At 32.9% G+C, this 72,089-nt stretch overlaps 4 protein-coding genes and 1 long non-coding RNA gene across 10 annotated transcripts; 2 read left to right on the top strand and 3 right to left on the bottom strand.

Moving 5' to 3' along the window:
• Window positions 1-12,523: 12,523 nt before the first annotated feature.
• On the bottom strand, window positions 12,524-22,854 carry EMB2775 (ATPase family associated with various cellular activities (AAA)). Its single transcript, XM_086439060.1, has 11 exons — window positions 22,696-22,854; window positions 22,500-22,607; window positions 22,376-22,408; window positions 21,539-21,707; window positions 20,958-21,139; window positions 18,337-18,473; window positions 18,104-18,202; window positions 15,706-15,775; window positions 15,553-15,627; window positions 15,127-15,172; window positions 12,524-12,805 (listed from the first exon to the last, which is right to left on the bottom strand). The coding sequence occupies exons 1-11, from the start codon at window positions 22,777-22,779 to the stop codon at window positions 12,747-12,749; spliced, it is 1,062 nt and encodes a 353-aa protein (XP_086295186.1). The 5' UTR covers window positions 22,780-22,854; the 3' UTR covers window positions 12,524-12,746.
• Window positions 22,855-23,281: 427 nt separating this feature from the next.
• On the bottom strand, window positions 23,282-27,059 carry LOC147403470 (putative calcium-transporting ATPase 13, plasma membrane-type). Its single transcript, XM_086439059.1, has 2 exons — window positions 23,871-27,059; window positions 23,282-23,429 (listed from the first exon to the last, which is right to left on the bottom strand). Exons 1-2 carry the CDS (start codon window positions 26,923-26,925, stop codon window positions 23,422-23,424), a joined length of 3,063 nt encoding a protein of 1,020 aa, XP_086295185.1. The 5' UTR covers window positions 26,926-27,059; the 3' UTR covers window positions 23,282-23,421.
• Window positions 27,060-44,588: 17,529 nt separating this feature from the next.
• Window positions 44,589-48,605, bottom strand: LOC147403469 (calmodulin-like). The gene is made up of 4 exons (XM_086439058.1): window positions 48,418-48,605; window positions 47,121-47,278; window positions 45,883-45,963; window positions 44,589-44,941 (listed from the first exon to the last, which is right to left on the bottom strand). The coding sequence occupies exons 1-4, from the start codon at window positions 48,491-48,493 to the stop codon at window positions 44,804-44,806; spliced, it is 453 nt and encodes a 150-aa protein (XP_086295184.1). The 5' UTR covers window positions 48,494-48,605; the 3' UTR covers window positions 44,589-44,803.
• Window positions 48,606-56,323: 7,718 nt separating this feature from the next.
• On the top strand, window positions 56,324-59,770 carry LOC147403468 (ammonium transporter 2 member 5-like). The gene is made up of 3 exons (XM_086437564.1): window positions 56,324-56,911; window positions 57,653-57,938; window positions 59,220-59,770. Exons 1-3 carry the CDS (start codon window positions 56,324-56,326, stop codon window positions 59,768-59,770), a joined length of 1,425 nt encoding a protein of 474 aa, XP_086293690.1.
• A 1,792-nt stretch (window positions 59,771-61,562) lies between these two features.
• LOC147403467 (uncharacterized) lies at window positions 61,563-70,528 on the top strand. Of its 6 annotated transcripts, none has more exons than XR_015177507.1 (5): window positions 61,563-61,845; window positions 64,258-66,492; window positions 66,731-66,804; window positions 67,994-68,079; window positions 68,432-68,845. It is a non-coding gene; the product is annotated as an uncharacterized LOC147403467 (long non-coding RNA). The 6 variants fall into 6 exon arrangements; XR_015177504.1 differs by having other exon boundaries at window positions 68,255-68,845; XR_015177505.1 differs by lacking the exon at window positions 68,432-68,845 and adding an exon at window positions 68,858-70,528 and having other exon boundaries at window positions 61,564-61,845.
• The last annotated feature ends 1,561 nt before the right edge of the window (window positions 70,529-72,089 follow it).

Genomic DNA, 72,089 nt, shown 5'->3' with positions numbered 1-72,089 from the left:
CGATCATTGTATAATTTGTCTTTTTTTCTTTTTAGAATTTTCAATTTGTGTCCCCTTTTAAATTGATTTTCATTTTATATGATTAAACCATCTCAATTGATTTTTCCATTCACTTATCATGTCTTACATCTCTTTTATGACTTTGTGAATACTTTCATTTCTGATATATAACCATCAAAGTTTATATTATAAAGTTCTAAATTTGAATAAAAGATATTGTTTTTCTGTTAAGTTTTATTATGTGGATGGTTTAGATAGGAATGCATTATGGGCATGGTTTGTTTAGCTGACATTTGAGATCAAATTTTGATAATGATGGCCACAATGATCACTTTGTAGACAACATTTATAATAATGTATTGGTGATGGAAGATAATTATTTTAACTTTTAAGTCATTGTTACCCTTCTTGGTAAAATCATGATAAAATGGAGGAATAATTCAAAAACGACATTACTTCCACTAATTAAGCACAACAAGACGTAAGTGGAATTTAAACAAGGGAAATTACTCAAAGGACCCTGGCGGATGGACTTCTTTCTAAATGGTCCCCAAGTTTTGGGCGGTTTTTTAATAGTTCATTTAGTGAACTTTTTTCTTTCTTAATGGTCCCTAGACCTCATCTCCCATATTTCTCATAATTGATTGTCCTAATTGTTTGAAGTCATCGTTTTCATCTAAAAAAATTTGGATTTTTGGCATCTCAATCGAGTTTTAGAGATTCCATTTCATCAGAATGGATTTAAGAAGGGAGGTTAAGCTATTTTTAAGAATTTTTTCAAATATTTTGAAAATGTATGTAAAAAAATTAGGATTTTTTTTCACTTTTTCTCAATTTTTTGGATGAAAATCAATCAAGAATGCTCTTGAGTTGAAATCATATAAATAAGTCGTTATCTTAAGTTTTTAGTTGATATTTCCATGTAGTTTAGTCGAAAAAAACTCGATAATTGAAAATGGGTGGATTTTACCAATGTTGAGTTCGACGGTAAAAATTGTGAACTAAACACTAAATAAAAAAACATTAAATCTGACAGTAAATAAAAAATAATAAAAAAAAAAGCAATGAGTTCGCCAATAATAAAAGACCATTAAGAAATAAAAAAATTTACTAAATGTCCGATCAAACTATAGCAGAAAATTTAGGGACTATTTAGAAATAAATCCATCCACCAGGGTCCTCTAAATAATTTTCCCATTAAACAATAAAAATGATATAATTTGCAAATGTTGTCACCTTGGAAACTGCATTAGACATCTAAAGACACTCGAAAAATGTGAAATAATATTGGTGTAAGGGAATGTTGGGAAGCAGATGGGTCTGGAAAAAGGTGATGATAGGGTCATCGTTAAAGGCATGAAAAAAAATGTTAAAAAATAAAATTCTCTCCTTCTAGGAACACGTGGCAAATGTTCATTTGTTTCGATTTTATTAAATTACTCCATTTTAATTTTTTTTAAATGGGTTGATCTCGATGCAAGCGTGTCACTCTTGTGTGTTTTATTTGTTTTAAACTTGTAGTCTTATAAAGTAACTTAGAGACCCACGAGGACGATGAGGACCGCACCCTCTTTGGTGAAATTTTCGTTCTAGACTAAGAAGTGAAGGTCCTGTGCTTCCCAGAGTTATGTTGCAATCCAACTTCATACATCACTTATGATTGTCATACCTACACGTATTTCGCCCACACAAAGTAACTTTTATAGTGACATTGGAATTTAAGTACAACCCTTCTATAATATCGAAAAAAACAAAACAAAAACTTGTAAAGTATTAACATTTATCCCAATATGTATTCAAAGTTTATAACGTTTGTCAAATATGATGAACATGTGTCGGTCATTCATCAAATAATCTACTGAGTTTGAAGATGGGCTAACAACGATTGTTAAAATTGATTTGGCGACAAGGGGGGGGGGGGGGGATACATTCCTTCGACCCATCATTTCGAGTCTTAAATTTTTCAAATTGATAAATAACATCGGATGACATTGACATGGAAAGAAGCAAGAAATTCATTCTACTTTATGTTCATAAAGACGGTTGCTTAAAAAATATTGTATATGTTAAGATTAGCATAACTTCGTTTTACTTATTTGAACGTACCAACTAGCTAAGAAATTACATTGGAAGTCTCTACTAATTTCCTAATTTGTCAAGGTTATAAATTATCAGGATATTCCTATTAAGGTGATAGTTCTTAAAGAGAATTAAAAATGACATGAAATTAGTAGGTTTGGATTGAGCTGATTTACGCTCGGATCGTAATACAAACAATTATTTAAGGGATTTTTAGAATTTACCAATTTAATAAATTAATTGTTTAAAGATCTAATATTTTGACATGATTATTAAATTGGTTGATTTCAAATTGGATAATTTAAGAACATCCTCACCTCAACATGAAACGACCCATTGCCAATAGTCTATTGTAGAACTTGTCGGGGCTAACTTAATGGACTATAATAATCAATGGGTTATGATTTCTCATAATTAAACATGGTTTTTGTGCCCATAGGAGTTAACTGAGATGCTGTCACGTGACAGGATGAGATGGTGCGTGATGTCTAGAGATTAGTCCTCTCCGATATGCTTGCTTGTTGTATGGGTCGGGCAAAGCCCAATGGACCATGCACAACCCGCTAGGCACAGGGATACCCTGTTTAAAATAAAATAAAAACATCGTTTTTGGGCTGAGGTCCATTCTTCTATGGTCCCACAACCATTATGAAAAAAAGTAAATAAATCCAAATCCAACCGTTACAAAATAATCAATCAAGCTAGCCGTAGATCAGACATTTATAATGTCAGGACCTTTCAAGGATGAACCGTGAAGGGGTCCATTTATAAACAGCAGGAGAAGTAAGTGATATGACCAGCCACTATTTTTATACGGTCAGGTCTTTTAAGTTTGAAGAAGTCCGTAAGGGCATTTTAGGTATTTTATCGATACATCACTTTCTTTGAAGACTGTCAAAGCTAAAGCCCACCTATATTCGACTCTGTTTTCCCTTAAAACAGTATGAAACTTGCAGAGTTTGCCAATTACTTGTCTGTCCTTGAGTGGAAAAGTGACAATGTTATGTCCCGTGATACTATTTGTACTTGAAATTCAGATCCACGTGTCACCAATCTAATTAAGACACTTGGTTATCTGTAAATGTGCCCAATATCAAAATAGATGGAAAAGTCTCTATTACAAGTCATTGGATACGCTTCATCTTCTCGATCTAAGAAAGAAAATATGCAGTAGCGACCATTTCAACTTCAAGTACATATGTACTAGTATTTTGTTTGCGACTGTATGTATGGTTCAAAACTTTGTTTGTAAATCATGTTCATCATCTGATTGATGTTCATGCCCATCAAACCGTTCATTGACTTTCTACCTCTTGATGCTAGCAAGATATTTTTTCTATTTGTCAACAATAATGTGGGTCCTCTCAAACTAGGGTTTTGATGGTTTAACTTTAGGGTAGGGATGTACATTCAATTAAACCCAAATTGAATATAATTGATTGATTTGAGTATGGTTAGATTCGAGACCAACCAAAAAATCTCATGTTAGGTTTGTTCCACGTTCAAGTTCTAAATGTCTAAACTGAATTTAGACCAAATCAAATTTTTTGGGTATTTTTATGGTTCGGGTTCGATCCAAAATTTTAAATATTTTATTGAAATATTTTTATACAAAACAACTTCTAAAAGAATTGAATCTTAGATTTGGCAAATCCCCTAAGTCTTATTAACACACCAAATGGTAATTTGTACTAAAATTACTAAAAATAAAGATATTATGACAAATTGGGTTTTGATTCAATTTTCGATCCTTATTTCGGATTTGGTCCAATTTTAGAGGGTTAAACCCAGACTTAGACCGAAATTTTTGATTTCAGATCAATCTTAATCTGAATGGGTTTGGTCTGGGTCCGAGTTCGGGATCAGGGTAAAATGTACAACCCTAATTTAGGGACACATCTAATTAGTGGGATTATATTATATATTTTGGTATAAAACAATGGTTCCTCTTAACATTTAGCATTTGATGAACTACATACACACCATCAACTTGACAGACAATTGGTACGAGAATAAGTGATTGTTGAGATTCACACGACTTGATTAGAAATCATCCAAAATCAAACTGATTTTTCTATTTGAAGATCCATCAATAGGTAGGTTAAAGATTCCAATTATTCCCATTTTGAAAAGATTTTCTCGATTCTCATATAATGGTGAAGAAGCCTCTAATCCTAAATACTCCGCATTAATGAACGATGACACCACGATATTTTCTTCGATCAATGTGACACTTTCGATATTCTTAAAATTATAATGTATGCATTGACCACACTTTGATGGACATCTGACTTGTCATTGAAAATTAAAGTTATTTCTTGATGAAGCCTCTTCTTGTCGTCTTCAACTAAAGCTCCAAACTTTAGACTTTCCAAGTAGTTCTTTGACGATGTCACACATGTCTTCAAAAGTTAAAGACAACCAGTGATTCTTTCGATGCCATTCTTGAAATATGAATAAGTTTTTCTCTAGATTCTCTATTACTAAATTCAGTTATGTTCATCTTTTTTGGATTTACATATTTTCTATTTACTATAACTGAGATATTTATTATTCTCCAACGATTATAATATTATTTTATCACTATATTTAAAAAAATAAGGGGGCTCAATTTAAAAAAGCATCATCATAATATATTATTGTGTACATGTATTGTATTATGTTGGCAGTACGCTGAGTTGTAGGGGTGCATTAGGAAATTAGTAATATTTTCTTAAGCGTTTTATAAATTTTGGGATATAGGTATGTTTTCTTTACTCTTGGATTTATAAATAGAGATCTCTAAGACTATAAAACTTAAAAGAAAATAATGATTATTTTTTATCCTATCTATAGACGTAGACACACTATCAAATCACATAAATCCTTGTATTTTTTTGTGATCTTCGTTGCTTCATTTTTTCACAGACACTTTATCTCATAATTGAGGTTGGTAAATAAATTGTATTTCTCCATTTAAATTCTATCGTGAACTATATCTTCCGTTAAGTTAATTATCTTCCATCATATTTATTTTCGATCATCATGTTGCAGTTCTAGAGTCTTAAACTTACACCTAAAGTGCCCCTTCTTATTAATGTGGCCATTGGTATTCTCTCCAACTATATACAAATTATCTTAGGTGGCTTTTTATTTTTTCAATTATAATCATTTATGTTATTGTTTTCCTAGTCTTATCACTTATACATATACTCAACATTCTATCTCTATTGTCTAAATTGTATGACCAAATTATTTCTTGATAACCCAAAATATACCTCTATAAAGCATTGTTGGTCTTTTTAAAATCTTATAAATCTAGCTTAATCGAGTCACATAAATGACATAGCATTCTGTTTTTGTATTATGAGATTAGTAAATTATAACTCGAAAATGGCTAGAATCGAACCCAAGTCTATGGTATCACCACCACTCATGCATATATTTTACTAATTAAGCTATCAAAGACATGGCATTCTATGAGAACTCTTCCAATATATTCACCCAATACTAATTTATGAGTTATATTGTCATGAAATTCTCTATCTTTATGTGTAATTACATATAAATAATGGAAAGGCATATCTTTGGGGTACTATTTTTCATCAATGGAGACCAATTTTTTGATAATATGTACTAAAAAGTTCCTTCTAAAATAATATGGATTCTTTAATACCTATTTTTATCAAGTATTAATTTAAAAAGGATTTTTGAAGTTAAAATATCGTAATTACCTTTTTAACAATTTTTTAGGTTTAAAAAAACATGTGTTATTTGAGAATGGTTGAGGTACTCCTATGTTTTAAGAATAATGACATGCCCCTAGACTACAATCATCTCTTATTGAGCAATGAAAAAATGAAAAGAAAAAAAATATTTTTTTTTTGGATAACCAGTTATCCTTGTAGACAACGAACATGGCCTGTCTATGGGCTTTGCCTAGTCCATAGACCATTTTCTTGTCCAAGGACTAGTCTCGAGGCACATGCAATGCCCGCACATCATATGTATTAGGTAAGTGAGGGTGCGCCCTCGCTGATGGCCCCTGAGGAATTAATGCTCATAAATGAGTATTGAAGTCATGACCTATGGGCATTAATCACTTATCAATCCAAAATTGCTATCGAACCAAAACTAGTAATCTTTAACTCATATAGATGATGATGTTGATGGAGATGAGTATGGTCATCATCATCATGGATGGTGAAAAAATGTTCATATTGACAAACCCTATTATCATAATGGACAACACTAAATATTGAACATAGATGATAACATTAGAGATGATACAACATAGAGATGTTATGGAAAATTATTGGAACAATTATGTATTTCCAAAATTATTGAATCAATAATCAATTTTTTTTATTTTTTTTTTAAATATTTACAAAGAATGGTTATATATTTGGTTTCAAAATTATCATTTTTACAAAAATGTATATATGGTGTACTATCATCGTACAAACGATTTGATGGATTTACTCTCTTGCCCTTGAGTTTAAAGTTGGCTCACGTGAATGGTAAATTAGTAAATGTAACAATAAATCATATATCCATTTTGAAGGATAGATGCCAAGTTAGTCAAGTTGGTAAAGTAGAGGAGGGGTCGATCTCATAACCTAAGTTCAAATGCCATTGATTCCATCTTTACCTCTGGTGGCCATTGGCTCCTTATTCGCATAGCAATCAAGAGAGACATAAATGTAACCAATTTGAAGGTTGGTACGTTGTTATAGTCTTGAGAAGTGTTGATCCCACCGTCTCCTCTCCCAACCACTAACATCTTACTTACCACTATGTATAAAAGAATAGGGTTTTGTTAGCATGTGTCCTAAGGGCACACATTAAAGTGCATTAAATGCACTTGAGAATTTAAAATTTGTATTGAAAATATCTTAGAAGAAATTTTTTTTTACCAAAATACCCTGAGATACAGTATTTATTGCATTTTAACAGGTGCCCTACCTCAAAAAAAAAAAAATAATAATAATCTAACCAAAAAATAAAAATTATGAAATTAAATAGATAATTGTCTTTGTCAATGTTAAAAATATAATTAATTAGCATTTTTTGCCAAATACGAAGACCATTTTAGTAGAACATCCTTAAACATAGATTTATAATTTATTTTCTCCTTTTGTTATATAGTTCCAAACATAACCATCTTCATAATTCTTAGTTAATCGAAACAGTGTATCCGTACGTGATTGTAAAACAAAAGACCAAATACGTAAGAAATCAGTTTCTTGTGAAAAGTAAAAAAAATGGGGTAGGAAACGAAATCTCTTGCGTGTACACTAGACGGTCACCAAAAATTGCAAAGATTTCCGATACTTTCAAGGGTATTTTCGTCCAAGAATGAAATTGGTTTTTACGCAAGCAAGTTTTTTGTCTGATTCGTAAGTGCTTCTGCACAAATGATATTTGGGTTTTTTAAAGGGTAACACAAGGAATTTTTATGTCCTTTCTACTTGGTTTTTGAGGGTATATATGTCTTTTCATAAAATCCACTTTGAAGCCGCCAGTCCAACTTTAGCCACTATTTGCATCAAAAGCCTCCAAAACTTTCGTTATTTCCCCAAAAGCAAACGCCCGGATTCACAAAAGTACTTTTGAATCCCTTTAATCATCACTCGCGTCGCGTGCCCTCCTTTTATTTTGGTGTTTAAAGCATGAGATGAAGGGTATTTTCGTCAATCAAAATTACGAATGAATGTATTTTCTTTTTTTTTTTTAGCTACTATGATGGTGGTCCCGACAATATTAAGTGGTGGGCCAAGTGGGGCCCAGAAAATCCATAAAACTCGCATGTTCAGTCGCTCAAGCATTCCATCCGTGCAATGAGGGTATTATTGTTTCGTACGTACACGCGCGATATGGTTTGGGATTCTGCAATAATTAGCCGAAACTTTGTGATATTTTAAGGGTATTTCAGTAAAATCTCCCTCCTTTAAACAATTAAACTAGTATTACCCCTATAAAAAAAAAATGTAGGATTAAATTTACCCTTTGACCAAAAGTCAATGTTGTTGACTGAAAATGAAATAGTAGTTGCTTTGATTTTTTATTTTTTTTTAGAAATTAATTCTATTGCCACACCAACTTTAGTTGCTTACATATGAATTGGTGTGTCATAAATAAAAATCGTTCTGCAAATAGCAACTCTCTTTTCTTAAATACCTTAGTAGGTGACTCGAAGTAGCACTTGAGCGTGCAAAGGAACCATCATTTGTACTCAAGTATAAAATGTTTGTATCTGAAGAAAAATCTTCCATGGTCTTACGCACACACTCAAGTGCTTTTGTGTGTATTTCAAGTCACGTTAGTATTTTTCCACTTTTACATGCCTCCTACGGGATGAAATTACTGAAACATCCTTATATGGTCAACATCAATTGCCAAAATTGGGAGCCAAAGTTCTACTCAAATTGTCTTATATAGACAAAAAAATTCAACCCACTCCATAGTTCTAATCCATCAAAAGTGATTTACAAGTTAAAGGTAAGAGTTGTTGGTCCACGATTCTTCAACTTATAAATTGGGATTAGAAGTTTCATAATGGGTTAATTTTTTGTGAGAATGATCTTCTCTTATTCCAAAATTTTTAACCTATATAAGACAATTTTTAATTCTTTACAACAAAAATAAATAAGTTAAGATTTTTCAAGTGATGAAATACAATTAATACAAGTTAATTTTCATTTTTATTTATTTTATATGTAGACTTAAGTACAAAGACATTTTTTTTTTAATCGTGATAATCTAACACTCCTTATACGTACTCTTCACATAATTGTAGATCCATTGCATCGAGATACACAACGACAAATATTTATGATTTTATACGATTCTGTGAAGGGGACATACAAAACACGTAAGATTATTTTGAATTTTTTCTTTTTTTAATCAAAATTTGAGTTGAATCTTTTTAACTTTAGTCAAAAAATCACATTTTATAGTAATCTTTTTTTACTATACTATTTATATATTCTTCCTTAACTCAAGGAAACTCTCTTCCAACTAATTATACAACTTTATTACATATTCACTCTTTGTACGATCCACCAATACCTTTTATTTTTAAATTTATGTAAATACTGTTATTGGCGAATGCTGATTTTTACGATCGAGAGAGAAATATCCTCCTTGTCTTCTACTTCATTTCCAATATAGATGGGAATATATGAATAAAGTCTCTAATTAATTTAAGTTTTTGTTTCCAACAAATAAAGCATAAATGCCAAGAACAATGATCATGATCTTGATTAACAGGTACATTGTTGAAAACCTGAGATGATAAAGGAAAAAAAAGAAAGATGAAAGAGATCAATAAAACCCTTCTATTACACAATGCTACATGATTTGGGCGGAAAAAGATTTATATGGAAAACCTTTTCATAAATTTGTGGGTAACAACCATATAGTACATTAATTCAAAAGTATCTTTGATATATTTTACAGTCTGTTAATAATCACTTTTTGTTTAGTTTGGAACACATGTTTAAACTAGCTATAACTTTATTTTCTTTTACTTGACATAGACGATTATTTGAAATGTATATACATACATCATCAATTATAACCAAACAAAATGACAATGCATCGAGAGTCCACAAACATAAGAATTACTATTAATTCCTTCATAATTTAAAAATATTTTGTGAGGGAGCAAATTCCTTGATGATTTTAATTTATGCATAACTCCTTCAAAGTTTAATAAAATTTTGTGGAGGCAAAGTCCTTTAAAGATCTTAAGAAATTTTAATTTATGAATAATTCCTTCAAAGTTTCAAATTTCCCCACGCCGGGGGGGGGGGGGGGGGGGGACAAAATCTTTAAAGATTCTAAAAAAATTAATTTGTAAGTAGCTCCTTCAATGTTTCAGAAATTCCTGTGACAGGAATTACCCCCACTGTAAATCCACCACTAAATGCGAATATCTAGAGAAAATTACACCCACCCTTTTACTAATTGCCAAAACCAAATGTGTGCCTAAGTAGCCAAATAATTTAAGTACATCAATGGAGATCCGAGACTCATGGAAAAAAACTTATAAAGAAACACAAAGTCCTGATAATGTAAACATTAAATCCAACGACCAACGGTATCAAAGGGAGGTTATATCATGTACATTGAAGAAGAAGAAGAGAAATCCCAACATTTGGATTTCATGTTTACTAAGTTACTTGGAAAATAATAAATTCTAACACCCTACTTTATTTGCATTGAATTCACTTATTTTATGAAAATTGATTTTATCCCATCTAGACAAAATGATTCAAGAATTAGACATAAATTGTATAGATCGTGGGATAGATAGCCACATATCCCAATTCCAAAGATCGGTCTTAATGAATCTTCAGGTCCACTGTACGTATCCTGATGTCCATTGACACATATCCCAAGGTGGTTTGACACTCCCGAGATCAGAGACACACACCTTCCACATGAGCCTGAATTAGGTTAAAAATTAAATTGGAGCTTACTTAAAAGGATATATATATATATATATAATTGGAGAAATCTAACCCAAATCTATATTTAAAGGAGAACAAAAAGAGAATCACCTTAAAGGCTTGTGATAATGTTTTTACTCCTACCTACCTATAGCTAACTCTCTCAAGCCTAAATAGTAAGTAAGTACATAGTTGCCAACTTGAATAGAACTAAGAATCTTCTGTCTCTACTCGTGTTATTCTATTCTTCTACGTTGCTTTCGCGCATGATTGTGTTCTCTACATCAATCAAAATCACAAGAGGGTCTCAAGAACAAACCCAATAAACGATTCTATAAAATGATTTTTCAAGTGATTTACTCAAATTAAAAAAAATAAATAAATAAATTCTTATCCCACGATTTTAAATGTCGGATCACTTTTAGTAGTGTTTGACGACAACAGTGGATCCCCCACCATTTATAACATATAATTATACCCATTCTGTCCTCAGGCATCCCCCGCCCCTTTTAGACCTTTGCCAGATATTCCCAGGAAAATCATAGATTTAGATCTTGAAAATTCATTGATGGTTTTGAGTATCTCAAGGCCGGCTATTCCTAACAGTTCATTGATACATTCCTATAGTTAAAGGGCTTTGGATCCTTGCACTAGTTCCGAATCACAAAGTGGGTCAAATATCGTTTAATGTCCATTTGATCCTTACTCAAATCCAGGTCTGAAATGGATCCATCCCTAGATCTGCCTGAACACGATTGATATATTGTTTTGAAAATTATATTTTTTAGATTTCTCAAAAATGTCCCTTTTTTTTCTTCTATTTTTAAATAATAGATTAATTCTTACCAAGTGAAATTGGGGAGTGGAGGGAATGCCAAATAAAAACAGAAAAGCCAACTGATTCACTAAAACCCACCCCAAATCAAACAATTCGGCTCAATTTGTGTTGATCGGATTTTATTGAATATAGAATGGTTCAAATATGGTTTGCAGTAAGATTGAAGTCAAATTGGATTTGGATCTAGAAAGAAAAAAAGAAATCTCAATATGGATAACTTTAGATCCAACCCAAGTCCGAACCATTTTATGCCCTACCTGTGGTTGGTTAGAATACGTAATGCGGCCTCTTCTGACTCATAAAGCCCACATGACATAATTGATAATGTAGAAGTTAAATTAAAAACATACCCAAGAAGAAAATACAGTTTGGAGTAATTTAACCTAATTTAAAAATTAAAAAGAAAGACTTGGAAGTAGGGATGTTAATGAGTCACTTTCAAATCCAAAATCAGTCATCATGAAAAAAAATGCATGATCTAAAAATCTCTTTAAGTTTTCTTCTCAAAATCAGTCATCTTTAGCCACTTCAGATATATGTTGATGATGGAAAAAGTGATGAGATGATGACAGCGATGGAGGTGGTAGTGGTGGTCATAATAATGATCATGGCTAGGGCATTAATGTCATTTTTTCATTAGCTCATAAGAGAAGACCAGGGTCCAAGATCAAGGGTGGCATATCAACAGTTACGGGAAAAATATGAGGTATCTCAAATATCCACAAAAATGTAATGGGGCATGTATTCATTTTGTAAACATTAGGGTGCGAAAGGGTTCCTCCAAAATTTTGAAAAGGACTCAGACAAATGTAACTCTAGAAAAGAAGAAAAAAAAAAAAAAACTTTTACTAATACACAGGACAGTACTGATCTCTAGGAAATTTGTGTTTTTTCCTCTCATCTCTACAGTCTGTTTGATGGCTAGTGTTCTCCTTTTGAAAAACCCTTCTTATATTTGAGTAACAAGTAAGAAAAAACAGTGGTGCTGTCAAATATTCCTAGTAAAAGAAACTAACTCATGCCTGCCAGTTCAGATCAATTCAACTGATAAGTCACCTAATTTGGTCAAGCTTGTAATCCCATCGGCATGAGTTGGTTCAAACAAGTTTTTGGGCCAAGTCACTTCAAATCAAATCGAATCGACCAAGAAAAATTTTAAAACTATGGATACTGCATACTCAACAAAGAAATTTTACTTGATGATTCCTCAGAGAATAAGTAGACTGGAGGCAAAGACTTCCTAAAAGCAAGAAAATACAACAGAGCAGACATGTTACCTTATGAGAAGCATCAAAACATTACAATAACCAAGGTCACAGTTGTAGATAATGGATTTCAATACTGACATTTTAGCTTTGCATATTGAAGTGGGCAGATTAATAAAACAGAGATCTTCATCCGAATGTTGCAATGAGAAATGCCTTGTAGATGCTCATGAACTTGGCTACAAATGCTGCACCGTTCAACAAAAAAAGACACTAGAGTGTGTTAGCCATGGCAGCAGGCAGAGCTATTTGAACTATTAAACCAGTTAACATACCGATGGGTCCATCCACGTTCAAATTGAGGGAGATGTATATGATGTTACAATGCTTTTATGTATGAAAAGAGCACAGAAGAGTGTTTTTAGAGGCATTTGGGGGTTAAGCCTTGAGGCACACCTCAGGCGAAGCTCATTAAAAACACAAGGCAAAAGAAGCTTAAAAACAATTGAGGCCTAAATCTCATACCAGGAAACTCTCAAAAGGCGCCAGTCTCAGTGTGAGGTATGACCGAGTTCTACACCTTTTGGACGGGGTGTGTGCCTTTAACTTTCTGTTTTTTTTTCATGTTTTTTAAACTATGTATCAACTTTATCTTCAATGTTTTTCCTCATCTTAAATCATTTTTTCTTCTATTTCTTCGTCTCTATTGACATGCATAAATAAATTTTTGTAGTTGGTTTTATGCAGAAAGTTTATTGAAAAGATAGTACATTATATATTATTATTATTATTACTACTACTACTACTATTATTAATGTAAGAGGTTGAAACTTGGAGTTCGATCACGTGGATTCAAAATTTGAAATTATGTGGTGCCCACTTTAACTTTTTCTATTTTTTCAACACTTATCATTTATGTGATAGATTATTTATTTAAAAAGTACAGCATGTGAAGCTTCGCTTCAGTGTCATCCATCCCTACTGTCCAAGTGCCTCCACCTCGTGAATAGGAATTATGGTGTAAAAAAAACATGTATTGAACACAATGTCTGTCCCAAGTATTCGACTAAGAGACACAACTAAAAAAATAAAAAATAAAAAATAAAAAGCCGACAATGCATTTCCTATGTCCCAGCAATAGCTAGTGAGTGCCATATTGGAGACCCACACTTTAGAGACCCCACTATGCCATTGATCCACGTGGCACATTGTTTCTCTCTCTTACACGTTCATTACTTCTCTTTCAAAAATAACCCCCACATAATTAATGTTATTTTGTCCTTTGTGAATTACGCAAAATACAAACCCAATCTCAGCAGGTCCTCTTTCCACACATTAGAAATTACCTTTTGACTCCCTATGATTTGGTATAATTCAATGTCAACCCCTTAATCTTTTGATAATTTAACTTACCTCCATTGTTAGAGAAAATGTTAATATTCCAATGTTATTTTACCATTTTAATCTTATCATTTTATCAGTGTTATGTTTTCTAGTGTAAATTATTTTAGAGATTTTTTAGCATAGAGTTAATTTATCTTTTTTAAGAGTTGAAATGGAGGTATCACAAAAATATCATTAAGAGTTGAGAACGAGGAATCACCAAAATAAATTTTTATTCAATCTCTCTCCATTTGCATAGAGCTATTTTATCTTTTTCATAGCATTTCCCATTGAAATGTATCAAAATGGCATCCTTTTTTTGTGATTGTCAATTGTTCCCTGCCAGGGGAACTTCTAACCCCTTTTCTTATTTATTGTGGTGGTTGAAATGCTATGAAAAAATGGTCTAAGAAGATTGCCTTAAAGTGGGGAATGAGCACTAGCATAACCCACCCCCCCAACTCCATTTTTGCTCCAAAGAGAGGAGGATATTTGGGGCATAAAGACCTTGAGAATATGAACATTGCCCTCCCAGGGAAGTGGCTTTCGAGATTTGGGGGCAAACCCCCTCGTTTTTGGAGGGAAGACATCCTCACTAAATATGGAAGCCAGAATTTGGGATGAGAGATTGCAGTTCCCTAAAGCCTTGTGGTTGTAGTTTTGCAGAAATGTGTTTTGAAGAATCATACAAAATCCACCAAAGGTATCCATTTTAAAGTTGAGAAAAGGGACATAATTAGGTTTCGGGAGGATAGGTGGTGCACCAAATCTAATTTGAAAGGATTTCCAGATTCTTTTTTCTCTCTGTTCCAGGAAAGACAAAATTGTTAAGAGTCCAGAATCTGGAATAAGGATTATATAACTTGGAGTTGTGATCTCAAGATTAAGCCCAATGACTGGAAGATTGATGTAATCTTACAATTACCCCCACCTAATTAAGACTTCTATTTCAAAGGCTGTAACATACTTCACCAAACTAGATAATAGCTCACCCGCCCTCAAGGACAAAAATGGATAAAAGATTTAAGGTGCATAAAATTTTGGCCAACAGTAGAAGCAAAGTAAAATTCCTAAAACATAAAATTACATATTGCACGCTAAAACAAGTTTGATTCATGCAGCAAGATATGCAAGATTACACATAATTGTAAGTTGTAACAACTGCCACAACGAATGTTTGGGGTACCTTCAATGTGAAATATGGCCTTCTGCCCAAGACGCATCCTATGCTCCTGTGAGTGAAAAAAATGCAAGCAAGCACTAGAGTTAGAAATATACAAGGAGTCACAGATGAGATTTATACGACTAGCATCGGTCAAGATATCGGAACATTCAACCTCCATCCTGAATTCCCACTTGTACAAGCGGTACACATACAGGGTCAAGACCCATCATTGGAGATGTCCCACCTAGTAGATGTGTACTACACCCAAAATGAGTCCGATTTTATCATTCTAGTTCCCTACATGTCACATTCACTTGAGAGAAAAAAAAATTTCCTTCCCAAATGTGAAATCCTTTTTTTATTCAGTTAAATTGTGTTCTCGATAGAAAAAAAGTATGCATCAGATGATTAAAAAAATCCAGGGAATTGGAAATAACAGGAGCTTACATAATACGCAGCCCAATGGCAGACCTCATGTTTTAGTTCAGCATCCAGCTTCTTTAATAATTCGAAAAGCAACCTCTGAAAACCAAGAAGATAAGAGTTATTTTATATGAAAGTAATAAATTACAAGAAATATTGCAACATATCTATCTTTACCTTCAGAATGATTTCAGGAGGAATACAATTAATTAGTAGCTCATATAACTTCCCTCGCACTAAAAAAAGCCTGGAAGCATCACGAAAAAATTGCAGTTAGCTAAGCCAAGGGAAGTATTATCAAAATATATATATGTATGTATGTATGTATGTATGTATGTATGTAAATGCTATACAGATCTTTATTAGGATTAATTTTCAGAATAGTTCAGGGAGAAACCACCTTTCCAAACACAGATGCGAGGAACCACTGAATAGTAGTTCCCGCCCAAGAGATCTTTCATCAAAAATCAACTTGATCAGACAACTTTCTTATGTTGGTCCATCATGAAAAAAATGTAAAATATCGAAACAAACATAGTTAATATATCAAGTAGAACCACCTCTAGAAGTTTATTAGTGTTAAATTCCTTGGGCTGAAGATCATGAAATCAAAACACTGCTGACACATCAAGCAATCCATACCCCCCACCCACCCACCATGCGCATGTGCATGCACACACAAACATAAGCCTTTTTTTATTTCTATTTGAAGAGTCCTATCAAGGAAAGAACAAAGTCCAAAATAGTGAATTTGTTAAAAAAAAGATTAAATATTTTATACAGGGACCAATCTTTATCACCCCTCTTTGTCTTCCACGAAAATTAGATGATAAAAAAATCTTAGTTTAGACGGTCTGACTGGGTCAGCTACCTACTCAGCCTTCACAATTAAATTCCATTAGTGTATCGATGGATCTCAGTGTAAAAACCCCTATCACTGGATAACTCATTGGAAGAATCAAAGAATGTAAACTGTACGAGCCCATTCTGAAAGGGCTCCAGTGTATAGAGAGAGGACCTCACCGTTTTAGAAAATTTTGACAATTTTTCCCCGGAAATATGGGTTAGAAGTTTCAGAATATGCTGATTCTTTGCGAGGATGATCTCTACAGTGAGATCATCCTCATAAAAAATCAGCCCATTCTGAAACTTTTAACCCCAGTTTTACAAGGTGAAGAATCATGGACCGTCAATTACACGTGTGTGTGTGTGTGCTTGACTCATCACCACATTGGATCCACATAGATGTGCCAAAATCCATGTCATAATATCTGAATGGTACATGCATGTAAGGACTAACTAAGAATATTAGTGGGTTCTAAAAGGATGAAATATCTAGTCAGTATAAAATCGCCTTGAAATTCCGAAGAATTCATACTGAATTTAAGAGGCCAAAACAAAGTATGGCTAGCATCTAAATAATACAGTCCTTCCTATTAACTCCACTGAATTGGCTAATTACCATTCTTACCATTAAAAATGCAAAAATCCAGTTAAACTGTATCTACAGTTTGACCAAGCTATATTAAGACTCAAATAGAATAGATTAAAAAACAGTTCAACAGTTCTTTCTGCAACTTGAGCCTAGGTTGCAGAGGGAACTTGGTCTTAGAGAAAAAAAAAAAATACCCCTGAATCAAGATCAGAAGCTTCTCGATCCCCGCTCTTCAACCTGTACTTAGGTGATTTTGTTTTCCCTCCAAATGTGCTGTTTTCCAGTGGAGATAACTTTAATGTCTGTAAAGTGCATCAGATCTGCAGATCTATGATGCATTTACAAAAGAATTTTATAAATTTAAACTCAGTTTTGAGGTTGAAAACCAAATAATAGGAAAAACTCAAGGTTTCACCCTAAACAAGAAAATTAAGGTCTAATTTAATTATATGTTGTGCAACTTCTAATAATACATTTTTATCGGCGTGCATCATAAGCATTCAAATTTCTAGTTAACCTTATTGTCATTTTTTTTTCTTATCCTTTTTTTTTTCTTTCTTTTTCTTCGGAGCAGTCCTTAATGGATTTGTTCTTGGTATTCTTATTCTCAATACATGACAGCTTTTTGGATGAATGATGGAAATTTGCACCATCTTTCAGAAAGGGAAGAACAAACAAGCACTCAGCACAGCAACGCATCATTATCATCAACACCGTATCACGAATATTAGGGTCAGCAACATGAATCCTATTTAACCGTTCAACTTCTTAGAAGGCATGTGTGTTGCTGAGTTGGCTACATCTAGTCGGATTTATTTTGGTTTGGATTGCTTCCTATATTGAACAACAGAATGAAGGGGGTCCCACCAGCCAGCAAGTGTACCATCTCTACCCCAACACTGCTTCTTGATATACCAGTACTGGATGGGTAACTTGGAATTCATAAAACAAACATATGTGAAAAGATGGGATCATAATTATGAAAAAATCAATTAATAGTCAAGGAATAAAAAAATCCAAATTTAAAATGTGGTCATGATGTTAGGAAATGAGACTACATAAAAAGGTTCTCACTAGGAAATGTTTATCAAACTGATAGAAACAAGTTGATAAGTAAAATAAGATGCAAAAGTGACAAACCTTTTAGGGCTCTGCTCCTGCATTATGTCGGATGATATTTCTGAAATATACTGCTCCCAATCCATGGGTGGTATTGCTTGATTATTTGTGAAAGGATACCTATCGCCAAAATTATAGTACACCAAAAAGAGCATAGCTATAAGGAAAAAAAGTGACATAAATAAGATTACTTCAGTGTCGTACATGGAAGCAAAAGAACTATATGAAATCAATGACATGTTATGAAGCTTAACTGTTGAACCCGGCAAGTCTCAAATGACAATATCGCCCTTCTTAAACTGCGGTTTGATTGAGCTGCTATACGAGCAGCAAATCCAGGTGGCAGTTGCAACCCTTCCTTCTTGCCAATGAACTCCAATACCCTAATAATCTGGCAAAGAAGCGCAAAATTATGGATTTCATGCAAAGGTTATTGAACCTGCTTGTGGTGTAGGTTCAGGAAAATATTTGAAAAGTGCTCAGCATGTTTACATAAATTGGTGGTTTTGCTTTCAATATAAGGTGAAACTTCCCTGTGCTTCAAAATCATCAGATTACAGACTTTTTTGTAATGCTTTCTACCTTAAAACCAGACCCTTATAGCCTGTTTTTAGCCTAGTTGCAGCCACTTTCAGATTATAATAGATCTACTCCACCATGGTTATTAGCTTACCTACAGCTACATTTATTTTCTGTTTTCCAAGTCACTATAGCCTGAAATACAGCACCTTTAACCCTTAAGAAAATCCAGTAAAAAGCCCTAAACCCTTAGATTAATCATTCCACATAAAAAAAAAAACTGATGTCCACATCAATAAGGTTTAAAACTTTTGACATACTTCTCAAATAGTAACCTCCTGACGTCAACTGCTGGCTTCAAGAAAAATATGCATAACAAACCAGACTAAAGCTTTGTGAAATCACCCAAACATAGAAAGGAAACAACAAAGCATGGGATCCGACACTAGGCATACAATTCCCACAGACACATAACAACAGCCAGGTTATGTAGCTTCTCCATGGCCATGGATTAGACACATCATCCTTTTCTTTTTCCAATAAGTCCTTGTTGGAAGTGAAAGGGTGAAATTGGAACAGAATTCCATGAAACATATTGTCTTGAGGGCACCACTCAAAAAATAGACTGTCTTGTTGGCACCCCTTGGGCTATGAGAGAACACCATAATGATTCTCGGTTTGATATTGAGTTAAACTAAGCATCAAGAACCATCCCACCTATTAGAGAAGTAATCAGTAATGTTTCTAAAGTCTCCATCAGCCACAAGGTGTGCATGTAAAGATAATTAAATTAGAAAGTCTTGCAAAAAAGAGCAAGAAATTTCCCTTCGTTAGGTACCACCTTTCCAATTGGAATTGGATTGGAGAGCACCTTTATTATAAAACTGTTGTCAGTAAACAATGCTCAATTCCCACGTGGCCTAGATTCACCACAAACAACCATCAAAACTTAATTTCGTACCTCTTGAGATATCTCCCAGATTAGACACACTCTAAAATTATATTAGTTGCTATCAACAATATCCATGCCCTCTCAATCTAAGTTCATTGCATTAGTATATTAGAATTCTTTCGAAACTAAAACCCATCACCAATTTCTTGACATTTCAACAATAACTTTGCCAAATGAGCCTACCCTCAAATATGCACATATTTTGTGGTTCTTCTCAAGGAAGCTCTGGAATTAGAGTTCTCTTTTCTCCAGTATTCTCTTTAGTTCATATTTTATCTCTCCAACATGACAATAAAGGAACAAAGTTACAAGAATACTTCTTTTCCATTAAAAAGATAAAAGATTCAATCCTCTATAAACTCCTCCATCCTACAAGGAAATATGTAGACGGTATCAATGGATGGATGGAATGCTTGTCAACACTTACTCTTCCTCCTTTTATGCTTATCATATGTCTATTACAGATCATCGATAATGGTTCATTGTTAAGGCCATGATTTAGAAATTAAACACATCTAAAACAAGCTGGAGGCCAACACTTGTGAAGATGAAATAAGTTGCCAATGAAGAGCACAAGTATGGTCTTCTATCATATAATATTAAGAAATCGTATTCAATCTGCATAGGGAAGAGATAGGTCCAAGTCACATAAACCATTCTTGGATTTTCTATATTTTCAAGGCAGTGACTACCAGTCCTGCTCAGCAACACATAACTATGTCACTGCCAGCACAAATGACAACTCAAATCTCAACTATCAAAGTTTCCCATCAACTTCCCATGAATCCAGGCTTCTAAACATATTAAGGTAGATAATCACAAAGAAAGGGCGACCTATGGACACTTCAAACCAACAAAAATGCTCAATCTACCAAATAATTTTTTGATTATATGACACCAACTACACAAAATCTAATCAAATATCACTTCTCAAATAAAAAAGAAAAGGAAGAATGAAAACTAATCAAGTTTAGAAACTGTGATATAACGTTCTATAAGAACATATGTAACGGAATTCTTAGTTGTCAAACAATGTTTATTAAGTTTCTTCGTTGAAAGAACCAACTGTGCACACTGACACAAACAATGGTCACAAAAATCAATAACGATGTAAAAACTACTTCTATGAGAGAAAAAGATAAGTTCTCTGAAGATAAAAAACACTAACCAAATAACCTATTCAGGCCAGTGACAGACAACACAAAGGATCATAATTAAAGGATATTAGATGATGAAAAGCCAAAAATATAGATCTCATAAAATAGGATATTAAATACAGAATTTTATTTCTAACGAAATCATAATTCGTCACCAAAGAGCAACTACCTAATCTACAACAAGAAATAATTAAAAAAAGGAGGGGGTTAGAAAGCCATAACAGTAGTCAACGAAGTCTGTACCAACCTGTTCTTCTGTAGGTGCATTTATCCGGACATTCAAACAGCGAGACCGAACTGCTTCAGTAACCTTAGATGAACTTTTGCAGCATAAAATTAGCCGACATGATGCACTATATTTCTCCATTGTTCTTCGGAGTGAATGTTGAGCTTCTCTTGAGAGTTTGTCAACCTCAATCAACACTAGTACTGCAATTGGAAGCAAACAAATACCATTTATACATACAAATTGGTATATACATATATATTCTCCAAAAACAAATTCTTTACATGCTAAATAATGAAGACTGTTTGCCATTGATAAGTACAAATGTAAAATAAACATAATGTGAAATTGTCAAGCAAACTTCAATGAATATAAAATATAACCATTTAATGGATTCAAATGCACATGGCATCCCATAAGTAGGCGTACATATATTTATCTATGTAAGAAATCGAAATAGTAACACCCAAAACTAGGTCTAAAAATAATAATAATGATAATAATAATAATAATAATAATAATAAGGAGACAATAATTTGGCTAATATGTTACCAGCCCATAAGCTGCATATACAACACAGACAGATTATCATATTTCGTTACCTTTGTAACCCTTCTTCCCTTTCGCATCGATTGGTCTGTTCTTTGCCATTTCTTTAATAATCTCTTGAACAACATATCTATCCTGAAAACCGGCATCACTAGGATTCATTTCTACATGGTGGGTGCTTGACAATGTGGTCAGCTCTAAATCAATCGTTCTAGTCCCAGCCTGCAAAGAGAACCGCTACTGAGAGTTGATATATAGACACAAAAACTATTTTTTTTCAAGAATAACAATTATTCCATCAAATTAGTTTAACAGAAACTCTAGTGAGTAGAACATTGAACTCAACTGAAGGCCAACTTGCTACATAGGTTAATATTTGTGAGTGTTGATACCACAATGATGGTTCAACTGGCCTTCACCATCTAATTACTAATGGCTAACCTCATTGCTTAGCAAAAAATTAAAAATAAAAAGGAGCATCAAACTCTATCAAGTTTTCTTTTTGGGAGCATGAGGCATAGACTTCTATCAAAGGACACGGATTAATACATTTACAACAATTTCTGGTGCAAGCCACTTAAGCAGATAATAATTGTATCAAAGATTTAAGGATATTAGACTAGAAGTCTAGAATTACAAGGACTTTTTGCAAACAATAGAACACTTTCTCCGATCTTTCAGCTGTTCAACAATTTTAGAGGGGACACCAAATATTTCCAGAAAAAAGGAACCATAACATGAGACCATTGTTGAATCTAATCTACAAACAGTATTATTCCATCAAAATTTCAACATTTTGAAAAAGAATAATAGAAAACCAGACAATTTCTCACTTTGTTAGTAATATTGTAGCCATAGGTATCAAAATCAACTAAAATTCAAAAACTTACATTGATTTTCCATATTTTGTTCTCTGTCTTCACCTGCGCACAACCCATTACCAAGATCAATAAAAAGAAAATATTACAGAACAGTAAAGTTAAATCTTAGAGGAAAAGAGGAGAAAAAAGATACCTTTTCGGCACTAGCACCGAACATTTGTCTGAGTACAGCCATGATTAGGGTTTTCTTGCCAGATCCAGAGGGCCCGTAGAAGAGAAGATGAGGACAGTCCTCTGTAACCTACGGACGAAAATTGAGGGAACAAAAAACCCTAAAATGAGAAATTTTATAACAGAAGAAGCAAAAGAAGAGAGATGAAAAAGATTACCAGTTTCTTGAGATTTAGGGCTACATCTTCATGGACTATCATCTTGTCTAGGGTTTTAGGTCTGTATTTGTCGACCCACAACATTTTGGCAAGCTCGAAGAAAGAGAGAGAGCAGAAGTGGCGGGAAGAGACGAGAAAATTTGACGGGGCGTTACAAATGGTTAAGGAGAATGAGATGATCCAATAGTGCTATCACTATGGAATCAAAAGGTACTCCAGCCACGTGTTTCGTTTTTATTGGGTTAAAGTAGCTTTGATTTTCACTGGCTTGCAAGAAGGACGTAGCGGGGAAAATGAGAACAAAAAATAATAAATATATGTTCTGTATGGTCCCTTGGTGATCGAGCTTTTATTTAGAATTCAATTACCACACCAACTTTTTCTTATAACACACCAATTAATTTTCAAAAGAATTGGTGTGTTGTAAGTAAAATTGAAGTGTTAAATGCAGATCTCTTTCTTAATCACACGTTAATGATTAGGGTATTTGATATTTTTATCACTAGTTTATTTATAAAGACCATGGTCAAAATGTAAGAGGAGTATGTTTAAATAACCCACCCATTTTCATACTTGGCTTGGCTTCATTGTTATTGTGTTTGATCTGATCCCTCCAACCACCTTGTCTTAGTGATAATCAGAAGTAACTCCATTGACGATCTTGATGCAAAGATCAGAGCCTTTTGCGTTTAGCCCAGTTGTATAACCTCGGTGATGATCGGACCATCAATCAACTAGGATGCAATTTAACTTCATCACTACCTGGTGTACAAAAGAGCAAACAACCCACAGTGCACACCACCTATTTGTCGAAAAGCCTCAACTAAGGCACTATGGTGTAAGTGGAAATAGAAATAAGAAAAATAGAAACCTTTGAAAGGTGAATTTAAAATTTTTATTTGAAGTAATTTATTTGTTTAACATGAAATTCTTCTTCTTCATATTCTACTGTTATTATCTTCCCTTGTTCTTGTGATATTATCTCTTATCCCAAACTCAACATAGAAACTTAACAGAGCCCTTCAAAAATGTAATAGAAAACATGTATATTAATAAGTAATCAAATAAATATTTACAAATAATATTTGAACCTCACACAACAAACTACAATCCTATTTTTTATTTGCATACTAAGAAACTCTAATGATGCTTAAGAAGATGGCGAAGCGGTTTACCTGAAACCGGAATGCACTTGACAACCCAACCAATTGGCCAAGACACAAACGCGACTAGGATACATATACCCCATTGCCCCCAATTCAACCTCTCCGTATTCGCAAACTTCTTTAGAAACTCCACCATCACCACTTGAAGAATGATCGTTATCCCAATGATCCCTATAAACAATCTATTCTTATGTAATCCCTTAAACACATTCTTCTTCTCCAATTTCCTCGCATTGAACTCGTTAAACACTTGACATAGGACGAAAATATTGAAGATCAACGTGTCTTTAACCTTCGCGGTCACACCAAAGATAGCCTCACCCTTGAATTGTAGAGTTAATAGGATTGTTATCTGATATAGAGCTTGAGCTAAAAGGTTCCTCCACATGACTTTGGTTATGAGCGGCTCGGTCCTACCAACTGGTGGCTTCTTCATGAGCTCTTCGGAGGGCTTCTCGGTGGCTAGAGCCAGGGCTCCCAACGTGTCCATGATTAGGTTCACCCACAACAATTGGACTGCTGTTAGTGGAACTTCACCTGCGGAAACCGCAGCAATGAAGTTGATGACAAGAGCTGCGACATTCACCGTGAGCTGAAATTGGATGAATTTCTGAATGTTGTTATAGACACACCTTCCCCATTTTAAAACTGTTGCCACGGAAGCAAAATTATCATCTAAAATGACGATATCTGAACTCTCTTTTGCCACTTCGGTGCCTTGAATCCCCATCGAAAGACCAATGTCGGCCTCTTTTAAAGCTGGTGCATCATTCGTTCCGTCTCCTGTGACTGCAACCACGTGGCCTTTTTGCTTCAAACATTGTACCATCAAAAGCTTGTCGAAAGGGGAAGATCTTGCCATCACACGTATTGTGTCCACCTTTTCCATCCGTTCCTCGTTTGTGTAGTTTCGGAATTCCACACCTTCAACCACTACTCCATCGTTCAATTGATCTAGTTCAAGTATCCCGCATTCGAGGGCTATGGCTCTTGCAGTAAAAACATTGTCCCCAGTGATCATTTTGATTTCTACTCCAGCAGCTTTGCAAGCTTTCACAGCCTTTTTCACTCCCGGTCGACATGGGTCTTTTATACCGACTATCCCCAAAAAGGTGAGGCCATCTTCTTTTAATGACTTTCCATCGTTATTGAATTCGAAATCTGTTTCTGGAATTTGTTTATGGGCAAAAGCAATGCAACGGAGGGCGTTAGCTGCCATACCTTGAATGATTTTTTTGAACATCATCCTTTCATCTTCATTCATAGCTTTCATGACTCCATTACTCTCATAGTAGTTCGAACACATAGCTAATATCATCTCGGCAGCTCCCTTCCAATGAACATGGATTGTCTTGTTCTCCTTCTTCTTGATCAAAACTCCGCTTCTTTTCTTCTCCGAATTAAAGGCTTCGACATGTAGAATTGAGAAATTGCGCTTTAATTCCTGCATTTTCAATCCCATTTCTAATACACCCCATGAGAGAATGGCTTTCTCCGTTGGGCTTCCAGAGAATTCGGGCTTTGTTCCCGAATTGGATCGATAAACACTACCCGTCGTGTTTAGACCGATTCCTTGGTGAAGCAATTCGAGAATGGCTGGAGCAATTCCGGAGGAAGCATCATCTCTCATGTCGTCTTGGCCAAGCCAAAACTTTGTCACCGTCATTTGGTTCATTGTGAGGGTGCCTGTTTTATCGGTACAAATGATGTTGGCCGAACCCATGGTCTCACAAGCCGGGAGTTTTCTAACCATAGCTTGGTCAGCCATCATTCTCTTCATGGAGTAAGCAAGAGTGAGTGTGACGGCCAATGGTAAGCCTTCAGGAATTGCCACAACCACAATTGTAACCGCAGCGGCAATAATTCGCACGACTGCACTCATCACATCGTCAAACTTCGTCTTTCTTCCATTGAACTCCCGATTTCCATTCTCGTCTTCTGTATTTCCCGTGAAGTAGCGCACCAACAATACAACAAGGACAAGGAACGCAACGGATAGACCCACCATACCTATGTAGGTGGTGAGTTTGTCGAGACGTACTTGTAATGGGGTACGCTCATTAGAATCACGGCTTATAGTACTCATTAACTTACCCCATGTAGTGCTCATACCCACTGACGTTACAACCATGGAAGCATACCCGTCGACCACCTTGGCACCAGAGAACAAGAAAGGGTTCCTTCCACCATTGACCTCCACATGATCGCTCTCTCCCGTCATGCTTGACTCATCTACGTGCAAGGATTGGCCATCTACGAACAACCCATCGGCTGGGATTTGATCTCCAATCTTTAAACATACAATGTCACCCACCACAAGATCAAAGATGGAAATTTTTTGTCGTCGCTCATCTCTTACCACATCAACCTCAATGTTGCTGCTGATGGTTGACAACTTCTCAAACTGTTTCGATTGCCTAAAGTTACTGATGGAAGAGACGGAGACAACTAAAAAGACGGCAAGAAATATACTCCCGCCCTCATACCACCCATTTTTCAGTCCATCCTCTTTGATACCAAATCCGAGAGAGAGTGTGGCACAAGCCAATAACACAAGAATTGTTACATCCTTGAATGCTTCAAATACAAAGTGAAAGAACCCTTTTGGAGGTGGCTTTTGATAAGTATTTGATCCGAAAGCTTTGCGTCGGTGGCTAATATCATCAACATCGTCATGTATTCCACGTTCTGCATTGGTATCAAGAGCCGTGACAACACCTTCAACTCCTCCTAATGACTCATTTAGAAGATTCAACTTCTTGTCCTTGACAATTTCAACAAGCTTATTTTGATCGACATTGGAGAACCTCGTATCATGTTTGTCATCAACATTGTCGAGATGAATATCAACAGTGGTGTAAGACGGAGTGCGTAAGATTCCAGTGAAGTATTGGTCCTTCTTGGTGATACTCGCTTTGGCTAGAGAGATTAGAACTCTAGACGAATAAATGACAGTGAAAGCTACTCTCCATTTTTTCATAGGCTTGGTGATTCTACTCGCATTAACTAAATACATTGTAGGATCGTAAGGTTGCGGTGCATGGTGATTTGGTTTGATTGACATTGTTGAATTATATCAAAAACCAAAAGAAAAAGAATAATGAAACAATGGGTTTGGTTTAAAAGAAGATTTTGTTTGGGATTCGGAGAGGTGGCAAGTGATTTGAAATATTGGTTTTTGTAACGTATTTATATATATATATATATCTTAAAGGTGGGGCGGTGCCTTGTAGTAATACCCGTGTATGATGCACTTGGGCCCAACTGTAAATTTTATTATACCCTCTGACAACACCTTTCACACGTCTGGTCAACTACGACTCCTGAGTCACAGCTTGCGTTATGAGTTATAAACTTTACGTGGAAGAAAAGCTGGAGGTATTGTGTGATTCGATGGGAGTTTCTATGCGCTTTCGTCGTGCTTTCCTTCTTTTTCTCTTTTATATCCATTAATGTTCAAAACTCAAGGAAACTGAGTCAACTCGATCCATGTTAAATTTGAACTCTTTTTTATTCAACCAGAAGAATTTGAATCGACTGAGTCAATTGTGTAGAGTTCCTTTTATGTAAATGTGTAAATATGATTAATGAAATTTTGTGCTTTGTAGAATCAATTATCCAAATTATACCTGAATAATTTCATTATTTTATTATATTAAAAAGAAAAATAGACTTTTCTAGACTTGAACCACCGTTAAAGCTCTTCATCAATCAATCTGACGGTTGAGATGAGAAAAAATACATATTTCTTAGAGATCAACATTAGCCCTTTTAAGGATTAATATGATATAATCTTTTATAGGAATTTATTTTTCATTCGAATCTGTAGTAACTCAGCCCTCTATTTGAAGGGGTATGTCAGCCATCTACTACCGTTTGAAAGTTTGACTCGGCCGCTTCAGATCGGACAGTATATACTTCTTTAAAAAAGTGAGTAATGACCCCCCACGTGGAATAATAAAAATACTTTCCTGTTGTTGTAGATCGTTTTCCTCAGATTACACAATTGATATTTATGGGGATATGTATTTGTGTGTATCCCAAGGCAAAAAATCTATGATTCTAGCACATGCCACGTGAGGGAGTCAGGTTATCACGACTCTAAAAAAAATTATTAAACTATTAAAACAACATTAAACAGCCACGTGTTATCATCATTCATCGGTCAAATATAAAATAAAAGGAAAATCTAGAAGAGACACTGCAGCACGACTCAATATAAAATTTTACACTTTTAATTGCCGCAACCCTTATCTCTCACAAATAGTTTAAGTTTTTTAGGGTACGTGGTCTTATATTATTGATTTGACGGCTTGAGTCATTATTTTTGGTAACGGATGGTATCCCTCCAAATCGGGGTCAACCCACTAGGAGTGGTTAGGATAAAATAACCACTAATCATCAAAGGGGAATTTGATGCGCTTGAAATAAGAAGAATTTTAAGCAAGAAACATGTAAAATCAATCACAACACAAGATTTACGTGAAAAAAAAAATCCTAAATTAAGAAAAAAATCATTCAAATTTTAATCCATCCAAAGAATTTTTATTATGGAAATTATGTCTTCTGAAAATTCATTGCAAAAGATTACAAAGTTTACCTAAATTTGTAAACTTAAGAAGCAAGGTATTCCAAAGTAGCAATGGGGATGGGGATCTTTTTTTTGAGTAAGCAAAGTAAAATTGAATTCTTTGGCAACTACTTTACATGGCATAGTTCATTAAATTCATATTCGGATTCTTTTTTTCTTTTTCTTATTGGAATAAAGTTGATTTCTTTGTGTACACTTCATATTATTCACACGGATCGCTTTTATGCTATAAAATAAAATCAATGTTCCTCACTTCTACGTTCCTTTAAAGTAGTTTCTAGTATATTATATCTCACGAACCAAACATGACTTGAAAGGAACACAAGTTCATAGGCAACATCCTCGTAGGAAAGAGGAAAAAAAGAACTTTAAATATAGGTTGAGTGATGTAGCTAAAGTTTTCATTAAAAAGGCATTTTATGAGTTGAAAGACCTATTATTAATAATCCTTACAAAGGTTTTCAAAGGCCATTGCCAAGAATTTTCCCGAGGGTCCTTAAAAAACAAGCAAAGTTGTTATTCATTGGAAGTTCATGATTTGGATTGAGTGCCTTTAGGTATTGACCTAATCTAAAATAAGGTAGATGACGATGATGCTCAAACTTATTTGTGAGGATAAAAAAAAAGGACAAGATGACAATAATTTGTAGGAAAAAAGATAGTTGAGTCTTTCTTTTCTCTTTGTTTTTCATTTTTTTCCTTTGTTAAGTAAATAATAAATCTTCTTTTCTTTTGAGTGTATTGAACGCATTTAATAAGTTGGTTAAAGTCTTTGAATGTTGATATCACGACTTGAGTTTAAAATTCGCGTTCACCAACTAATTTACTTGCCACAAGGTTTCCCTACCCCTCAATGACAAAATTCAACCACCCCCTCATCTTCTTGAGATTTGAATGTTGGTAAAAGTAAATTTGTTAGGTTGAAGGGTAAAAATGTTTTCATATTTTCACAGTTAATTGGTTGATATGTCAATTTAATCAACTAGGCTATCATTCAAAGAGTTTTATTTTCTAAAAATTTGAGAGAATTTTGTGACTATGATGTGACCTTATTACTCTCCCATTTACCCATAAAATTATTATTTTTGGATGATTTAAACATCCCTCTACATTTTGGTGAATATTCAAGATATCCCTGTATTTTCAAATTGATAATTTGATTCATTTAACAATTTTTAGACCAACAAAAAATAACCTCAGCAATCTCATTATCAGCCTATAATCAAAAATCTTGATTTTTCTTCTTAGAACAAAGATTCTTCACACTTTTTAACCTTTATTGTACATTAATTGTAACCTTGTCTTCAAATCATTGTTTTGAACATTCCTCGATCCCTTATGGATTATAAATTCCAATTAAAACTTCCATCATCTTCTATTTCGAAGATCTTACTTTATTATGTAGGTTTGAAGGTTAAAGTAGATTTATTTTAAGATTGAAGACTAAAGTCAAAGTTATCTAAGAAGTTGAAGTTTACTGATTTTGAAAAGATAAATAAAAAAAAAAGATAATTTCACATCAAAGATAAAGGTATTAAGGTCATTTTTCATCATCGTATTAAAAAAGACCTAGGTTAAAGGGGCATGTAGTGGTTTTGGTAAATATTTGAAATAACAGGTTTTGGTTTTAAGTTTCACCCCACCCCAATAGCCAATCATGGTCAAGCATTCATGTACCATGAACTGAATCACTTCATACCAATTCATTATTCAGTCTAATATGAAAGAAATTAGCAACACATTCAAGCCACCATGGGTGGAGAAAGAATTTTGTTTTTGTGGGGTGTAATTAATACCGACACATTCAATTTTTAGTCGGCTGTTATATCCCATTACATATGAATGCTCATAATGTTTAAATTTTTTTTTCTTGACCCCAGATTTTGTCGGCTTCAAAATATGAAGAAACCCTCCTCATTACTAAACATGTAGCATTTTGAGTTTATTTCACGCCTGTACAGTTTCTTTAAAATTTGAAAATTCTTCTTTAAAAATGCCACGTGTAATTCATTGAAGACTGTTCCTACAAAATTCTAAATATTTTTTTTATTCCTGCAACTACAAACTTATGACCCACCTATCGGTGGGCCTGGTTACAACTATGATTTATAATCCAATTTACTTGGCTTGTCTGAATAGTGGGGAAACAAAACTTGGAAGTCTTGGACTCCCAATTTATGGGAGCTGTCGTTTCTTCTGACCGCTAATTTTGTGGGTATGTCGATCATCGACAAAGATAATTGGTTTACACCACAAACTTATCCAGATTGTTTATTTTCTATCTAAATTTGACCAAGTCAACATTTTGATTCTCGTGTACGCGGCTAACAGATCAGATATGGTTGGAAATGTTGTAGCCAAAACGTGCATTTGACAACGAATTTTGATCAAATGAATGCTCCTGCCGCCCCTTTTTTTGTCCTGCCCACAGTGAAAAATAGAGAACTTTCCTTGCTACATTCAAAAATAAAATTCTATCAAATTTAAAAATAAAAAATTATTTTTCATCATTAAATTTTATTTATAAATTTGAGTATTCGATGACCGTCCATTTTTAACATCTTGGATCGAGGTTTATTTTTATATATAAATATTTTCATGAGACTCAAAAGCTTGTCAATGTCTACCAACCTTTTTTAAGATTTTACATTTTGAAAAGAGAAATGACACGAAAGTCTTTCCAAATATCCTGGAAGTTCACACGCCATTGGTCCCACCTTTAAAATCAGGAAGACCGCGGATGTCAATAATTATGATGTAAATGAACTCAACATAAACATAGAGTTTGATGCCACCGACACTAAAAATGACTTTAGTATTTATATATCAAAAATTAATTTGATTGATGCTTTTTAACTGTTAGATTTATATAGTATGTGATTGTTTTTATAACTATTTCATTCAAACATTTTTTAAGTATTTTAGTAAAAAAAAATTATTTTTTGAGAGTACAAATGAGGAATTAGAGTGATTACCATGCATTATAATAAGGCATACTGCCATAAAACAATACACCGAGTCGTATTTGTATAAACTAAGATAGGATTAGAATTTATAATCCTTAAGAGAAGGAATTGATTTTAGTAATTACGATTTGTTCTATATAAACCTATTAGGTTTTTATAATTAATAGTTAAGGAAATTCAATTAAATATCATTACTCTTTTAATACCATGTTATTGCCTAAAAAGAGAGCTGACGTATGACTAGTTTTGATTGTAGGAGATGATCTCACCTTCATCCCAATCATTAAATCAAGAGATACGATGTTGTGTTGTTTTAACGAGTGAGTCGATTATACATAGGGCTACAATGAAAGGGTTCAGGTTGAGTTTGGACGAGCCTTTTAAAAAATGGGTTGTACCATAGGCAATTCTAAACTCTCATTAGACCTAAGTCAATAAAGCTCAAGTCTGTTTCCGACAAGTTGGAATTTGATTCAAGCTGAATTTTAAGTTTTATAAAAATAAAAACAAATTAATATATCTTTAAAACTTGTTTTGAGTTGTTTGATACTACTTTTAATCAAAAAATAAGTGGTCGATCTATATTTTAATTGAAAAAAAAAAATAGTAAACTTATTTTAGTAATATACTTTAATTATAATGTTTATAAAATAATAAATCTAATAAGATAAAACTAGTAAGTGATATGCACAAAAACTCTTGTATTACCAAAATTATGATTTATGTAAGATTAAAAAAATTTATATGTAATTTAAACAATTATTTTATAAATTAAAAATATATAATCTAATTTTATACCATAGTTTATAATTAATAATAAATTGTTAGGGTTTTTCATAATTTAAACTAATTAATTTTGCATCAAATCTTTATCTAATTAAAACCTTAAAGATTAAAATGATGCTTCTTTAATCTCAACAAATTATCTAATGTGGGGTGGGTATGGGAGTTATGCATTTACAATTTTATTTATTTTCATAAAATAAAATAAAAAATCCATAATAATTAATAGGTTTAAATGTATCATTAAACCATTTTTAGAAAGAAAAAAAAATTTAGGATCAATAACTCTCCACTTCCTATATATATATACAATATAGTAATAGTCACGTTGAATATTTTTAGACTTTTCCAATGAACTTATTTGATTGGAAAATTGAGTCTAACATTTCCATTACGTCTTTAAGATCAAGATCGCAAAACTTAATTTCTTAGGCAGACCAGACTGAATTTACTTGTTTTTTGGGTAGACCAGGTCAAGCCAAGTTTGCGATCATTATGCCAAATTGTGTGCCATGATTGGCGGATTGGTGGCATTTTGTTAGGATGCATTTCTACTATTCAAAAATGATTGATGAAGCTGAGTGTGAAATAATTAAAACTTGCATAATGGGAGATAGTCACAAGGGATTGCGTGTCCAAAGGTGTTCTCAGTCGTGAAATTGAAGGTTTTTTATAATATTGTTGTCAGGTGTGAAGCTTCACAGAGAGTATGTCTCGAAAAGAAGGATCAAAGTTTGTAAAGGAGTCCTTTTTTAACTCACAGAATGTTCAGTTCTCGTCAGGTCAAGTATAGAAGGGTAGTTTTGTAAGTAAGGTAATTTTGTAAATTAGAAATGTCATTCATTACACGTGGATATATATGATTGGTGGATCCAGATTTTCGTGAGCAAATTTTTTTCCTAGTAAGTGGTATCCACGTGACTTTCCTGATTTAAGGGAACTTCTAGTTGACCCGTCATGGAGCAACCGTGCAACTACAATTGAGTGATATTTTGCTCACAACCCAGCGGTTTGACATGTGGCACGAATGACATAAAGAATGAGATAGAAAATTTCTCTCTCCAATCCATAGGAAAAAAGATAGAAAATTTTCTGATCCGATCACTTTGCGATATTCAAAAATATGATCCAATGCAATGTGGTTGTAGATGACAAAATTATTTTAATTTTAAAATATTAATTATATTTTATTTTTAAATTTGGATATTTGATAGTCGTTTATTTTTAACACCTTAAATTAAATTTGAAAAATATTATTTTTTGAATATCTTTTTTTTTTAAAGTGAATATTTTTATAAAATCTAGAAGGTTGCATTGTTGGATTGTCAATGTGATAATCAATGCGGGTTCAACAACCTTTTTTAAGGTTTGAAATCTTAAAAATTAAATCTATAGACAAAGGACGAGCGGGTAAGAGAGAAAAATTATCTCTCTGTTACTGATGACATTCACACCACATGTCAAATTGTTGTTGGGTTGTGAGCAAAAATCACTCATGGCACTTGGGTGCTTACTTTATTCCATTTGTTCTTTACAGAAGGACATACATACACCTAGATCCATAGTGCAAAGGTAAAACTAGTCATATTTAAGGGTTTTTTTCAAAAAAAAAAAAATCATTTTTAGAACCCCTAACATAAGAAATTGATAAATAATCATTATTTTTACATTCAAAACTTGCCTTCACCTACTAATTACTTACACTAATCTTATTTGGCTAGAAAAAAAAGGGAACCTAGACGGTGAGATTTCTTTCTAAATAGTCCCTAAGACTTGTGCGTATCTTAATAGTCTATTTACTAAATTTTTTGTTTCTTTATAATCCCTAAATCTCATCTCTTGTTATAATGGTTTTGAAATACTCAAACAACACTTTTTCTCATCTTCTTTCACATAGGTTTTTAAAAAAATAATTACTATCATTTCCGACAATTTTTTATATGTGAGGAATGATATATTCAAAATTTTGAACATTATTTTAGATGTATTTTCTTTTATTTCAAAAAATGAAGAACAAAGTTGTGATTCTAATTTTTTTGACGATTATGCCATAGTTTTTTATTCGAGTTTCTATTTCACAACTATGATATATGCATTTTGAGTAATTCAAGACTTGGTATTGAAGTCAGAAAAAAGGGGAAACAATTAAAATTTTGGATCACATGTATAGCATCGTGTTCATCATTTTTTATTTTTTAGTTCAACAATTTTATTGTCAAGATCACAACATAGTGTTGAGTTCACCACTTTTATTGTCGAGTTCAACGTTCTTTTTACAAAACATGACTTAAGAAGTATCAAGTTCATCAATAATATAACCAATATCATCAAGTTCAAAATAATATTTTGAGTATGACGATAATTATTGATGAACTCAATGTTTTTAAGTCATGTTTAATTATTGTCGAGTTTGACAATCAACAATAGTGAGCTCAACGATAATGGATTATTAAAATAACTTCCAAAACTTAGGAACTATTTAGAAAGAAACCTCTTCGCCAAGGTTTTAAAAGTAATTTTTTCAATAAAGATAAAGCTCAACTTAAGCCCAAGACCTAAGATACCTCCCATTTTTTGGTGATTTAGACATACCCCTCAAGGTACCGGTTAATATTTTCGATACCCTCCTATATTTTCAAATCAGTGACATGCATCCCTTAACCCTAGGCCTCTTTGATTGACTAAAGAAAAATAACTTAAATGACTTCATATTCGCCTTCTAACCGTAAAAGAAAGAAGAAAAGCCTCGAGTTTTGCGCACAGCCGTACAATTCACTTGGGCTTGTCTGAATTGTCAACAATTAATTTTGTAGGTATGTCGATATGGTATGGACTGAACTAACTGATTTACATTACGAACCATAACATTTTCAACAATGATGTAATTCTTTTACGCGGTAAAACAGGTCATAGTTGAAAATGTTGGGAATATCATTAATTTTTAGAATTCGATTTTGGACTAAGTTTACTTAACGTACGAGGAGAAACTTTTCCTTTACTTATACCAAACTTAGAACCCAAGTTTAAAGGTGACATCCTTGTAGGAAAAAAGAAATAGAACCTGAAATATGGTGGTGACAACTGGTGAGTGACGTAGTTAAAGTTTCCACTAAAAAGCATTGCATGGGTCTTTAAAAGTAGTTTAATTATCATTAATATCTACTTTTCAAAGGAGTTTCCTTGATGTTGTTTCTTAATTGAGGGCCTAGAAAAGTTGTTATTCCTTTGCAAGTTCATGATTTGGATTGAGTGTTTTTAGGTGTATATTGACCTAATATCTAAAATAAGGTTAATGATGATGATGATGGCCACAACCATTTGTGAAGGAAAAAATAAATAAAAGAGGAGATGAGGATGGTTTGTGTGAAATTAAAAATAAAAAAAATACATGCCTTTCTTCTTCATTACATAAACAATAATCATTATTTTCTTTTGCGTGTTTTAAATGCACTTGTTATGTTTGCTATGAGCGTTAAGATCACGATTTGGATTCAAAACTTGCATTCACTTTCTACTTACTTCCCATTAGTCTCCCTTGAATGAGAAAAAAATCAACATATCTGGATGGTTGGGTTTATAAATTGATCAATATAAACTAATACCTTGTATTCAATACGAGTTGTACCATGAATTGATTCATTCCATACCAATTAAATTTTGTTTGGTCTAATATGAATGGATCTAGTAACAAGAATTCAAACCACAAAAACTTTTGACAGGTTCGAAGGGGACTTGCTTCATGCGCCTACAAAACAAAAACCATCACACTTAATTCTTAAATTACGGACTAAATTCATCCTTACTATTGTAACGAGAGAAGCCAGATTAGAAATGGTTGGACATCAAATATTGAATTCCATAATTGTCCCCACCTTTACATTTAAACTTAATATAGTTAGGGTCATTTTGGTTAAAACCCAACAAAATTGTTACCCACCATCCTAGAATCGTGATGATTTGTTTTTAAAATTACTAAAATATCATTTTTATTATGCAATATTAAAAAATCCTTTGATAAATATTTTAAATTACAAATAAACCCTTTTGATAGATGTGCATTTGGACATGTCGCTTGTAGTTTACTTAATGCACAAGGAGAAACTTCGATGCAATCAGTATATTTGAAAACCACATTCTAGCTTATCCAGAAGAGTCGTGATAAATTGATGTTTTTTATATGTTCTCTGACCTGGCAGTTCATAACATTATAGATTTTTTTCCTTCAAGATATAGGGAAAAAGATCTATGTTTTTGTTCATATGTTACATCAGAAAAGTGTATAAAAAACGTTAGGTTTGGAGCGTCAATTTATCATTAGTCTATCTAGAAAGAGGAAAATGACATGTGTGATGAAAGCCCTTCTAACTTTCCAAGAAGAACACACGCCACTGGTCCTACCTTTCAAAGCTGGAGTGTTATTGATGTCAATTAACATGATTACAAGACAAATATGACAAAATAGCCTAGTTTGAAGTGGTCAATGTATATTTTAATTGAAAAAAGTATAGTAAATTTATTTTTGTAATATACTTTAATTATAATATTTATAAAATAATAAATCTAACAAGATAAAACTAGTAAGTGATATGCGCAACAACTCTTGTATTGCAAAAATTATGATTTATGTAAGATTAAAAAAATTTATATGTAATTTAAACGATTATTTTAGAAATTAAAAACATATAATTTAATTTTATACCATAGTTTTTATTTAATAATAAATTGTTAGGGTTTTTCATAATTTAAACTAATTAATTTTGCATCAAATCGTTATCTAATTAAAACCTTAAAGATTAAAATGATACTTCTCTAATCTCAACAAATTATCTAATGCAGGGGTGGTTATGGGAGTTATGCATTTACAATTTTATTTATTTTCATAAAATAAAATAAAAATTCTCTAATAATTAATAAGTTTATATGTATCATTAAAGTATTTTTTTAAAACATAATTAATTAATTAAGTGGTATCAACAACTCTCCACTTTCTATACGTATATACAATACAATAGTAGTCATTGTAGTCAGACTGAATATATTTAGACTTTTCCAATGAACTTATTTGATTGGAAAATTGAGTCTAACATTTCCATTACGTGTTTAAGATCAAGATCACACAACTTAATTTCTTAGGCAGACCAGACCGAATTTACTTAATTTTTGGGGTTAGACCAGGTCAAGCCAAGTTTGCGATCATTATGCCAAATTGTGTGCCATGATTGGCGGATTGGTGGCATTTTGTTAGGATGCATTTGCCACCATTCTACTATTAAAAAATGATTGATGAAGATGAGTGTGAAATAATTAAAACTTGCATAATGGGATTGCGTGTCCAGAGGAGTCGTGAAATTGAAGGTTTTTTATATTGTTATTGTCAGGTGTGAAGCTTCACAGAGAGTATGTCTCGACAAGAAGGATCAAAGTTTGTAAAGGAGTCATTTTTTGCTCACAGAATGTTCAGTTCTTGTCAAGTCAAGTATACAAGGTAGTTTGGTAAGTAATGTACTTTTGTAAATTAGAAATGTCATTCAACACACGTGGATATATATGATTGGTGGATTCAGATTTTTTCCTAGTAAGTGGTATCCACGTGACTTTCCTGATTTAAGGGAATTTCTATTTGACCCATCATGGAGCAACCGTGCAATTACAATTGAGTGATATTTTGCTCACAACCCACCAGCAGTTTGACATGTGGCGCGAATGACATAAATAATGAGATAGAAAATTTCTATTTCCAATCCATAGGAAAAAAAAAAAATTTCTGATTTGACCACTTCGCGATATTCAAAAATATGATCCGATACAATGTGATTGGAGAGGATAAAATTATTTTAACTTTAAAAAAATAATTATTTTTCACTGTTGAATTTTATTTTTAAATTTGGGTACTTGGTAGTCGTTCATTTTCAACACCTTAAATCAAATTTAAAAATTATTATTTTCTGAATATCTTTTCTTTTGAATGTGAATATTTTTATTAAATCTAAAAGACTGTATTGTTGGATTGTCAATGTGATAATCAATACGGGTCCAACAGCCATTTTTAAGATTTGAAATCTTAAAATATAAATTTTTGTGAACAGAGGACGTGCGGGGAAGAGAGAAAAATTATCTCTTTATCACTAATGACATTCACGCCACATGTTAAATTGTTGTTGGGTTGTGAGCAAAAATCACTCATGACACTTGGGTGCTTACTTTATTCCATTTCTTATTTACATAGGGACATACATACATCTAGATCCATATCGCAAAAGTAAAACTAGTCATAATTAAGGGTTTTTTTCAATAACAAAAAAAAAAAAAATTTAGAACCCCTAACATAAGGAATTGATATATAATCATTATTTTTACATTCAAAACTTACTTTCACCTGCTAATTACTTACACTAATCTTATTTGGCTACAAAAAAAAAAAGGGAACCTAGACGGTGGGATTTCTTTCTAAATAGCCCCTAAGATTTGTGCATATCTTAATAGTCTATTTATTAAAAATTTTGTTTCTTTATAATCCCTAAATCTCATCTCTTGTTATAATGGTTTTGAAATACCCAAACAACACTTCTTCACATAGGTTTTTTAACAACAATTACTATCATTTCCAACAAAAAAAATTTATGAAGAATGATATATTCAAAATTTTGAACATTATTTTAGATGTATTTTCTTTTTTATTTCAAGGATTTATAACAAAAAATGAAGAACAAAGTTGTGATTCTAATTTTTTTTTACGATTATGCCATAGTTTTTTATTCGAGTGTCTATTTCACAACTATGATATATGCATTTTGAGTAATTCGAGACTCGATATCGAAGTCGGAAAAAAGGGGAAACAATGAAAATTTTGGATCACATGTATAGCATCGTGTTCATCATTTTTTATTTTTTAGTTCAACAATTTTATTGTCAAGATCACAACTCAGTGTTGAGTTCACCACTTTTATTGTCAAGTTCAACGTTCTTTTTATAAAAATGTTGTGGAACTTGACAGCAATTAAACATGATTTAAGAAGTATCAAGTTCATCAATAATATAATCAATATTATCAAGTTCAAAATAATATTTTGAGTATGACGATAATTATTGATGAACTCAATGTTTTTAAGTCATGCTTAATTATTGTCGAGTTTGACAATCAACAATAGTGAGCTCAACGATAATGGATTATTAAGATAACTTCCAAAACTTAGGGACTATTTAGACAGAAACCTCTTCGCCAAGGTTCTAAAAGTAATTTTTTCAATAAAGATAAAGCTCAACTTAAGCCCAAGACCTAAGATACCCTCCCATTTTTGGGTGATTTAGACATACCCCTCAAGGTACCGGTTAATATTTTCGATACCCTCCCATATTTTCAAATCAGTGGCATGCATCCCTTAACCCTAGTCCTCTTTGATTGACTAAAGAAAAATAACCTAAACTTCTTATTCAACTTGTAGCCGTAAAAGAAAGAAGAAAAGCCTTGAGTTTTGCGCACAGCCGTACATTTCACTTGGGCTTGTCTGAATTGTCAACAATTAATTTTGTAGGTATGTCGATATGGTATGGACTGAGCTAATTGATTTACATTACAAACCATAACATTTTCAACAATGATGTAATTCTTTTACGCGGTAAAACAGGTCATAGTTGAAAATGTTGGGAATATCATTAATTTTTAGAATTCGATTTTGGACTAAGTTTACTTAACGTCCGAGGAGAAACTTTTCCTTTACTTATACCAAACTTAGAACCCAAGTTTAAAGGTGACATCCTTGTAGGAAAAAAGAAATAGAACCTGAAATATGGTGGTGACAACTGGTGAGTGACGCAGTTAAAGTTTCCACTAAAAAGCATTTCATGGGTCATTAAAAGTAGTTTAATTATCATTAATACCTATTTTTCAAAGGAGTTTCCTTGATGTTGTTTCTTAATTGAGGGCCCAAGAAAAGTTGTTATTCCTTTGCAAGTTCATGATTTGGATTGAGTGTTTTTAGGTGTATATTGACCTAATATCTAAAATAAGGTTAATAATGATGACGATGGCCACAACCATTTGTGAAGGAAAAATTAAATAAAAGAGGAGATGAGGATGGTTTGTGTGAAATTAAAAATAAAAAAATACATGCTTTTCTTCTTCATTATATGTACAATAATCATTATTTTCTTTTGCGTGTTTTAAACGCACTTGTTATGTTTGCTTTGAGCCTGTCTACTTACTCCCCATTAGTCTTCCCTTGAATGAGAAAAAAATCAACATATCCGGATGGTTGGGTTTATAAATTGGTCGATATAAACTAATACCTTGTATTCAATACGAGTTGTACCATGAATTGATTCATTCCATACCGATTAAATTTGTTTGGTCTAATATGAATGGATCTAGTAACAAGAATTTAAACCACAAAAACTTTTGATAGGTTCGAAGGGGGACTTGCTTCATGCGCCTACAAAACAAAAGCCATCACACTTAATTCTTAAATTACGGACTAAATTCATCCTTACTATTGTAACGAGAGAAGCCGGATTAGAAATGGTTGGACATCAAATATTGAATTCCATAATTGTCCCCCACCTTTACATTTAAACTTAATATAGTTAGGGTCATTTTGGTTAAAATCCAACAAAATTGTTACCCACCATCCTAGAATCATGTTGATTTGTTTTTAAAATTACTAAAATATCATTTTTAGTATGCAATATTAAAAAAATCATTTGATAAATATTTTAAATTACAAATAAACCCTTTTGATAGATGTGCATTTGGACATGTCGCTTGTAGTTTACTTAATGCACAAGGAGAAACTTTGATGCAATCAGTATATTTGAAAACCACATTCTAGCTTATCCAGAAGAGTCGTGATAAATTGATATTTTTTGTATGTTCTCTGACCTGGCAGTTCATAACATTATAGATTTTTTTCCTTCAAGATATAGGGAAAAAGATCTATGTTTTTGTTCATATGTTACATCAGAAAAGCGTATAAAAAACGTTAGGTTTGGAGCATCAATTTATCATTAGTCTATCCAGAAAGTGGAAAATGACATGTGCGATGAAAGCCCTTCTAACTTTCCAAGAAGAACACACGCCACTGGTCCTACCTTTCAAAGCTGGAGTGCTATTGATGTCAATTAACATGATTACAAGACAAATATGACCAGATAACCTAGGTTGAGGTTCTCGAGTTAAAATTTGATGTCACACGCTTAAAAATACACACGTATGTATATACTAGAGTTTTCCTATGCCTACATGACATCCTCTTTAGGGTTAATGGGTAAAAGAGATAAATAATGAAATTGAAGAGGTATTATTAAGAAATCGTTGGGATTAAAAAGATTAAAAAGGAAACATAACAGAGCTGGAGAGGAAAGACAATAAAGTTTGAGGGGGTAGTATTGAAAAAGAGGAGAAGACCCACTGTTGTATTTTATTATAATCTAATCAAGAAGAAGAAATGAGAGACATCGATGTAGTGCCTGTCATTGGAACTCTAATAATCAAGTTAGCACAATTGAAAAAAGAAACTGAACGAAGGAAAGATTGCAGGAAAATAGAGAAGAAGATGATGAACAAAAATAATGCTTGCACTAAGTATGAATGTAAGAGAATATAAGTTAAAACAATATTTTAGGCTCCGAGTCCTTTCTTAATCTTTGAGAGGGATTTTTATAGAATTTTCCTTGGGACAAGTGTCACCACATGATTGATCTAGGTAAGACACCTTAAACTTGTTGAGTTGGCAAATTAAGAGCGACGATTGAATCTCTTAATCCTTAAAAATTATTCTCATACCTCATTAATATGACATGTGAGTATGATTAGTATTGTCTAAATGCAATTAATCTGGGATTGATAAGATTTCAATGTTTCAGGGTAAGTTTGCGTAGAGTATCTTTTCTTTTAACTCCTTTCCACAGGCAAATATGAATATAACATTAAATGCAAAGATTTGTTGTGAGTGGGGAGTGTGTAAGATCGTCTTTTTAATTTTTTTTCTTATTATGTTTGCCTAGCTTTTGATGAAATTAATGATTATCTACTCTACACGCACACTCTTGGTTGGGGATACTTCAAAGATATCATAAAGAGAGATAAGGTTCGTACATTATTAAAAAGTTAGGGAACTCCATGAAAAGAAAAAAACTTCCCATGGGTCCATTAAGTAACTTTTCCAAACTAATAAGATCTTTTAGCGTGGGATGGCATGCCGAAAGATGCACCCACTTGTGAAATCGGAAGGGATTGATTTTAGGGAAACTTTGTGCCCCTTTTGACCTTTTTCCAATGAATGGATGAAAGACTTACATACGTGAAATAAGTTCTTATTTTATGCGCCCCATGGCATACTTTTCTAGAATCTAGATCCATTGACCTATGGTCCACCCCAAAGACCCACCCATTGACCCATGACCCACCTCTAAGTAAGGTCATTTTCATAGTTTAATGTTGCTTCAAGACATGCAATGGGCAAAATTCCTAAAATCAAGGGGAAATTATTAAAAAAAGATTAAATATTTTAATATTTATAAAAAAATGAATTTATTTTTTTCAAAAATTATCAAAATCAAATTAAGTCAATGGACTGTCCAATGTTTTAATATGTTAAAATACATTATTTTACCAAAAATGACATTGAAATGCTTAAAATGTTGAATTGTCCAGTGTTTTAATAACTTGTTTTTAACACCCCCAACAATTTAGCCTCAATTTAAAACGTTGGACAATCCAATGTCTTAATTGTTTTTTGGTTATTTTTGATTAAAAAAAATAGATTCTTTTTTTTTTTTAAATATTAAAATATTTAACCCTCTTTTAATAATTTTCCCTAATATCAATGGTGCCACTATACTATAGTAACAAGTTCGGATTGGGCTTTTCTGTGATGGGTCAGCTTGTTAATTTGTAAATCAGGGTTGGTTGTTTTTTATTTATTTTAAAGTTATATAAATGTCAATTTTAAATTTCTTCCTAAAAATCTATCATCTTCACCATCTATTAAAGCCGAATTTTGCTATTGAGATTAGAAGAGTGGAGAAAATAAATTGTTGAAGGGTCACAATTTAAAGCTTTTCGATTAACTGGAAAATCATCTATTCATTGATTTAATCCATTAGTTATTTATTCTGATAATGATTAGCTAGTCAACTTCCGAATTTAATTTTAGATAGGATAATCAAGAGAAGAAACATGATCAATTAAATGCTTCTATTAATTGGAACCTCAATCAAGCTTAATGTAGCTTCCATGGTAGCCCTATCGTCAACCTTTGCATACTTTGAGGGTCTTAGATGGCCACTGTGAGATTACATTATAAGTTCAATTATTGGCCTTATTTAGGGTATCATTACTCTACAAGATTTTTAAGAAAAGAAGATGGCTCTAACAATCAAATAGGATGGGCTTCTAAAAGAAAAGGCTCGTGCCCGACCCGACTCTACCCAGGCCGGGCCAAGAGTTAGCTAGGCTACCCATGGGCTTTTTACACTATACTCTTTGTCTATATATTGTTAGGATCCAACTTTGGAAGTAGATTGGCTCATTTTCAATTAATTTACAGTGAATACATCCAAGGACGAGAGGGAGAAAAATCCATTATCAACGATAAATATTACAAACTCGCACCTCAATCAGCGGCAAGAAACATCACAAATAAAAAAACCATCAAAATCCTAAAAGTGAAAGTATATATATATATATATATATATACAAGTAAAAAATTTCACTTCAAGGGCACTACCCTCGAACCTGCATGAGCCCAATTGGATAGCTTGACCGGGTTCGGACAGAGCCCACACTGCTTCGGAAAAGGTCCCCTTTGATATTGTTATGCCTCTTGAAAACTGTATGGGCCCAGTGAGGTAGTCTGACCGGTTCGGGTGGAGTCCACACCCTTCAAAAAAGGTCTACGTTGATATTGTTTTGCCTCTTGAAGCCCAAGCTCGATAAGAATATCAGACATCTCACGACAAATAAAACACATTGGTGGTCCTCACTCCTTTTATTCCCCATATAAAGAGGGGTTGGGATTGATCTTTTCCAAATGAGTCGTGATGAATGCACGTGGTCTGTGCACAGTTGACGAGGTCAGGGCACAAAATCATAGATCTTTTTCTTCGGGTTATGCAAGGAAAAAGATCTGCGGTTCTGTGTCCTTGCCACATCAGCCATGTATTGAGAGGGTGTATGATTTACCGTGTGCATTCACCATTATTCTTTCCAAACCGCAATTCCCTAAACATTGGAACCTTGCTCCTTAAATATTGGAAATTCATTTTCTCTGAAATACCACTCACGTTGTCAACTATTTTTTTGGTGATGATTTCTACTAAGAGGTACCATTGATTTATTAGTGTAAAAAACTAAAACTAAAATGATCTTATTCAGAAAATCTCCCAACAGAATGAATTTCAACTGTAAAAATATATTAAATTCAGTTATTAATAAATAAATAATAATATGGATCAAGAACTAAATGTTTGGAGCTAAATAGAGGCAGTCAAGAGGAACATTTGGGTAATTTGATTCTATCATCCATAACAATAGTTACAATCTATGAATCCTGGAGAGATGAAAGTAAATTAATGTCTTTCAATTCCATCCATTTTTATTGATATTGCTAATAAACTGCCATCATCATCTTAACAAATTCCTCATAGTTAACTTGACCATCACCATCCAAGTCTGCCTCTCTAATCATCTGTTCCACCTCTTCATCTGTTAGTTTCTCCCCCAGATTGTTCATCACATGCATCAACTACAACCACAAAAAACATAGAGAATTTTATCAATAAAACAACATTAATCAATTAATAAGCAATTTTAACAATTGTTACATTTCAACATGGATACCAGTGAATGGCACACAGCCAACTTTTTATTTAAGCAATCCCCTTATTACTCAAAAACAAAAAATGAGTCGTGCTCGAGTGCCATTGAAATTTACATTGTTTCACACATTGCTGAGTGGAGGCGCCACTGAACCATAGATGCTTTTTACTATTACCTTGATGAAAAGTATCTATGGTTCCATCCACATCACATTAGCAATGTGTGAAATGATGTTGTCACTTCGGCGTTTTCCCGAAACAAACTCCCCTATTTCAAACTGATGATGTGCCTCCCTTGACCTCAGTATTATCTTTATGAAAAATGATCTAAATATCTTCATTTTCAATGTTAAAGGTTGAATGTGAGAGGAAAAACTTTTACCCGAGAAGTTGAAGGTGACCAATTTTGAAAAGAAAAATAATGGACTTATGTACAATTTGAAGATGAGGATATTTAGGTCATTTATTTAGTTTATTAGTAAAGACCTAGGTCAAGGGGTGCATGTCATCAATTTGAAAACATGGAGACATCATAAATATTCATCAAAATGGGGAGGGGCATGTCTAAATCATCTAAAAGGAAAAAAAAAAGAGATGAACCTCTTAATCAATCTATAAAGATGAGACAATAAATGTTATATAAAGACTTTTACAAAGTGTCACTTAGATTTTTTATATTCACAAAGTGGCATACATATTAAATACTCACACTTCTTTTATTAGAGGACAATAATTAGGATATTATTGAAAAAATAAGTATATAACGATGTTAATGTCCCCACGAAGTATTCAACGATAACATTCCTCGTATATGTAATTTATAAGTACATAATTGGATTTAATAATAAAAAATTCATGGCATAATCACCTCATGAGCTGATATGAGTCCATCTTGATCCTTATCAAATACTTTAAAAGCTTCTCTTAGCTCATCTTCCGCATCAGTCTCCTACAAGAAAATACAAATAGATTAAGATTTAACAAATTATGTGTCTTGATATTTGGGCATAAGAAGTAGATGACATTGATGTCGATAAATGACCTACGTTGTGGAACTAATTGTTGAGATAAGGCATTGGTGTTGATAAATGCATACCAAAGTCATAAAAAATTTTGGAAATCTATATTCCCACACCAATTATTGAATTTAAGTATAAGAGTGAAAGAACAAAATTGATCTTGTAGGATTCCGAAGAAATTCTTCGATTTCTTCCAGAAGTAGATCGAGGAACCAAGATATTGAGGAATATCCAGAAAGGCATTTGAGGAAGAAATTTTGACAAATGCATTTTATAAGTCAGTATAATAGTGTACGTCAGAATACTTATAAAATCTCTTTTGTATAAGGCTATGAATCTTTGCACGATTTGGCCGTAAGAAATGCATTTGTTAAAATGGGTTCTAAGATATTTTCTCTAACTTGCTTTTTTCTAGGTTTATTTTTTCAAGGAAAATTCTAGAATAAACAAGGGTGATCTGGAAGACCAACCCAACTCCCCCACCCCCACCAAAAAAAAAAGTTGTTCTACACTGACTTCCTATGATACTGCGCTTGTCACTCAGCTGACGTGGCAATGTGCACAGAGCCATTGATCTTTTTCCTTGAGTCTGGAGAAAAAAGATCTATGGTTCTGTGCACATTGCCACGTCAACTGAGCACAGTGTGGAGTCAGTTCAGCATTTTTAAAAAACAGAACATACAAACAGACTTCCTTCCCAATAAAATTGATTAAAATTTTCTCCTTAAATAACTTACACCAAAAACAAGAAACCCAAAATAGTTGGTGAGTTTACGACGATATAGTCTTCTAAAATTTAGGATTTGGTCAGTTCACATGGTTTAGATACTACAAAGCAATTTGTGGTCATTAGTTGAAGTCCAACTTTCCCACTAAAGGAAGAAAAATAAAAATCTCATTCTGATTCATGCAGTGGATTCACATTGACGATTATGATGATAGTTGTTGAAGAAATTTGCTTGCTTTGTAATATAAATAGTGCACAGAACGACGATGTAGAAAAGAAAAGTATAAATTTTCAATGATGACATATGATAAAGTCAAAAGTATGGAAATGTCACAAATGTCTCTCCTTTATTTTTCTCACCTTCATTTTTCTTGCCATGATATTCAAGAACTCCCCAAACTCTATAGTTCCACTTCCATCTACATCGACTTCGTTTATCATTTCACGGAGCTCTTCTTCAGTTGGATTTTGAATGAGGGAACGGATCACTGTTTCCAACTCTTCGATGGTAATGCAACCTACAAAATCAAAACATTTGTCAACAAACAAAAAAGAAATATGTCAACAAAAAAAAAAGATTGAATTTACTCTCTTAATTGTAGTTACATGAACCCTAATGGGGCTTACATCATTGTTTTAAAACTTGTCCATTTCCCCATCTTAAGGTCAACCAGACGGATTGTTATTTAATTATTTTGAATCATCCATCACATCGACTCATCTGAGATCTGAGATGGTCTAATATTTTGAAAAATTAACCAAATTATTAATAACTTTATTGATTCAATCTGGTTTTATGTTTCAAATATAAAATAAATAAGTTTTGAATGATTTAAATGTTTGTTATTTATGTAAAGTATAGTTTTTTGTGACAGAGAATTTATTAATTCACCTTATAATAATAAGAAGTTATAATTATTTAAATATAAATATGTAATTTAAATAAGTTCAAACAATTTGACCATTTGAGATGAGATGATCTAAATGATGCAACTCAGTTTTGGTCAGGGTGAGGCTAGACAGAAGATACTTAATTTTAAAACCATGGTTTATATAAAGAACAATCCCAAATAAACAAACTCAACCTAATTAAGCAAACCTTATCTAATAAAAATCTATCTTAATCTCAATATCCAAAAAATAGTGTAGGTTTGGGTTTATATTTGGATCTATGTGAATGGGTTTCCAATAATGAATATTATTAGGTGTGAGTTCTGCTGAAGGTATCTTTATTTCCAATTCAAATTCTCCTTATAGAAAATAATCCTAAATAAAAATAAAATCTAGCTAATTAGGAAATCTATCTTAATCTTCGTCCTAATCCTGCAAGAACATCATTGTTGTGTTACAGTCTATCTTACAATACTAAATCAATTAAAAATCACAATTACACCATACTTGAGAATCTTTTATTAGATGGTGGAGTAGATGATCAGATAATCTATAAATTAAAGAATTAATAAAACCAAAACCATTTATTTCATGCAGAAAGAATCGCCAATTTAAACCTCAGAATCAGATACCCATTATTTAAAAATCACAATAAAGCCAAATCCAAAACTCTTCTGAAAGAATCTCCAAAAACTATACTAACCCAAAAAAGAAAATTAAGACCATCAAAGTAAGAAAATTAACACAAGTGTGTAGAAGAACAGACCATCTCCATCCTTGTCAAACAAGCAAAAGGCCTCCTGAAACTCAGCAATCTGTTCTTCAGTCAAGACATCTGCCATGCTGTCTGATTATGCTTGAAATCGAAATATGCCTAAATTAGAGAGAGAGAGAGAGAGATGAGTCTGGTTGACAAGCTTGGGCTTATATTGATTGTTTTGGTGGTTAGCAGGAATTTCACAATTCATAATTATTAAGGACAAAGAAAAAAAGCCAAATGTACTTCAAGAAAGATTTAATTTTTCTAATACGCTTTAAGAAAAAAAATACTTACCAGGCAATTTTCTATTACAAGACCATAAAAAGTCAGGTCCTTCCCAAAAATAAAACGGTCCAGGAAATAAACAAATTCTAAAGAAATTTTTTGTGGTCAATGGGGCCAAATTACACGTCAGATCTAATTAAAAATATAGAATCCATATGGAGATTTGACCGTGAGTATAACAATTATATATATAGAATTTTGACTTTGACTATAACAATATCATTCTCTGTAAGAGTATAAGAGTAAAAGATGAAAAATAATAAAATTATAAAAATATTATAAAAAGGTGTAACGATTTTCTAACCCCCAAGTCTCCATACACACCCATCACAGAATCATTGATCATTTGCCTAAGGATATCTGTAATCATAAATCTTTTCTTGTGTTTCTCAAGGCAAATGATCAATAATTCTGTGATGGAAGTGTAAGGGGGTGCCATATTATCACGACTCTATTAAAAATGGGTAAAAGAATAAAGTTGGAGTGGGAGGGGATCCTACCGTAGCTCTTCTTCCTTGTAGTGAACTTTAAATGATAGACATTAACAAGTTGAAAAGAAAATACAATATTCCAACACGTAAGGATCATGTTGTAGATAATATTTAAAAAGGAAAATTTGATTTTTTTTTTTTTAATCTAATCATAAGCTTTGGTTCACAAAACATTGATTTTTTAACCCACAAGTTTTGTCTTGGTGACGTGGCACTACTTCACCGAACAAAATCCACTACATGGCCAAGTTACTGCATAGGATTCACTCCTGTCATTATAAAAAATAAAAAATTAAGTAAGAGAAAAGAAAATAAAGTTTGAAGGGTGTAATTGAAAAATGATAAAAGAGAAAAAACAATAAAATTTAAAGGGTATTTTTGAAAACTGGAAAGAGAAAAATATAAAGTTAAAAGTATTGCTTGAGATGCATGTAAGATTAAATCTACATTCTTTACGGGAGATAATCATTGGGGTAAGAATATCATTGTGTTTTATTATATTTATTAAAGGATACTTGAGTTATTCATGCTGTAAGAGTTATTGGTGCATACGGCATTAACAATCTCTTTAAAGTGAAGAGATAAAAGAGGAAAAATAATAAAGTTAGACAGGTATTATTAAGAAAATAAAGAATAAAAAAATAATAATATGTTTTTGAAGTGGAAAAAAATAATAAATTTTTAAATAATTTGTTAATCTAGTATGTTGGTTTCTTATTTGGAATTTTGTTACTATGGGCATTACTGGGGAGTATTCCAAAGGTTAATAAAGTGATTTCAAATAGAAAATAAAAATATAGAAGACTCTTAGTCAGTTATTGACTTGAAATTGTTGATTTTGTAAAATGGGGCCTTTGAATTGAACTTTTTTCATGAAATCTCACTTGACCGATCTCTTCTCTAATCAACTCTCAACACGCCTTACCAACTTAACTATTTGGTACCTATCAAGGTAGGACCCATGTTTACTTAGGGAGCATTTGGAACAAGGGACCAAATTTTCTACTTATTGATTCTCAAAAGTGATTTTCATTTGGTAGAACTAAGCTTTTGGATGTGGAATTCAAAATAAAAAAATGGGATAAAAGTCGATGCTACATTGGATTGACCGTAGGTTTTGACTTCTACAAGAATCCTAATAGAATGTAAAAATGTTATTTATTTATTTATTTTATGAAAGAATCTAACTTATTTAGGTAAATAATCAAATAATCTCAAAATGATTTATAATTTAAGTTAATGACCACAACATCCAAAATATTTATCAAAATGTCCATAGGAATTATTTTTAAACAAACAAAGGTATAACTTTTGAAAGTGCGTTTAGATCATAAAAAGTAATTTAAGGAGATCAGTAATTTGGTGGTAGTTAGGATTAGTTCAAGTCCATGGTATCATCACCCAAAGACTTTGCACTTGTGCAATTAGTCACCAGTCTCATATTCCTGATTCTTACATAAATGATGTCTTTGGCGTGACCGTTTCAATTAATTGTAGGTCTAGGTCCTAGAACTAGCCATGTGTACGGCTTTTTTTAAAATAAAGCTGGTTTTCTAATTTGAACTACCTAACTTCTTCGATCGTGACACAAAATGCATAATAATAAATACATGTATACCGAGTCATAAGGACTTGTTTATAACCATTAATCCAGACTTAGTTTTTATTTTAAAATGACTCCATTTGTGCACGTTGTACCCATTTGTTTGTGATATAAACCTTTAACTTTAAAATATCTAATTGTACACAATTAATAAATTTATTTTAATTTTTATTACTTATTGCACACACCTTAACGTACTGAATGATTTCTTCCTCTAATTATTTCTCTCTCTCACACCACACTCACGCGCGTGCGCGCACACACACACACATTTTTTTTTTTTTTTTTTTTTTATAATTTAAAAATGATTTTAAATTTTGATCTTACTTATTTTTCTTAGCACTTTCAATTAAGTCGAAGTCATTCACGTGACATTTTTTTATCAATAGATATCTAATCAATCGGTTTTATAATATTGGATAGAAAGTTTTACTTAGTAGGTACCTACCAAATTTGTTTAATAATATTTTGTATGTACTTATCGAATTTGCTAAAAAAAAGTTAGGTATGAACCTACTAAAAAATTTATCAAAAAAAAAAAAAATCTTTGAGTGAATGACTCTAATTTCAAATCGAAACTATAAACTCGAATCCCTTGTCTAATAACAAAACCTCCTTCTCATATGAGAACATATGAAATCTAGAGAAGGAAAATCAAACACAGCCTCTTGAAAAAGATCATGAAGCTCACAAACCATTCTTTAGAAATAGTCTCATTCATAGCTAATAAAGCAAGAAGTTGGGAGGCTTTAAAAAAAAGAAAAGAAGGAAACTATTATTTATCAAATCATAATTCATTAAGTCATTCTCTAGAAATAAAGTCTCATTCACGACTAATAAAGTGAGAATTTTGGAGGCTATTAAAAAAGAAAAAAGGGAAACTAGGATTGGCAACGGGTTGGTTTGATATTGGATTAGTACCAATCCAATAACGATCTGAATTTTTTTAAACATATGCCTAATCTGATCCGATCGGATTAATGAATATGTGAACCAAATCCGATCAGTACACATAACTTATTTTAAAATTATTAATGTTAAAAAAATGTCAAATATAAAAAAAATCTACTTTCCAACTACAAATATAAAAGGAAATAAAAAAGACTAAAATATGTTATCTATATGTATTTATATGAAATTAAGAATAATAAAAAAAAAAATTATTAAAAATATGTTAGGATCGAATTTTGTTCTGAACGGATCGAGGTACATCTGAAAATCAGATTTTTCATGTTTTTTTTTTTTTTTTCCGAATTGGACCGATTCATAAATTAGATATATTTCCAGATCATTACTAGTCCTAAAGGAAACCATTCCTATAAACATTATTACCATCTTTATCAATTCAACATTAACATACACAAAATTTGATATTGCAATATCATCTTAATTAAGGGATCTAAAATGTTTCATTGGTAAATTACACATTCAAAATCAAAAGCATGGTCTACACGTTTGATCACTTTCAAAGTTCAACATATCCAGAAAGAAAGAAACTTTAGAAATCGTTCCAAAAAGTTTCTCAACTTTTGTAATTTAAACAAAATCACATTTCGTTGCAAAGTTTCAAAACCAAGTGCTCCCTAGCGGGCAAAGTTTTGACGAGAATTTGGGGAACACTTTTATTGAATAAATGGGGCCGTACAACAAGACTTTGAACTTTCGAACTTAATCTCTTAACAAACTAAAGGGGAAATAAAAGGAATTAAAAGGTGGATCCCACAAGTTCATTAGAAGTCCAAACTATCATGCAGTGGGCCTTTGTGATGGGCCTTAGAGAGTGTGAGCCATTTAGGTTTGGATTGGACTTTGTTTTTAGAATACCTAATCCAATTCATGATTTGGGATGGACTTGGTTTGAGACTTCGAAATACCCAGTCTGAGCCCAAACTTTATGGTGTATAGGAACTTCTAGATTTAGGTTTAAAGCTTAGTAATCATAATCTTCGATTAGGGTTGTCATCAAACCTTGATCCGACAGTTTGGGAGTTGATCATTCTCCCAATCTCTATTATCTACTTTGGGACAACTTTTATCCTATTGGTGGAATATGTAAAGAAAACTTATTTATATATTTAAACTTAATTATTGTAATAGAATAACAATGATAATGAAACCATGAGGAAACAATAGCGAAATAGTTATGAAAACTAAATATTGCTGAAAATACTGATTTTTTAGCACTTGAGTTGAATCGTGAAAACAATTTTCTAACTCGAAAATTTTCTCTTAGTCTGTACGCGATTGACGCGGCAAGGTGTATAGAACCATAGATCTTTTTCTTCGGGATACACAAGGAAAAGATCAACGGTTCTTGTGCCCTTTCCCCATGAAGGGCATATGCAATGATTGAATGATAAAGATTACACATTTTCAAAACTTGATCGATATATTTATTATTTAGTGTAGAATATGTAATGGGTTTTGAATATTTTCTAAATCATGTGATTGGTGATAACATGATACAATCCCAATTTAATTTCTTGTCTTCGAACACATCTCTAATATATATATATATATAAAACTTTAACTCTTTAGCGTAAGAGTCAACTTTGACACTCCTTTGTAAAATTCTTGAATTTTTTTAGCATGTCTTTGGAACATAAATACTTTATGATCATAATTTGATTAATGTGACCGTGAGATTTGAAATCAAACTCATGAACCAAACCAAACCATCTCTTCTTACACAATATTGAATGGGGTTCATTCAAGAGTGGCAAACCATCGAAGGAACCAGTTGACATTGGTGTGTAACTTTGGAGAAAGTGACATGTTCCACGTATCAATATCGATGTTGACACCTTAGGTTACCTTGGAAGAAACTAAAAACAAAGAATGATTTACACATGCCCCTCCACGTTTTGATCAATATTATTGAAACCTCTGTTTTTTTTCAAATTGATGACATACCCCCTTGACCTATGTTTTATAATAGAAACTAACATAATGTCCTTGTGCTTAGCCTCTAGTAAAAACTTAACGATTTTTTCTCCTTAACCTAGTCTTCATTGATTTTACAGGAGAGTTTTTAAGTCTTTTTTTTTAATGTACTGAAATTCTATTTTTTTCATACCTCAAGGGTTTCTAGAGTACAAGGATGGATTTTTTGATAAAAAAAATCAAGGGTCTCTACAAGACATTGAAGATGATGAATTGAATAAATTTACTTGAGAAGTAAACATCATGATGATCATAAAATTTTTAGGTTTATCTTTAACTTTAAAATTCTTTCTCCTTCAAAGATTTTTACAAGACATTGAGGACGGTGGATTGATAATGAAATTAAATCAGTTTACTACTACTTGAAGATCAAAGATTTTTATAAGATTATTTTCAACCTTAAAATTTTATCTCTGTAAACCTTCAAACTTCAAGAACAAGATAAGATTTTTGGATAATAAATTCTCGATTTTCTATCACACATTGAAGATGAGGTTGAATACAACCAAAGTAATTTACCCTAGAGGGTGAAGATAAGGGCATTTAAGTCATTTGATGTTAATTTTTATGACAAAAACCTAGGTCAAGGGGGCAGGTCACCAATCTGTAAATATAGGGGTGTCTCAAATATTACCAAAACGTTGGTATATCTAAATTACACAAAAACAAATGAAGTTCCAGCTGCTTTGGCGGGATTTCCCGTGGATTTGGATTCTCCGCCAAAATAGCTAAAAGACATTTCAGCCATAACTAGAAAGCAAAACCAGAATGGCAGCGTCAATGTTCTTGTTTTAGTAAAATTACGTTTATAACCTCACATTGAGAATGCTGAATTCACCATAGAAGATTCACTATAGAAGCCTAATTATTATTATTTTAGGGGTGGGCAAGCTTTGTTGATTTCAATATGGGCCCAATGCTTGATGTTAATTTAAAATCCTGGGCTGATCCAAAATCTCATTTGATCCAATAATTTAAAAGTATGGAAAAGTTTTGGGACAATAAGGATACAATTTGATAAAGAATCTGATTGATTTTGGATCAACCATGATTTGATTCAATAAGGACTCGGTACTATAGTACGTGAAATTTGTTAGTTATAATAATTGTGTGAATATATTTTGTATAAGTAAGCATATTCTTCATGTTCTTATATGCCCAACTTATATACTCACTTTTTTGATGACATTTTCAATGATAAAATCATACACTTAATCATTCTAAGAAATCGTCATATTCATAAAAAATAAAAACAGTATATTCTACCATTATTAAATACATCTAAAAGGTTGTCTACAAGTTAAATGATTATTCCAAAATTATAGAATTCAAATCAATCACGTGGTTAAGAACACATTTGAATAAAATTTTGGGATGATGGTCTCTAAATTACAAATAATTTATTATATGGTTGGATTGTTCAAAATGCTATCCATGCATTAAAAATGAGAGTACAACTGGGTATATTAGGCACATTTAATTTTATATGCATGGTGTTTATTTCCAATCCAACATGATCTAAATGTTATCGATGGTCTTGGATCCACCCTGATCCAACCCGAACTTTACTAGGTGAAGAAATGGAAGAATTCTATGCCAAGGTCCGTCGAATTTAACTTAAATTATTTTCTTCATACAAATATTTTCTTGAAAGAAAATTTTTACTTTTTATTGACTCTAGACTCTACCATAACCATAGAAATACACCTTATTTTTGGGTTAAGAGTTTAACAATAAGAGTTGTGCTGGAGTGACCTCAAGTTTGTATCTCATATGACACATATTGACGTGAAATTAGATAGGAACCATAGATGCTTTTCACTCGTATCTCAATGAAAGATCTATGGTTCCCATACACTTTCACGTCAAGATGTGTGATTGATATACAATCTCGAGGTCACTTCAGCATTACTCTAACAATAATATTTTAACATAAGATATCGGTAACATAAACTCATTTAGCCATGCATATATAAGACAACCCATTGTAAACTGAGAGTCCCTCTTGTATATTCTTCCATTTTTTTTAAATATATTTCCTTTGCTTGCTACACAATATATATACATACACGACAACCCATCGTTTTTAACAAAAAATTTATATATTTTTAAGAGTAGAACTAGCCTGATTAACATAATCAAGCTATCAATGTTATTTAGCTAGCCTTCTATATGACCCCACATGAAGGGAAAATTGACTATGGCCGATTAATCGTGTGGTGTAATTGGCTATATCTGTTTTTCCCTCCACATGGCACATTGAGAAGGCTTTTTTAGTCTAACTATCATAGACAGGAAGGTTAGAATTTTTTTTTATTATTTTTAATTAAAATTAAGGGTTAATCCAACTATATAACATAAAAAGGTGGAAGGGCAATTAAGTCATTTAGTCAAATCACAACAAAAACTTTCGGACCATCCAATACACAATAACAAAGAAACACCAAAACCAGGCTAATAACATCAAACTAAATTCTTTGACTTGTCATCTATAAAACCCAACCTTTCCATCAAATCCAAAGAGCCCAACATATATCCATTCTTTTCTTCACCCAACTAGTAACTAATCTTCTGGATTGATACGCTAAAAATGGCACTCCCGTCTAACCTAATCCCCAACGAGGCGAGCCCCGAGTGGTTGAGCAAGGGTGACAACGCGTGGCAACTCACCGCAGCAACTCTAGTCGGGCTACAAAGTGTTCCAGGGCTTGTGATCCTCTATGGTAGCATAGTTAAGAAGAAATGGGCTGTAAATTCAGCATTTATGGCCCTTTATGCCTTTGCCACAGTCCTAGTCTGTTGGGTTGGGTGGGCTTACCGTATGTCCTTTGGTGACAGACTTTTTGCCTTTTGGGGAAGGCCCAATGTAGCCTTAGATCAAGAATTTCTGCTTACGAAAGCCTATGCAGGACAGTTCCCTTCAGCTACTATGGTGTTTTTTCAATTTGTATTTGCAGCAATAACTTTGATTTTGATTGCTGGGGCACTTCTAGGGAGGATGAATTTCCATGCATGGATGTTATTTGTGCCTCTTTGGCTTACTTTTTCCTACACCATCGGCGCGTATAGTCTCTGGTGCCCAGACGGGTGGTTGGCGAAGGCCGGTGTTATCGATTACTCTGGTGGGTATGTCATTCATCTCTCATCTGGTGTTGCTGGATTCACTGCAGCTTATTGGGTGAGTTCTAATACTTTATATATATATATTTTAATTTAAGATGAAGGAATTTGCAGGGAACCATATATCAATGACACCCCAGAGAGTACAATATAAGTAACATGAGAAAAAAAATTCATGAAAATATGATATGGTCTATTAAAAGTTAATTACAGTTTTTAAACTTGGAATCTCGACTCGAATATCCATTGAGTTGAGGCAAGTTGAAAATTCGTGAGTCGATTCAAATAAAAATATATTAAATTTATAAATATTCAAACAAAAATACTCAAAAAAATATTTTATATATAGCCAAATAACTCTATCGAGTATTTTACCCGACTTTGTGCATTTTCAAGCTGAATCGATAAGTTGGTTTCATCGAGTATTGGGGGCCAAGCCACCTTGAAATCCAATTTAGATGAGTCAACTCAGCCTAGTTTCAGTCGAGTTGATGAATTTTAAAAATTCTAATTAAAATATATATGTTTTTAAAAAATTTAGAAACAAGGAAAATTCTATTTTACTTACAGTAATAATTAGATATTTGTATCTTTTAGATATAATTTTCAAGAAAATAAGATAAATTGTTTATTTGATTGAGACTTTAAAAATGAGAGGCATATTTTATTATTTTCATCATGGAGAAGAACCATGAGTAAAAGTAAGAACATGACGAAAAATGCTAAGTTTTTAATGATTAAATAAATAAGTAAATAACTTCTTATCATACTTACGGTTGTATTGGATAATATGTAAAAGGTTGGGCCTAGGACTAATAAGGACAGAGAGAGGTTCCCACCAAACAACATCCTTCTGATGCTAGCAGGCGCGGGCCTGCTTTGGATGGGTTGGACTGGATTCAACGGTGGTGGTCCTTTTGCAGCTAATATTGATGCATCTCTAGCCGCACTTAATACACACGTGTGTGCCGCTACAAGCTTACTTGTTTGGCTCTTTCTCGATATCCTTTTCTTTGGAAAGCCATCTGTTATTGGAGCCGTACAGGGAATGATCACTGGCTTGGTTTGCATCACACCGGCTGCAGGTAAAATTACCGAATTACCCTTTCATCTCTATAAAGTTATATGTTACCATAATTATAAAAAATATAAAAAAAAAGCCTCGAAATTTTATTAATTTTTTGTAAAATTCTTCTTAATTAATAATTTATTTATTGATTAACCTTGAAATATGGTAAAAAAAATATTATCCTTCACAGTCAAAATTTTATTTTCTTTACATTTAAATCTCAAGAACAAGATTAGGATTTTAGAGAGGGTGAAGATGATGAATTTTGATAAAAAACCTAAAAATTATCATTGGAATATTTTTTGAAAAATTCACGATTCTTTTTACAAAATATTCTCAAACTAATCGACATCGAATAAATACCGAATCCAAATTTTGTTTTTATATATGTAATTAAGCACCGTCACTTAACAATATCATAGTTTTAAACTTGTTTGAGTGGATTTGAAACTTTGGGAGATCATTAAGGATGCAAAGATTTGTGTGGGATCATTTTCCAAGTCGCAAGTGATTGCGAGGTAATTTTTTTATAGAAAATATTAATTTTTTAGATATATGATCATGGAAAATGAAATTTGTGGAAAAATAAATTCAAAAGTCTAATTCAAACGGATAGCATAACCCTTTAGATGCCAATTTTCCTTGGGATATTCAAGAAAATGACTTAAATACCCTCATATTCAATCTCTAGCAAAATCCCTAGTCATTTTCCTTAAAATCCTTTTTGTTCAACCTCTACCTTTAGAGTGATAAATTTTAATCCCAATCTCTAACATTAAGATTCCATCTCTTTCAAATTTCAAGAACAAAACATAATTTAATAGAAGACCATTCTTTTATAAAAGAATCAAGGGTTTTCTATGAAAGATTGAAGAAGACGGATCGAAGATATATATCAAATAGGTTAAGGAATTATTTAGTGCAGAGGTTGAAAAGTTAGAAGATGATTGATTTTTTAAGGTGAAAAATCAAGGATTTATGGTGAGAAAGTGGAGATAGGGGCATTTAGGTCCTGCTGAAATAATCTTCTAAAGTTGACAGATCAAATGAATTTGAAAAGATGGTGTATCTCAAATATTAATCAAAGCCCAATAGGTTATAAAGGTAAGTCCAAATCACCATTTTTTTTTTAAATATGCAATAATTTGATAAAATAAATCATTTACATTTCTCTATTCTGTACCAAGCATAAAATTATTATTATTTTTTAAATTTTCACAAAAGAGTAAGTTTTCTGTTTTAAAAACTTACCTGTTAGTAGATATCAGAACTAAATTCCCAAAATAACCTTACACAGGAGTTGTACAATGTTGGGCTGCCATCCTCATGGGAATAATGTCAGGAAGCATTCCATGGTACACCATGATGGTTCTTCACAAGAAGATCGCACTCTTAAAGCAAGTAGACGACACCATGGCTGTCTTTCACACGCACGCTGTGGCAGGGAGCTTAGGTGGCATTCTTACGGGCTTTTTTGCCGAGCCTAGGCTTAACCGCCTCTTCTTTACGGAATGGGAGGGGTACATTGGGCTTGCTTACGGGCTTACGACGGGTCGATCCTCTGATGGGATCCGACAGATGGGTATTCAATTACTAGGAATTGTCTTCATTATTGTCTTAAACGTCATTATGACTAGCTTAATCTGTTTGCTTATAAGGGTGATAGTACCACTTCGATTGAGCGAAGAAGACATGCAAGTTGGTGATGATGCCATACATGGGGAAGAGGCTTATGCTTTGTGGGGTGATGGGGAGAAGTTTGAGACGTCAAAGCATAATTCCGTTTATGACATTGAAGAGTTCGGGTCGACCATGGCAAAACCAAGGAATGAGGTTCAAATGACATGAGGGATTAATTGGAAAAGATTGAATGAAAGGGTTCCTATGTTTGAGTGTTCATGAACTAATCTTTGCAGTAATAACTAAGATTTCCTTATGTTTTGTCCTGGGATTGAATCTTGTACTTCATGCTATGTGGTTCCAAGATTTGGTCCATGGAGCTATGAGCTTGAGTACTATAATTTAAATGTTCCAATAATTTGGTGTATTTGTCTTTATTTTATATTTTAAACTTTTTGTTTGTGCGGGTAAGCTGGAGTACTGAAACCCTTATTGCCTTATTGGCATTGTAATTTGTCAACCAATTGAACTATATATGGATCCAATCACAATCTCTCTAAGTTTTTTTTTTCAGTATAATTTCTTTAAATACTAAAAAGAACTGTAATTGTAAACATTTAGGAGATTAATAATGTTCAGTAATAATTTTAAATTTTGATGTCTAAAATACTCTATAGCTTATACAATGTCATTTAATTTATTAAAACACTGGACTTTTCCCATGCCTAACGGCATGGGCATCCAACTTTTTCAACAATATCCTCCAACTTTGTCATCTTCTACCTTTTTTCCAATAATACTCGTTGGCTTTTCTTTTCTATCTCCTTAACCCTGAATCATGAGAAGAATGTCAATTTATATAGTTGAAGGGGTATTATTATTGAAAAAAGAGAAGAAGAGGAAGACAATAAAACAGTGGAAGAGTACAGATCTTATGCACTCACACCTCAAATACATGCCAACTAACCACAATCCAAAGAATACAATTTTTGCTATTTATTATTATTTTTTTTTTGAGTGCTGATTTTGTAATTCAACTTGATAAAATAACTCAAAATCTTGCTAACGAGGCAGGTGCAAGAATCATAGATTTTTCCTTCGGGATACACAACTACACATGTTTTATGGGGATGTGCAGTTGTGTATCTCAAGGGAAAAATCTACGATTCTTGCAGAATACACATCAATTGAGTTTTTGAGTTATCTTGTCAAGTTGAGTTACAAAATCATTGCACTTTTTTTTAATACGACTTTTGTAATTGTATACTATCGTGGGTTTTATTTGATTGATTTATACCATTGAACATCTACATTGCATGAGATCAAATATAACTCATTTCATAAATAAAAGTTTTTATTTATTTTAAAACATCAAGTTCTAATTATAAGTGCAATCAAATATTTGTTCAAATCATCTCTAAAGTTTAAATAACTCTTTCCAAACCTTACTTTTTTGTCATCTAAGTCACAAATTCTCACTATAGAGAAACAATCTATTTCTAGGGACAAGATTACCCTTATTTGCAATGGTGAGGCATAAATTATTAAAGGAAAATTATAGGTCCAACGATATTGGATACAAAATATCAAACACAATTAAAATTTTATTTATTATTGAAGGTTAAAAAAAAAAACTTTATTTACAATGGGGAAGTGCTTCACTTAATTTGTAGATAAAGTAAAAAGGATGAGGGACTCTCAAAAATGCCACGCCAATTCCTACATAAATCACCAAAGACTTACACAATTGGTGTGGCGTGGCGTCAGTAAAAATTGGTAGGACAAAAGCAACTCTTCTTTTATTATTATTATTATTTATTTATTGATACGTATATGGGCATATAGATATTGCTGTGATCTATTTTTAAGTGCAGATGTTTTGTAAACTGGTGAGGTTTTATTTCTTATGTAGGATAGAAAGTTCCTTTCCCGAACAAAACAAATTAGGCTTATTCAATCCGCCCTAAAGTAACTAAGTCGGGACGACCCGAGTCTAGAAGCTCAAGTCTAAGCTGACCTCAATCTACCCTCCAATCACAATAATGCTGAGAAGGATATTAATTAGCATCCCAAGATTTGCAGAAAATTTTATATGAATTTGGGTGCTCTTAGCAAAAATTGGTGCGACAATAGACGCTCTGTTGAAAAGGTGAACCGAGAGTCATTTTCCCATGTAGAGGAGAAAATCAAAATAATACTTAGAATTTTGGGGTCTGCCGCTAAAATATTCTTTGTTCCTTTGAGGAGAAGCATCAGCTTCTCGCCGAATCGATTCGGCTTGAACGGAATCTAGATTCTTGGAGGTCAGTTATGCTCTCTCAGATTTCTCTATTTCTCACATTGGTTTCAAGATTCTGAATTGATTTTGATTATAAATCTATTTAAATTCAACAAAATGACCTAATAATCAAAGAGAAGGAAACCAGGCAAAAGGTCCCATTTTGAAAAAAATGAAAAAAAGGATTTTATAGCTTTTGTTTCGATTCTATGTGCTTTTAGTTGGATATCTTGATTGTAAAAGACAATTTTTTTTATTCCTCTTTTTTGGGCTACATGTGTGAATTATTAGGAAGAAATGCTTGTTTGTATATTTTATAATTTCCAAGTTTTATTCAGGATTGGAGCTGTCTTACAAGTTCGATTTTTTAAGAACTTGAATACAAAGCTTTGAAAAACTTAGAATCATTTCTATGTAGAATATGATTTGAATTAATGTAAAAAAATAAAAATGCTTTATATAGATGAACTGAAGCTATGAGCAATGCCCATGGAATTTCATTTAGAATTATGGGGGAGATGCTGTTGGTTCCCGTCATAATCATGCCAATTATGGAGTAGGATGCAGATTCGGAGCTTTTGGGTATTGGACTTTTCATTTACATAGTACTTGTTGGGTTGGGTTGGGTTTGATGCAAAGCATTGAGAATGGGACACAAAAAACTGATATAAATGACCCTTGTAGTGTTAAAGATAACACTCTTGTGGAAAATGTAAAAGAAAAAGGATGAGGGAAAGGTGGGAAAAAAATAATTTAGCATAAGAGAAGCATTGTGAACATGGAAGTGAAATGATTGAAAGTTTATATAAGTCGGGCATCACAAATAAAATGGCTATTGGAGGAGAAGTGGAACTTAATATCAACAAGTAACTATTTTTGTCAACTAGAGTGGTAGTGTAGGATAACGGTCTATTGTTTTTGGTAAATAGAATATCAAAGATATAGAGAAATCAATGAACTAAAATAAAAGTTGATATTATTAACAGTTTGACAGGCCGATTGCAAAGAAATACCAACCAACAACAGTAGAATCTGTAAATTAGAAGTAAAAAAAATGACTTAGTGTGCGCACAGATTTTTTCCTCTCTACATGTAAGTCCATGGTCCTCCTATCCGTGACCTGAATACGGCACGGCTTAGTGTGCACACATGTGTGGTTACCTTGGTCAATGTCCTATCTTAATTTTACCCAAGTCTAGGATATAAACGGCTTATAAGTTATAACTAACATGACCTCTCTTTTCTTGGTCTGATATGGGATCAAGACTTTGGCATTTAAAAAAAAGTTGCAATGAAGCGACTTTGGATTTTGATTTCTCAATCACGAAGATGATTTATCAATTGATCGACCACTGGGATCTCATGTGCCCATTAGATAGTAGGGGATTCGTGCAAAGAGATGGATGAAATGGGACCTACAATCCACTCAAAAATGGGTCCCAACAAGTGCCACATATCACAACTTCAAATAGAAACATCAATGGAAATAAAGCTAATACATGTGATTTACGGGGATTGGATCCACAACCTGTAAGTCTCTAATGGAGTTGTCACATTTGGCATCTGAGCTTGATGTAGGTCTTTTAGTGTGATCCATCTAGGTGACTTCCTTGTGTTGAAGTAATACCTAGGCACTACTGGTTTCAGCATGGTTTTAAAACTCGTTTTGACTTATCGTCTCATCCATGAACAAGACCAAGTCATCTGATTTATTTGAGTTGTCCCGTTCAACAATGACATAATGGACTCACTTTGGAGAAACACATCAGTTTTGAGACTAATTGTCAATCCGTCTCAGTGGTGGACGATACCGAGACGAATCATCTTGGTCTTGGATGAGATTTAAAACCATGGGTTTCAGTGCCATCTACTTAGGTATTTTTTTCATCCTACTCTTATTGTATACTCTTTTATTTACTGATCATCCTACCCTTATTGGATACTCTTTTACATTCTTTTGTAGAGTATTTTATCATCAAATTTTAAGTTTATACGTAAGGGTACATTTGGAATCCAGTAGAAATTCTTCATAATTTTTTTTTTTTTTTTTTTTGCTTTGAACAAGTTGTCTTGTTTCTGTGTGAATCTGGACTTCACCTTCTCAAATATGCATGATGTGTCAAGCATTAACTATTTGCCCAAACGGTTTGGGAGAAGAAGGTAGCACTTTTGGGCACCGTTTTCTTCAAAATCAAACAAAAGTCCATGTAGACTGTAGGATGTGTAGGGTCTGAAATATAATAAGAGTTTTGTCCGACCCTATCGAGACTCTCAAGTGTTGAGTTGAATTATGAAAAAACCAGGAAATCTCATAATTAGAGACTTTGCACTTTTGCCTTGTACCTTTTCTTTCCCCCCTTTTTCCTGCTGTTACTGCAGAGGCATGGATAGGGTACATCACTGGCATGACATTTCAATTTTTTATTTTTTTTGATAGGTAAAATTCATTTCATTAGGCGGTCGAGAAGACCGGCAAAGAAACAATACAAGACCAACAAGGAAGGAAGAAAAGAAAGAAGAAAAGGGGTCAAGTTCAAAAGGGCTCGAACCGCTAGCAAGTTACCCAATTGGTATTAGGTTTGGACTATTCTAACACATCATGCTTTCTTAAACAGCAGCTAGAAACATAGGGTTATTTTATTCTGGTCGCCTTCTTGGCCTAAGCTTCCTTTATTTTATCCTGTTCACCTTCTTGGTGTTTATCCTTTCAAAATGACCTAATACAAGGCAAAGGAAATACACTGAAAAATACTCCAGAAGTGTTTTTTTTTTGTTGTAAGTTATGGATGAGGTTTGAAATGTCATTTTATCATTTCAATTACCCATCCCTGATAACCTAGCCTATTTTAACCGGATGTAATTAGTTAACATCATCTCCCAAAGTACAAACCCACTCAAAGACGATACTTCTTTGTTTGCGAGACTCCATTTTTGAACTACCTGTCCTCTATCAACAGCTTAAGATTGTATGTTGTATGTTATTATTTTGCTAGATTTTTATATCAATTATTAAATTTTCCATTATGTGGCCCACATATAATGAGTTTCTAAATGCAGTTGAATTCTTTAAAATTTTAATACTAATGAAATTCATATTACAAGTTTAATATGGGAAATAAAGAGGTTTATTATTTGCAGTTTCTCAGATGGGTTAGATACCTAATTGGAATAGAAACATTTTACCTCCCCTCTCTCTCCATCTATAAATAAGGGTTTTGGTTCATTATCCCAATCAAGAATTGCATGCCCTTTTGTAAGGGATAAGAGAGATAAGGTCAGCCAAGAGATATTCCAAGTTGTTGATTTGCTAAACTTGGATCGACCGTGGTTGGGGTACACTGGTTTGTGGTAGCGAAAGGATTAAGGATCTGGCGATGGCACAATATACGCAACTTACTTTTAGTTTATTCTTTCCATTTAATTTGATTATTGTATCATTCCAAGATCCATTCAATTGTGATTTCAGGTTTCAGAACCTATAAAAAAAAATCACTCCATTAACTTAAAAAATTAACAAAAATTACCAACTGTTGCATTGCCCATCGCTTTTTAAGAATTCGTATTAACGACTTTTGGTTGTCATTGTTGTGTAATTTTAGAATTCAAACTTAGAAAGCTAAAACATGTTTTCATTTGCTACATTGACTTTAAGATAACTTACTTTAATTACCACCAGATTGCTGCTTAACATTGAGACCTGACTGGAATCACTACTCTCACTATTTTTTAACCACCCTTTATATTTTTCACTCTTCATGAAACAAATCCTGTTTTGCAATTATTTACTTATTTTTTGGCAAGTGGCTGAAGATGAGAATATATCAGTAATTTTATAGTAGTCTCCGATGGAAAACCAGAGTCAATGGAGTATGTCATCACTTTATAAACCAGGTGGGGTACGTCCAATTTTTACCAAAACCAATCAAGTACCTCAAAATTACCCATTTCTAATGGATTGCTCTGAAACATATAGTTGCTCTAGAATAAAACCATCATCAATGAAACTCCTCCAAGGGATATTAATGGGTTGGGCTGATCAGACGAATTTTGAGGCCTAATCAATATGAGTTTGGGCTTGAATTATGGGTCGGTTTTGGTGTTGATTTATGGAAATTAGATTAATGGGTGGTGTAACACATGGATAACATTGGTAATGGAACAAATTTGAAACTTGAATTTAAATAATCTCCATCTCTTCTACTTACCCGGGTGAGGTGTTTGCTTACCATTTCTTTCCAACAGTGCAATTACGGTAATAATAAATATCTTAATTATTTATTAATATTTTAACTACTGCTGTAATGTTGTCTTTATTGAGTTATTTTATTTTATTTTTAAATCACATTTGAGATGGCCTAGCAGTGTAAAGATGTCTTAGGAAAAGGGCATTCAGAACAATCCTTTTTGTGTATTTTTTCAAGTCCCCTTTCTCTGAAAATTATCATCCTAGGTATGTAACTCACGCTTCTTCTTTTTTACCCCTTTTTTTTATCACTCTTTCATTGGTGTTGCTTCAATTTTTAATCATACTGGTTTAGTATAAGGTCCTTACATGTTGTTACAACCAGGTTTTGGGCTGATTTGATGTTGAGAAACCCAGGTTTTTTGGGACAGTTTGGTACTACAAACCAGATTTCTTTTGGTACTATTTCGTGCTACAAACTTGCCCCCGGTATGTGACTCATGGTTCTTCTTTTTTACCCATTTTAATCAAACTCTGATCATTGTTGCTTCAATTTTTCACCACACTGGTGTAGTATAAGGTTTTACAGGTTATTTAGTATAACTCATTTGGGTTCCTAGATATTTGTTTTAAAAATTTATTCGTGGATGAATCTTCTATTTGCTTACCTGTGGATTGATCTTTATGAGCCTTTTTTTTGTTTTTGTTGATCTGCACAAATGATTAGAACAGTAATAGGGAACCATGGATAGATTGCAAGGAAAGGAAAAGGGAAAATGTGGAAGTGCTCAGCTTACAATGGTATGCTCACTGTCGAATTTGTCATTTAATAATTCCTTTTATAATTTGATTGTCATGTAATAAAAGATGTGTGGCCTTCATTGTATGCTCTTCTATATTTAGAATATCTTAACGTACTTTATAATTTAAGTGTTTAACAAAATTTTACAATGTGTTTTAAAATAATATCTAGGATACACACCCAGTGATAAATCCATCTATTGAAGAAGTGGTATTTCAACGTGCACAAAAAAAATGAGAAAAAAAATCAATCAACCAAAGTAACCGTTAACCCATGTGTGAGTCATGACAATAAGGGGAAGATAATATGAATATTGGAGTTGGCCTGATGATCATCCCGGGGATCTCACGACGTTTGGTGGTGCAGCATGCACAGAGAGAAAAAGAAGGAATGCAAACAACTAAAGAATGTAAAAAAAATATTGAGATGAGAGAGAAAGAAAATATGCAAGCAACTAAAGAATGCAAAAAAAAAATGTTGAGATTGAATCAATGAATTTGAATGTGCAAGGAATTTCACATCGTTCATTATCACAGCGTGCTCGAAGAGAAAGAGAGAGAGAGAGTTGCAATGGGAATCAACGTGAGAACGATTAACCAACAACGGTCAATATCACAACGTTGACAAAGAGATAGAGAAAAGTTATAAACACTTAGGCTCACACCAATCACTCTGGATCAACACATGGATAATTGTTTTGTCGGGTCATCATCTACGGTTGATACAAATCAAGAAGCAACAAGACTAGAAGAAAGTCAAGGGGATCAAAAGTGATAGGGATGCTTTGATGAAGACATTATTTTCTTTTTGTAGGGTATAATATGCTTCATATGGATTTTTTTGAGATTTTCAAATATTATGTTCTAGAAAGGGTAAAGGATCTTGCATGACAGGTATGTATTTCTTTTTGAAGTATTTTTATTGACAAATATATCTACATATTGTATTCATGGTTACTTTTTTTTTGATAAGTTAAATTTCATTGATAAGAAAAGCAAGGTTGGTCGAGAAGACCAACCAAGCGAAGGCAAATACAAAAATCTACTCTCTTACAATACCACAAACCCTTTCCCAACTGTTCATAAAATCTTCAAAGAAAACACCCCTTAATTCTATAAAGACTTTCAACCACAAAAATACAAGATCCAAAACAGAAATAATAATAGAATGTCCTCAAATATTCGACAGTTACGCTATCTCCAAATTCCCCAGCTGACTGCAAAGTGAGTGATGCTCCAGAGTAATCTCTTTGTCCTGGAGAAGGAATTACCAAGGTATGCCCAAGATACATGGTTACTTTTAAGTGAGAAATTAATGGTTTGCAACTGCATCATGTAAATGTAATGGAAAGAATATCTAAATTTTCTCTCACGTGCTAATTGAGCCACCTTTGGTTCTTTAGTTAATTATCGATGTTGTCTTAAGATAACACATTTAATGTGAATATAGTTTTTTTCGTGGGAAGTGTTGTAGGGATGATAATGAGTCTTTTTTGGTAGGAATTACTTTGATGGGAGTGTCAGTGGGCAAGGGGAAAATCTAGTGTATTAATACACTATACGGGCAAAATCTGGTGTATTAATACACTATCTTCCAAAGTATTTTGTTTCTTTAATACTACTGCAGTTGATTTAAAGAGGGAAGAATAGGATGGGCCCACTGCCTGGGCATCGTATGATCTGTTTCTGTAGAGCTGGTGGGGACCACCATCTCCTTTCCTATATGGATGTTAACTCTAGTGGCCGTTGATTCAACTACCAATTGTCAGATTTGAGACATCAGGAATTTAGTTCTCTCTTCCGTATGAAGCAGAAATTGGATTATATGCAGATGTACTGGGTCTGCAGCAAAAAAATCTGTATTATTTCTAGTGAGACACAACAAATATTACTTATATTGACATGGGCCCGCATAAACCTTGATCTGAACCATTCCATGGGCTACCTCTTATTATATCAAAATTTTGATGTTGATTAACAGTCTCTATATCTCCTTTTATGGCTTACTCCTCATTTAGCTTCATCATCCAAGAATGTTTGCCAATGCTACCAGGTCTGTCCATGCATGGGCTTGTGGTCCGTCACTCCAAACAATTCTGGTTTATAGGGATAATTCTTTCGGAAGTTCAGTATAGGATTTCAGGTAAATTCATTATGTCTCTACATCTTTCACCTGAAGTAGAGGTACGAAGTTGGATGATTCACTGCATTTGCAACCACCCTTGGGTATGTGTTCTCATGCATGCAAATGTCTAAAATTTTGATTCTTTTGGATCTTACTCAACAAACAATTTTTCTCGGGTGGAAACAGCAATCAATCATACATGATATACCCCAACAATCACAAGAGTAGGGTAGATAGGCACACAAAAGAAGATTAGTTGATGGAATTCGTAGCAAATCCATAGACCATGTTCGTAGACTTCAAAGAGTGGTTATCTAATTTAGTGTTACCGTCGTATCTTCCTCTTCATACAATGCATGATAGCCCTTTGGACCAATTTTTGCCCTCCATTCTCATGTAGAAGAAATACTCATTAGATAGAAAAAATCCACCAAAATTGGTAACTTCTCTTACACAAGGTATAAATTGCCAACAACCACATGAATCCAAGTAAGAAAAAAAGTCTTTATCAATCAAGGAATTACATTTAATATTTTCCTATCTTCTATGTCACATGTTGTATCTTTGGTTAAACATGCATCTCAACCTCAAATGCATACTAGATCATTCTTGACATACATGCCAATCAACGCATTGGAATCTATACTAGATTATTCTTGAGATGTATGTCAATAAAAGTTGTTGAACCTATCCTAGAATCTACCATTGTGATATGCATTTTTAGATGTCATGTTTAATCCATAATAATAATCATTAATCTTTCTATTATTTTATAGAACTTCTGTTGGCACCTCATTTTTTTGACTTATTACATGCCAATTAAGAGAGAGAGATCAACATCAATAGGTAAGAGTATACTGGCATTAACATCATCAAGTGTGCACCATCCTCTCTCTGAGAATTTTGGTGTGAAAACGTTACTTCCCGTTTTTAAATTTTGTTTTAATCTTTAATTGGGGTATGATAAAATAATTTAAGTAATTGGGGTGCAATAAGTAAAAGTTGGGTGCCAATAGAAGCTCTCTTACTTAATATTCTCTTCTTTGTGAAAGTGAGGGGGAAATAGAGGGCATTATTGGATGAGAAAAGCCCACTATTTTTTATCAGTTTGATTACTTCAATTATTTGAAGCAGGAACATCTCTGCTTCCAACATTAAAAGTGTACACCAGAAACCTTAAAAGAGCATCACTTTTATATACAAAAAGAGCTCTGATAGCTGCCATGGAAAGTTGATTAGGTGGGTGAGGCTCATCTCCTGTCGTGTGTCCCTCACCACTTTTTACTTTTTATCTCACCTTATTATTATGATACTTATAGACAGAGACACCCATCCACATGAGAAGGAAGTTTTCATCTCTCTGGTTCATTCCTGAAAATACAACGTAACATTTACAACCAACTTTATACAGCTCTTATAAAATAAAACTTTCCATGTAGAATTAATTAAGGATCGGGATCCGTTGACTCATGAAAAATATTATATCCAATGGTTGGGATTTATCCTATCATAAATGACATCTTATCCGGCCTTACGGATTTCATGTTTTTTACAAGGCATCTGATCGTGACCCATAAAGAAATGTGAGCAACCAACTTTTCGAACCTTGAATATACAGATTGGAGGAAAAATAAAGAGTCGTGATAATCTGACTCCCCCTCTGATATACTCTCTTGATGTGGTGTGTTGCATAAAACCATATATTTTTCCTCGGGATACACAATTGTGCATATCCATAAACATGTTTCCCGAGGAAAATCTATGGTTTTATGCACATGCCACGTCAGGAGAGGAGAGGAGAGGGGGAGTTAGAAAATCATTATTAAAAAAAAAAAAAAAGAGGTTTCTTGGTACAATTTTCTTAGAGAGATATTTTTTAGGAAACCACGACAAATCTTTTTTTTCAACTCGATCATAATGTTATTTTTCTATATGCATATCTCTTAATTAGAATTGGAGCTAGTCCAACTGGATATTGTGGATATGGGATATGTCATCTTGTTGAGTAATGATGATGCGAATCACAAAAATTGATAATCATTAATTTATGAAGGGCAGGGAATCGATCATGGAAGGAACGTAACAGAAGCAAAATACTAAACTTCGGGTTTAATGGTGTTAAACCTATAAATAAGAAAAGGATCGATATATTATTTAGGGAGATGATTGATTCATATTGAAATGACTTTGAATCTAACTTAAGCATCAGAGAGAAATTCTGGCAAGTGCCCAATGGCAAAGAATGCGACTTTGGTTGGATGTGAAGCATTGGTGTTCTCATGGAATTTGGTTGACAGAAAAAACATTATAATAAATATGATTTATCCAAGTTTTCCTGATTTAAGCAAATTAATGAGCTAATGTGTTACTTCAAGGTTTGTCGGTTTAAATCTCCTCAACTTATGAATAAGGAATTGGTTGGACTCTTGACACTCCTGTTATTGCTAAATCGAATCCAATTTTAGCCTATTATCCTCAATGGCATAGGAGTTCAGAGTTGAATGCAATTGTGGATGCATGGATTGAAATAGAATAAGTAATTAAAATTGATGTTCCTCCACAAACATGTTCGCCTCTTCACATGCACTTATTTTCTTAACTAATACACATTAGATTCATCGATATTCAATAATAAACTAAAATATTCAACTCCCTACCATTGCGAATGATGAAATCGAGAATCCCAATAAAAGAAATATTAATATACAAAATCTTATATTAACAACTAATAATTTCTTATTGTATAAAATTTTAATAAACTTGAAGGTCACAAGCCTAATGTTAGTAAGAATTCAATAATAGGTACCTTAATTGGAGTGCAACAAACTATTTTATTTTATCAGTCAGGGTTATTTTATTTTGGACAGATTAGTCTATAAACCCTAACCCTAAACCTAAAATACAAAATAACCCATGTGGGGAAGTGATAAGGGTACAACGTCCAGGGTGGTCCAATAACAAACCCCCAAAAAAGGAATCAGAATCCCATGGCATCATGATTGATTCAGCACTCCCAAATCTCAAAATAGTTCAATGAGATGTAATAAACTATATGGAGGGCTACAAAGGCATACATATAAGTATTTTTTTTTACATACTTCTCATCTTTCTATGTTCTTTTTTAACTTTTATATTGGCTTAGGTGTTCAAGGGAATGTGA

Source organism: Akebia trifoliata, chromosome 4 (assembly GCF_017979445.1).
Source record: "Akebia trifoliata isolate Shusen 1 chromosome 4, ASM1797944v1, whole genome shotgun sequence".
NCBI classification, from domain to species: Eukaryota; Viridiplantae; Streptophyta; class Magnoliopsida; order Ranunculales; family Lardizabalaceae; genus Akebia; species Akebia trifoliata.
This window is presented reverse-complemented; position numbering and strand designations above follow the sequence as displayed.

Coding starts and splice junctions, on each gene's coding strand:
- EMB2775 (XM_086439060.1), bottom strand. CDS start 22,779: ATGTTGTGGGTCGACAAATACAGACCTAAAACCCTAGACAAGATGATA. Junction 22,409..22,499: donor TCGGTGCTAGTGCCGAAAAG/GTATCTTTTTTC, acceptor GGTTGTGCGCAG/GTGAAGACAGAGAACAAAAT. Junction 21,708..22,375: donor ACAAAATATGGAAAATCAAT/GTAAGTTTTTGA, acceptor TTCTCTTTGCAG/GCTGGGACTAGAACGATTGA.
- LOC147403470 (XM_086439059.1), bottom strand. CDS start 26,925: ATGTCAATCAAACCAAATCACCATGCACCGCAACCTTACGATCCTACA.
- LOC147403469 (XM_086439058.1), bottom strand. CDS start 48,493: ATGGCAGATGTCTTGACTGAAGAACAGATTGCTGAGTTTCAGGAGGCC. Junction 47,279..48,417: donor GTTTGACAAGGATGGAGATG/GTCTGTTCTTCT, acceptor TTGATTTTGTAG/GTTGCATTACCATCGAAGAG. Junction 45,964..47,120: donor TCATGGCAAGAAAAATGAAG/GTGAGAAAAATA, acceptor ATTTTCTTGTAG/GAGACTGATGCGGAAGATGA.
- LOC147403468 (XM_086437564.1), top strand. CDS start 56,324: ATGGCACTCCCGTCTAACCTAATCCCCAACGAGGCGAGCCCCGAGTGG. Junction 56,912..57,652: donor GATTCACTGCAGCTTATTGG/GTGAGTTCTAAT, acceptor AATATGTAAAAG/GTTGGGCCTAGGACTAATAA. Junction 57,939..59,219: donor TTGCATCACACCGGCTGCAG/GTAAAATTACCG, acceptor AACCTTACACAG/GAGTTGTACAATGTTGGGCT.